The sequence below is a fragment of the Diabrotica undecimpunctata genome, chromosome 9, assembly GCF_040954645.1.
Source record: "Diabrotica undecimpunctata isolate CICGRU chromosome 9, icDiaUnde3, whole genome shotgun sequence".
NCBI lineage: Eukaryota > Metazoa > Arthropoda > Insecta > Coleoptera > Chrysomelidae > Diabrotica > Diabrotica undecimpunctata.
Window position 1 is genome coordinate 22,802,387 of NC_092811.1, and position 72,089 is coordinate 22,874,475.

General features: G+C 31.5%; 1 long non-coding RNA gene across 1 annotated transcript; it reads right to left on the minus strand.

Annotated features, from left to right (window-relative positions):
• Nucleotides 1-340: 340 nt before the first annotated feature.
• LOC140451406 (uncharacterized) lies at nucleotides 341-56,261 on the minus strand. The gene is made up of 3 exons (XR_011952041.1): nucleotides 56,187-56,261; nucleotides 51,657-51,856; nucleotides 341-509 (listed from the first exon to the last, which is right to left on the minus strand). It is a non-coding gene; the product is annotated as an uncharacterized lncRNA (long non-coding RNA).
• Between the last annotated feature and the right edge of the window lie 15,828 nt (nucleotides 56,262-72,089).

The window sequence follows — 72,089 nt, forward strand, 5'->3', positions numbered from 1 at the left end:
AAAAACCATAACAGAAAAACGACTTTTTAAATATACAATTATGCTCAATATTATCTTGCCTTGAAATTGTCTCCCTACAGAGACACCAGATTTCTTAGACTTAAATAATTTCATTATAGAACTTATACTGCAGATAAAAGTATACAGCGAATGTGTAGAAAAGAAAAAAAAATTAATATTAATGATTTTTTTTATCTTTTACTCAATACTATTAAGAATCAGATTGGAAACACCTTAAGAAAAATTTTAGGTGGACCGTAAAAATAGCAATTTTGTAAATAAACATTTATTATATTGTTATATTTAATTGTTGTGTAAGTAAATTTACACTTACCTTTCTGTCGCACCTCCTTCCGCCCTGCCGGATCCGTGATGACTCAGGACATAGACTCTGTTCGCGTCCTTATACCATTTGACACTGTGCAGTTGCCCACATTGTTGGACGTTAACTCTACAGGGTAGAGCAACTGTGTCCCCAATGTAGGCCCTAACTTCCTCTTCTGTTGCCACTGTAAAAGAAATCAATTATTTTAGACAATGTTAGGTAATGAAGTAGTAAAATAAATTAATTTTTTAATTATGTTCCAAAAACATAAAGTCTATAACAGGAATAACTTTAGTTTTTAAAACTTTAAGACGGTAAGTAATGTAAAGAACGTTTGGGCTCGAATGATTTGCTGAGAAAGTAGCGACTGTAGATTGTAGCGAGAAGGCACTTGAAGGAGAATGTAAATAAAATATTACAAAATATCAAACGATATTTGCACATCGCTATGATGCAATCTTCTCTTGTCTACAACTGGACATATATTCATTTCATAACTTATTATTATCTATTTTAATTATATTCCCCTTGTGTCTAGTTTTCTCTGGTACCGTTTTGGATCATCAGTTTATCGTTTGGTGGACGACCTCAACATCGGTACTACATTCCTTTTACGTGATCTATTCAATTCCGTTTCAGTGATTTTATTTCTATTATCTCCATAGCATCAGCTACTTCAAATTTTCGTCTTGACTGGCGGTTTAGGATCTTGTCTCATAGCAAAACATCGCACATAGTTTGCTCTACCGCCTTTTGAGTCACAATCAGTTTTTCTAAGGCATATTGAGAAATCAGATAATATAAAAATTGCCAAAGGCTGCGGAAGTCAGTCTTATATGATCTTCTACGACAGAGAAGCTAAGATTATCCTCTCCTGTATGAATCCTGATTTAGTTATTTACAGGTATATTATATGGTATATTATTATAAACTCCTTAAAACTTCCTAAAATTTTTATTTTATTTTTATTTTCTTTGATTTTGTAATGATGAGCAGTTGTTGACATTTTTACGTCTAAGTATTAGAGACTAATGTTGACTAAGAAACAGAGTAAAGTGTCAGACAGTCAAATATTTGATCACACTAGTGTGACCAAACCAAAAAATTGACAGCATATGACGTCACATCCTGAGTTTGATCAAATCCTCTAAAAATAGAGGATCTTCTATTTTCAAGTTTGATTAAACTTTAATTTTGATTGGTCGAAAAACATCTAAAGTCAAATGACAATCAGCAGTTAGACATAACGTATTTAAATTAATTTTCTTTTTTTCGTTGGTTGACAGTGTGTGGTTTATTATTTGTCTTCCTATTTTGTTATAAAATAAAAATTAAAATTTAAAATATCTTGCAGCCAGGAACAAGTTTCTACATAATTGATTTATACCGAGAAAGAAGCTGTTTATATAATGTCAAATATCCATATTATTACAAAAATCCTTTCACCATATTTATTTTCTTTGTGTATAAGAACAATTAGAATCGTAAATAAAGCCCAAGTAACTAATAAAATAAGCAAAAAAGACAAAGACCGACTCATGGGCACTTCATGGTTTCGGAGGAATCACCTCGCTGTGAAAAGTGCACTGAACCATTAAAAGTTTAACATAATCCATAGAGTGTATTGAGTACAAGCAAGTACGAAAACGATATGGTATACAAAGTTAAATGAATGCGATTCTCAGCCAACCAGAATGTTCTGGAATTCTTAAAAGAATCAAATTTGTATCACAAAATTTAATGTGTTTTCCCTCTGTGAATTTTAAAGTGGGTGTATACTAGTTCGCTCCCGCGGTCCGATTTTAATACCCCACATAAAAGGGGCATAGGTAAATTCGCTCCGGCCATATATTTCTTAGAAAAGATATTTGAATAATGTCTTCTCAAACTTTGTATTTACCTATTAATACAACACTACCATCATTGTTTAAAAAATAATAAGTCTTTTTTAAACAATGCTACTATATAACACTAATTCTTACTTAAAAAAAATATTAAAATTATAACGATAATATCACTAAAGTATTATGATGTTAGAGCTCATTCCCTTGTTCAATATTTGATTGGGTTTTTCCATATCAGAAGTTGCGATTGATATATTTCTTTGAAACGATTGGTAGGTAATTAGTAGTCTAACTGAAATTTTATGATAAGAAATAGGGGTGGTGCGAATCTTAACATTATTACTTTAGTTCCAGTTTAAATGTCGTTACACCTAGTTCATGATAGAGAAATCTGAAGTAACTGAAAAGGGCAAGTCAATGTTAGTTATTGACAATTACAAGTATAACTTCCATAAAATGCTTGCTAATAATATCAAACGTTGGCAGTGTGTAGAAAGAAGTTGCAAAGCATTTGTTAAAACTTTAAATATTTGTAACAGTGTAGTCGAATGTACTCATAACCATACCCATGAAAGTTTATTAAAAACAGTGTTAAACCGACAAAAATTAAGTAATAGTGTTAAGCGGAAGGCAATGGATGCAGGGCCGCCGCTACCAAGTGTGCCAAGTGTGCATCGCACACGGGCGGCCAACAATAGGGGCGGCCAAAAGCAGTCCACTGATGATACTACTTTTTTAAAACAAAAATAAATTCAAATAATTAAATAGTAATGATTCAGATAATTCTGTGAACTCTAATATTCCAAACAATAATAATTATTCAGTACGTGATAATACTTAAATGCATTTCATTTATCATGTATACTTCTTTTTTTCATCCTAATTAAAAAAAAAAATGTCAGAAAATATTATCTGGCGGCTTTCGGACTTCAATTATTTGAGATTTCACACGTAGATACTTTACAAGAATTTAGGCAAGTGGTTGTAAAGTTTCTGTTATAATATTGTTCCTATGGTTATGTTTATAGATGGGTTATTATGTCTTATGTTCAGTCTTAGTTGAGAATTCGATGAATTTAGACACGCTTTTGATAAACACGATTTAGACACGATTTTGTTTGTAAAATATAGTAGTGTACCCGTTTCTTTTGAACAGTAGGTACTGTATTTCGAAGTAACGTTGAGATCAGAGCAACTTTATTCGTATACGCGTTACGGCTACATATTATTTGGATAATCATTATTTGGATAACTTATTTGCAGTGTTTTTTAATTTATTTTGTTAAATTCGCCCGGCTTCGTTCTTAAGTGATAATTTCAAAATGTCCGAAAGAAAAAGAAAACGACTTTCAGGTTTTTAATAGAGAAAAATAAAAGAGGCAAAAACTGAGGAGAAAAAAACTTAGCGGTGCAGTGGAATCATTTTTGATGAAAAACATACATGAAAATATAGAAGACTCGAATATAAATTTAGGACCTTCAACTTCAAGCGAAGTCTAAACCATAGAAAAAAGTACCAAACAATTGAATATTCCTGTGGATAGAGACGGATGATTTGATGACAATAATAGCGATAGTGCGAGCGCTGATGCTGGAACGCCTGAACCTGAAACCACCAACCAAGACAGAACAATTAATGTTCCAGTTAATCTCGATTGCAGTGTAGGAAGCTCCAGCATATACTTGGTTTCAGATGATCCCGGAAAATGGCCTACAAATATGAATCCAAGTGAAGTTCAATTTGTTGTTGAAAATTTTCCTCAGCAAATTACAAAAATTAACTTCCCCAGTGGTACAAATAATGGGAAATTTTCAGAAACTTATTATTATTGCACATTACCTAATCAAGACCAAATTCATCGCCCGTGGTTACTTTACTCATTATCACTAGATAGTGTTTTTTGTGCACCTTGTAAACTGTTTTGTTGCGATGAAAGCAGCCGACAATTACTTAGTGGAATTAATGGGGTAAGTGACTGGCAACATTTAGCTATTATTTTAAAAAGACATGAATCCGGTGCAGCTCATATCAAATATTCTGAAAAACTTTAAACTATCTACAACATTAAAAAAAAAGGATTAACGTTGACTCTGCTCATCAAAAATTATATGAAGTGGAGAAAAAACATTGGGGCGCACGTAGAACAAATAACAATTGTAGTAAAATGTGTTTCTGCTTTCTGCAATGTTATCTATAGAACATGAAGTGTGTTCGACATTGGACATTAAAGATATTGTCAAAAAGTTTTCCGAGATGAAAGCCCGAATAATGCGTTTTTAGTTTTTTTATGTGTTTATGTTTCTTTTCACGGTTTATTTTAATTAAATGGACGGATTAGGATATTAGGATATACATATTCTGGAGGTTGGATCATGGTTATTAAATTAGGATAATGGACGTTTAAATTAGGATATTATAATGGGATATTAGGATATTAGGATATACATTAGGATATTAGGATATACATTAGGATAATATATGGACTTTGGATCATGGAGATTAGTCTAAATGTTCAAGTAAGTATTTATCTATTTACAAATTATTATTGTTATATTATGCATCTTCTGCACATTTCTTTAAATAATAGTATGTATGTCTAAAGTGTTGGAAGGGGGGCGGCAAATATTAAGTTGCACACGGGCGGCCAATACCTTAGCGGCGGCCCTGGTGAAAAGGGCAAGTCAATGTTAGTTATTGACAATTACAAGTATAACTTCCATAAAATGCTTGCTAATAATATCAAGCGTTGGAAGTGTGCAAAGCATTTGTTAAAACTTTAAATATTTGTAACAGTGTAGTCGAATGTAGTCATAACCATACCCATGAAAGTTTATCAAAAACAGTGTTAAACCGGCAAAAATTAAGTAATAGTGTTAAGCGGAAGGCAATGGATGATTTGTTTGAAAAACCATTGAAGTTGATACACAGCGACAACAGGCACTAAAAGTCTTACTCTGGAAGATGTACATTTGATTAGAAAAAATATTTATAATGGCAGAAAACAAGTTATTCACAAAATTCCGAAGTGCGCACAGGAAGTACATAACTCGTTAAACTCCGTGGAAGTGACAACCAACCAAAAAGAACAATTTTTATTGAAAAATGATCCGGTAAAAAAATTTGTTGCTTCTTCTTGTGTATCTAACTTAACATTTATAGGTAAATTAGAAACAATTTATGTTGATGGAACTTTTAAATACTGCACTAAATTTTTTATTCAACTATTTACAGTTCACGGACTCGAAAATAGACAATATGTGCCGTTGGCATCCTTTTTGATTTCAAATAAGTTAACAAACTCATATGTAACTGCTAAAAATTGTTTAAAGACGGAGTGTCAAAAATTGAACTTAAATTTTAGTCCCACTGTTGTGTATGCCGATTTCGAACAAGCGATCCATGCAGCTGTTAGTGAAATGTTTCCATCTGCGAAAATAAAAGGATGTAGGTTTCATCTCGGACAATTATGGTGAAGAAAAATTCAAAAAGTTGGTCTGGCTACTGAGTATTCAAACGACAGTGAAGTCGGACAATACCTTAGATATATGTTTGGTCTACCTTTCCTAGATCCATTAGGAGTAGGTGAGTGTTTTGCTTTAGACTTTAGTGAAATATTACCAGCACAACACCAAGCCGTACAACAATTTGCTGACTAGTTGGTGGACAACTATATTTCTAAAGAGGCAGACTTCCCTCCTGAGATGTGGGCGGAAAACAGTTCATCACTTGAGCGTACAACCAATGCCTGTGAAAGTTTCCATTCTAAATTTAATTCGTTATTTTACAATCCGCACCCTAATATATTTCAATTTTTAGAAGTTTTAAAAGATATTCAAATTGACACTTATATAAAATTACGAAGTTCTGTAAAACCAAAAAAAGTGTACCGAAAAGTACTTCTAGAGCGTCAAAAATTTGTTGATCACAAAATAGCGGAATTAAAGCAAAATAAAAATAGTAGATTTGATTTTGTCAAATGTATTTCAGTTAGATTTCTATAGTTTATTTTTATGAACGAGAGAGTAATTAGCATAATTGTAACTGGTAGCTCCGACCACTCCATGGGCGTGCTCAAGATTAATTGAAAAATTACTTTGAATAATTGTAAAAAATAAATGAATTATTTCAGTGTTATAAAGTGTTATGTGTATGTAAACAAAAGTGACCTCTTTTATCACACACTATATTAGAACTGACTGGCCTACATTAAAAAGGGTTTTAAAAAATTCATATTTTTTTTAATTTTTAAAACTTACAAAAGAAAAAAAGAGTTTTTAAAACCGTCGAAGGTATGTTAAATAGATGAATAAAAATATTAATATAAAACTTACCGCTACTTGTTACAAATCCAAATCAGATTCAGAAGATGAACTTTCAGAACCAAGATTTATAATAACTGGCTCGATCATTTTATCAGTAATATTGTCCAGCTTCCACATTTTTACCTCTTCTTTAATAGTGTGATTTACTACCTTTTCCCAGTTTTCAGGTTTTACATTATTTACGGCCTCCAAAAACAACTGTTTAACATCATGAATTTTAAAAGTGGTATTTTTTCTTGAAACTTCACTCTTTATCTGTGCCCATACCAGTTCAATCGGGTTTAATTCACAATGATATGGTGGGGATCTAAGTACTGTCATTCCACGATTTTTGGCAATTTCATCAATTTCGTATTTTTTAAATTTTTCTTTATGAAGGGCACACAACGAATAAAGTTCCTTTCTTATAGATCCGGGATGGTACGTAATATTTTTTGAACTCAGCCAATTCTGCAAGTCTTTTTTTAACCACTTGGTTGTGGGCAGTCCTTCTATAAGTCTGGAGTGATAACTTGCATTATCCATTACTATTACACAGTTCTTAGGAAGAAGATCTATCATTTATTCGAACCATTCTTGAAAGACATCAGCGTTCATGTCTTCATGGTAGTCACCGGTACGAGTTGATTCAAAAGTTAATAAACCACCTTCAACAAAACCGTCTGAACTGCCAATGTGTACTATTATCAGCCTGCGTCCCTTTCCTGATGGTGGGTTTAAACCAGTAGATAAGTTATTTACAAAAGCGTGCCTTTGACTTGTAACAGTTTCATCCTGCCAAAATTTATTTGGTGTATGATCCTCGTTGATCCATGTTTCATCAAGATAAAATATTTTTCTTTTTTGGTTTCTCATTTCCTTAATGGTTCTTAGAAAATGTCTTCTCCATATGACAATATCGCTTCTTTCTAATAAAATAGACTTTCTGGGATTCTTTTTCCAGCAAAAGCCTATTTCTTTTAAAAGTTTCCATAACGTACTTCGACTCATTTCTGGGTAATCCTTATCATCTCGAACTGAGACAAGAACTTTATCCAATGTTGGAAATTCTTGTCTAAAGAAGAATTCATGCACTTTCCGTCGAAGTCCTTCTTTAAAATGATATTCTATTTGAAATTTTGGTTTCCCTGGAGCATTACGTGGCATTTGAAAACTACCACATTTCTCTTCTTTAATAACTCTGTAAATCGTAGATTTCCCAACACCGAGTGTACTGCTAACTAACTCAACGGTCTCATCAACACTTTCACATAAACGTTTGTCTGTAAATGATTTAAAACAATTAAATATTAATGTTTTTTCATTAACTGTTAGAGGACCAATTTTTCGGCGTTTACACGGCACTTAAAAATTTTCCATAACACTAGTATATACAATAAACTGCACCTTGCAACTGAAGTACCTACTTTTAGTGAACTGTTAAGAATTTTGAATACGCCACTTGGACCTTCCTATATACAAAATGGAAAAACCCACTATCACATTTTCTGTGGAATAAGTTTAGAAGGTAATTATCTAGTCAATTACTGTCGTAGATTCCTGGAATTAAAGAATTAAATGTTTGATTGTTGAAACCCTTACTTCGTGGAATGCACTCATTTCAGATAAAATAAAACGTTTTATTTTATCTAAAGAATTAAACTTAATTTTGCAAATAGGCAAAGAATTAAACTTTATTTTGCAAATAGATAAAATAAAACGTTTTATTTTATCTAAAGAATTAAACTTTATTTTGCAAATAGGTAGGTACTTATTAAACTTTTATTGGTTATATATAACCAATAAAATAAACATCTTACATTTCTTGTAAATTCATTAGTACCTGTTAACCTCCATCACTCCGACACTGGCAACCTTATTTAGGGATTAGTAATCCTCACAACTATTGTATTCTATTCTGCTCCAACCTTTATACCTGGTGGTCATACTCAATTTAAAATTGTTTTCCTATATACTTCTGTAAACTTGTTGACAAATATCTGTTTTTCATTGAGTCACCCGTATCAACAGTTTAGGGATTTGCATACATAATTTATTGTTTTATTACTCTCTCATACATAAAAATACACTATAGCGAAATAAATGCCTCGTTTTAATTTATATTTGTTTAATTTTGTAATGTTAGAGTATACCCCATATTATGTTAGTTTTTACACTTGTATTGCTTTCTTATTATACCTATATTTTAGAATAGCCACAAAAATTATTTCAGAAATTTAATTACTGAAAACATATTAAGTTGTGAGATGAAAGTAGTGGAGATGGGAAATTTAGCGATAGAACCTATAAATTTACATTTCATTTATTGTTTCCCACCTTTAGACGTAAGAGTTTGGAAACTACCGCTGTGACAGTGACAGTTTTAGTTGACATTCTCCTATGATACGTCTAAAGGTGGGAAACAGTGAATAGAATGTAAATTTATAGGTTTCTATCGCTAAATTTCTCATCTCTAGTAATTTCATCTATTTTATCTTACAACTTCATATGTTTTCCATCGTTTGCGTTATTTTTCCGGTTATTATCGCGCTTATCACTGTATTTATATAAATATGTAACTACCAATATTTGATATGATTTCTAATATAAAATACAAAATGCGCAGTACCTATTTTCCTGGTGTAAATTTTCCTAGAACTTAATAAATAAATACTTAATCCGCTTGACCACGGGAGCGACCTAGGTTGTGGTTTTCGGAGCGAACTAGTATGTAATTAAGAGGGTTTTTTGACCTTGGGAGCGAACTAGTGTGCTCCGTTTAAAGTATAATCTAATGTCAAATTAATTGTATCAGAATCGGTGTAGTGTCTATAACCTTGTAGTTGAGACACAATCAACTTACAAAAAAAAATGTTTAGATTTAGTCTGTTTTACTGAACACAATCTTTTCTTCTAGTCAAAAAGTAATTCTTCTAGGACTCTGTGCTCTTATTTCTAACGATATCTTAATATTAACATCCTGCTTTTATAAAAAAATTTATAATGTATTCAAAATTTTTAGTTTGTAAGGCATATTTCGTCTTTGCAAAACAGTAATTAGGTATGTAAACACAAGTCGGCTTTGTTTTTATGATACACTGTGTTTTTAAACTCATTTTCAAAACATCTCCCTTTGCCCTAAATAACAAAATCATATTATTTTACCATTAGCACATCCTAATATATATAATCTCAGCCATATGTATAAAATCAACAATAAAAATGATTAAAGTAACGGTTGGGTAAGGGTCGCCGGCAATATAGTGGTATCCAAACAAGAAGCAGGTAGAGTAGACAAGACAACGACCAGCAATATGGGAGACAGGTGTAGGGCATAGCACGTGCAGATAAGCACATCGAACATCTGTCTTGTAATATCTGTCTAGAAATATATTATACACTTTTCACTTTATGACTGTACCATTTTCTTTTTCTTCAATTGGAATTATTTGTATGTTTAAACGAGAATGAATTGGATCTGAATTACTGTTAAAAACTATAAATTAATTTAGTCAATAACAATTAAACACTGAAAACACTGTTTTCAAAACTTTCACAAAATTTATTATAATATCTTTTCACTACAGCTGTTCCGACAGAGTGTCTTTCTCTATTTTTGGTATCTATTTTTGGTATTTGTTTATAGTCTTTAACTGCATACGTGGAGGAGGGGAGAACTGTTTGTATCAAGTTGATCATTCAGAATCATGTTAAAAAAAAATTTGTTTGAATACGGAATGTTTTGAAATATTTGTCTCTAAATGATCCATAAAACTATCTAATAGCAATGGTCTTATAGGATTACCCATTATAAGTCCTGCAGTGTTATTTAAATATATTTGATTATTAAGTTCAAAGTAGTCCTCGTTTATGCTTCTTCTTCTCTTCTTCTTCTACTTCTTGGAGATCTTTAGATCTGTTTAATTCTGAAGCTGCCTCTGGTTAATTTTATGTTAATTAATTAATTAATGAATAATTAATTAATCATCAAACCTTCAGCCATCACACATAATAACATATCGAGAAGTGTTTTTGCACGGTAAACAGAAACTTTTTATTGAAAAAACAATTCGTAAAAATGGTTTTAACGGTCGAGGAAAAAGTACAGATTGTTGTCTAACATGTGAGTGGATTATCAGACAACATGATTAGACAACAATTTGTAAATATGTTTCCAAATAGGCCGGCTCCAGCACGATCAACAATTTAGTCTATGACGTTATTTTTTTGCTTATGGATCCGTGTTCTCTCCAAGAGGAGTTCATAGACAAAGGGAGGTAAATCCAGATTTGGAACTTAGGTACACTTTGATTTGTGCAAGTATTGAGCAAAATCCTACCCAATCAACATCTCGTCTCGGAGAACAATATGGAATTTTAAGATTTAGAGTAGGTAAAATTTTGAAAAGACATGGATACCGTCCCTTTAAACTTCATAAATCCAACGAACAATTCCCTGGGGATCAATATCGACGTTTAGAATTTTGTAAAACTGCAATGGAAATGTCACATCAAGATGAACATTTTTAAGAGAACGGATTATTCACCGATGAATGTAAGTTTTCATTGCATGGCCGTCACAATTCAATGAATGCTCGGTATTGGTCTCGAGGAAATCCTCGTCAGATTTATGTCGCTCGTACGCAGCGTCCTCGAAAAGTAAATGTTTGGAGAGGCATAATAGGGAATTATGTCATTGGTCCATTTTTTATAGACGGTATGTTGACTGGGCGGAAATACTTGGAACTTTTGCAAAATCAAATTGTCCCAGCCCTTCGTAATTTACTAATACCTTTCGATTCCATATGGTTTCAACACGATGGTTGTCCTGCACATAATTCTCGCATCGTCAGTGAATACCTCAGTGCGACTTATCCTAATCGATTGATTAGTGGCCACGGAGATATTTTTTGGTCTGCAAGATCACCTGATCTTGCACCTTGTGATTTTTTTATGTTGGGATATATCAAGTCCAAACTATATGGAATTGAAGACGATAGGCCTAATTCTCTCCAAGAATTAAGAGAAAAGATCTCTGATTCAATGAGAGGTATTAGTCCAGAAACATTAACTAATGTTGGACGAAACTTTTATAATAGATTGGGTTATTGTTCCGCTGCTAATGGAGGCTTATTCGAACATTTTTTGTAAATACATTTCATTAGAATAAAATACGTTTATTTAGAATATTTTTATAGAATTTCTACCTATTTAATCATTTTTTGTAAGTACATTTATTTAGAACGTTATGTTTGAAGAATTTTTACTGTATTTACGAAAGTACGACATCGTTTGTTCAATAAGATTTTTATGTTTTACCATAACCACTTTTAATAAAGACTGAAATAAATGTTTAGTGATTTAAAGCAAAACGATATAATATCTGCATAATTAATAATAAATTTCAAATTTTAATTTTTAAGAAAGTAAAACCTTCATGTGGGATTCGAACCCTGAGCGCTTGCATGAGAACATGAATGAACAGTGCCTTGAACTCTGATCCATCACACTTTTATAATTCTTTAGTGACAGTTTGGGTTATTGTTCTGCTGCTAATGAAGGCTTATTTGAACATATTGTAAACACGTTTATTTACAATATTTTTTTTTATCTTTGTAGAATTTTTACTTATTTAAACATTATTTAAACGTTCTTTTAATTTTGAAGAATTTTTACTTTATTTTCGAAAGTACAACGATACTGTTTTTTCAATAAGATATTTATGTTTAACTTTAAATACTTCTAATACTAGTAACGACTGACATAAATGTTTAGTGATTCAAAGCAAAACAATCTCTGCATAATTTCAAATTATTAAAAAAAAAAGAAAACCACATGTGGGTTTTGAACTCTAATTGTCTGCGACGTCTGTGTAGCAGTTTCGAATTCTTACCACTAATCCACGAAGGATTGATATCTATTCCGTGACAAGAGTGTATGAAACTCCTCAAATCATAGTAGAAATTATTCTTGGTTAATAATTTAAAACTGGATTAAATAATCACTATTAATTAAATTATTTTATTCACATTTTTGCTTTATTGTTGTCAATCAGTTTTTACTTTATGCGAAATTAAAAAATGTAAATACTTCACACATACGACGTTACACATAATAATTATAACCGAGGTGATTTGGCTCGTAGCTAACGTCTAAAGGTGTGAGACTATCGATGGTGGTAATGTAATGTAATGTAAATTATAGGTTTCTACCGATTATTTCCCACCTCTACGAGTTTCATCTCTTTTTATTTCATTTTTATTTCACAAGGTAACTGTGTTTTCTATCTCTTAGGTTAAAAAGCCGGGTGGTAAGACACTCATCGCTGTATATGACTATATAATAGTTGGCAGCTTGGTCTTTTGAGAACGCAAATAATCCACATATTAAAAATCTTACGATTACTCGACTCCTTCCTCCCACTAGAAGGAATTGAAGTTATGATTTTCTTTTTTTAAGTCGAATAATCCTTGTCATTTAAAAGTAAAGAAAAACTTAATTAAGAAATAAACTCTTTCGAAGTAACAAATTAAGTAACCCGTTTAAAGCAAAATATTTCTACATCGTAATTATAATGAACTTTACCAACTTTGCTAACACCTGATTAATTAGATAAATTCTCCAATTTTTCATCATTACCCGCGAACATTTTATATAAACTTTGTCGAATCATCTAATGACACAGCTGGCAGGGAAATTTCAAGTGACTTTCCCGTTTAGAACCGAAGAAAGTTGATGTTGTGCCATACTCGACGGAGTAACAACAACGAAGGACATTAACGACATCCAATTATCTATCCAGTTTTATCAGGAAAAGTTTGCTGAATAAGGCTTCCCCGAAACTTTCAGATGAGATTCTGAAACTTGTACAAGTCGACGTCCTATACACGCTTGTCAATAATTGAGCGACCTAATGTAAATATAAACGTGTCGTGTTCTTTTATTTCACAACATTGAAAAAGCCTTTTTAAATAGATATTATGTACATGTTATATTAAATATGTATTAAAAAAAAATTTTCTTTGAGTTATATGACTAGGGGCCCTTTAGGGCTCATTTGCTGATACAACGATTGGCCCATTTATTTTACAATATCATAACTTCCTATACTTAATATTCCTTATCCTGCTCAATTTTTATTAAGGATTGATAGCTGGGATAGCAGATTTGACCATTAGTCTAGGCGGGATCTGTTTTGGATTGGACATTTTCCATAGGAAGCTATTTTTTTGTTGGAATCCCTTCAGGATGTGCCCAATATCGATAATCACTATATGGGCCAGTCGCAAACCCTGTGCTAAATTTTTTATTTAACAAAATCTGAAAACAATTGAAAATTTCTCATTTATTTGCTCCTATTTTCGTTTATAATTCGGAAAATATTGATCCTAGAGAAAAAATTATAAGAAGTTAAAAATTTCTTTATTCCATTTTACACAATATTTCGTTAGCTAGAAATTGAAAATTTAATGTTTATTGTTGAAAAAATAGCAATAATTGAAAAAAAAAGTACAAAAAAATGAAGTTAATCCTTTAAATGTTTTCGACTTTCTAAATTTGACTTACAAGCTCCATATTCCGTCTAGAAAAACTTTTTAATTTGTTTAAGACGTGTGCTAAATTTTGTTAAGATCGGTCGGATAGGTTTTGCATAATAATTTTGCAATCCAGCCTACTGGAAAAAAATCGCAAATTTTCAAATTTATGGTAGGCCCTAAATAAGGCTCTCAGATAGTTGCAAATTTTTTTACACTTAAAGGAAGGCTCAAACTTTCAAACGCTTTTTGTAAAATTCAAATCGGTTCACTAGGAGAGCCTAGAAATTGTTTTAAAGTTTTAAACATTTTTTATATATATTAGGCTTATAAACAAATTGAATAACTTTACGAGCTTTAAATATTTTAATTTCAAAATTTATACACTTAAAGAACATTAAAAGATGCTTCTTTACAAAAAAAAAAGATTGAAGGTCAAAGTTGGCATACATTTGCCGTGTAACCGTAAGTGATAGAGGGCTCGTTTATAAACAAATACCGTCGTCTTGTCAAGTACTTTTTATATCAAAAGTTTTACGTAATGCGCTTCATGGCAACATCCATAAAAAGACAAATAAAAAACCATTTTCGCGTAAAATGTCGCTTGGAATGCATGAGAGGTGGTGGTGGGGGACATTCACTCGAAATGTGCGCAAAATCATAGCGCGCGCTAAAAATTGCATTATCTCGGCTTCTTGTTAACCAATTTGGCTCTTTTTTTTTGAATCGCTGTCTCAGACGACAAGGATTATAAATATCATATTTTCAAATACCATTTTTAATTGCAAATTGGGAAATTTGCAATAAACAATTGTATGTTAAACAAGTATTTGCATTTTTTCTTCATGCATTTTTTTTGAGCTTGCAATTTATACATTAAAGTAAATTGTTACTTTTAGTAAACAAATATGTATTTATAAATTGTTAATAAATAATTTAAATTGTTAAAACAAAGGCGAACGAAAAAAAATTTTTTTTTTTCATAAATAAACTTTATTTTGACTCAATCTTCAATAATTTTTTTTAAAGTCTTTTTCTTTTTTTGGAAGGATATGTTTAAAGCTCGTAAAGTTATTCAATTTGTTTATAAGCCTAAAAAATGTTTAAAACTTAAAAAAATTTCTAGGTTCTCCTAGTGAACCGATTTAAATTTTACAAAAAGAGTTTGAAAGTTTGAGCTTTCCTTTATATGTAAAAAAATTTGCAAGTATCTGACAGATTTATTTAGGGCCTACTATAAATTTGAAAATTTGCGATTTTTTTCCAGTAGGCTGGATTGTGCCTGTGCTGGATTATTATGCAAAACCTATCCGACCGATCTTAACAAAATTTAGCACACTTTTAAGAACATATTAAAAAGTTTTTCTAGGAGGAATATGGAGCTTGTAAGTCAAGTTTAGAAAGTCGAAAACATTTAAAGGATTAACTTCATTTTTTTGTACTTTTTTTCCAATTATTGCTATTTTTTCAACAATAAACATTAAATTTTCAATGTCTAGCTAACAAAATGTTGTGTAAAATTGAATAACGAAACTTTTAACTCGTTATAATTTTTTCTCTAGGATCAATTATTTTTCCGAATTATAAACGAAAATAGGAGCAAAAAAATGAGAAATTTTCAATTGTTTTCAGATTTTGTTAAATAAAAAATTTAGCACAGGGTTTGCAACTGGCGCATATCGTGATTATCGATATTGGGCACATCCTGAAGGGATTCTAGCAAAAAAATAGCTTCCTATGGAAAATGTCCATTATGGTCTGAATTTCTACAGATCCCGCCTAGTCTACATGGAAAGAAGACGAGAATACATTAGGAAAAGTACATAGACTTACTTATATTTCAGTATTTCCGTTTTAACCCAAATATATTAAAACACCGAAAAATATTTTTAATCTTTTTGCGTCTCTGAGATTGATAAAATAAGCATTTTCGAGTCTGTTTTTAATAATTATAATTGCTATTTCGTTTGATCTTGATATCTCCTAGAAATCCTAGCCGTGGTAAGTTTTATTTAAATTTTTAAAATTGATGAAGACTTTGAGCCATGATCTATTAAATTTTTAATTACAAAAACATGTATAAAATAATTTCTATGGTAAGTTTCTACGGTTTCACTTTGACACAAAAAAATTTATAAGGGTCTCTCTGTTATCTTTTTAATAGATCGTTCATAATACTGTTTTTCTTAACACTTAACGTACTGTAGTCATGTAGTGAGCTACAGTTAAAAGTTGTTGCTTAACACTTGTTTTCTGCTCGAAATATAAAGAGGGTATAACTTTTCTTATAATTATTGGAAGAGAAAAGTACCATGATTGGGACCATGAAAAAAAAATAAACGGGAAATAATGCAAGAGTTTTTACCTCATAAAAATAGACCTGTTAAATCTTCGTTATTTGGATTCCAAAAAAATGTAACATTGAATTCCCATGTACAGAAAAAAACAAATAGAGCGGTTGTATTGATCTCAACAATGCACGAGGATGGATATATAGATCCAGTGTCGAGTAAACCTGAAATCATCTTACAATATAACGCAACCAAAGGTGGAGTTGATACTGTTGATAAAATGTGTAGCACATACTCAGTATCAAGAAGAACAAGACGATGGCCATTGTCTATATTTTGACTCATGAACATCGCGGGAATCAATGGACAACTTCTCTATAATGCAACTCATGTCAATGCAGCTTATAAGCATAGACGGGAATTTTTGAAAGTGCTTTCCTTAGGTTTGATGAAGCCATACCTCTCTGAACGCGCCAGTATTCAATCACTGCCAAGTGATATAAAAGGTTTTCTGGCGAAATATAAAAAACCAACAGAGGACAATGAGGAACCACCTGCAAAGATCAGAGCGCGGTGTTTCATTTGCGGTAGGAAAAACAATCGAGTCACAACAATTATCTGCGGAAGTTGCAATAAGTCAGTTCGCAAACAACATATGACAACAGTTGTTACATGCGATTGTTTCAAAAATGGAGAAGCAAGCAGTGAATAATACAAACTAACAGTGACACATGTGAAGTTTTCATTTTAAGAATTTACTTGTTTTCTTGAGTTATTTCTTTGTTAAGATTTTGTCTTTAAAAAAAGTATTTTTTATTTATCATTAAAAATGCATAAAAATTAAGGAATCATGTTTTTTATCCCTATACATTAATATAAATAATTCGTATGTATTGAATCTGATATTTATAAATATGGTGTATAGAATACACCGCGCGGGTAGCCGCGTGAGATTTTGGAGCGCGGGTAGTTAAAGTTAAAGATAATTTTTGAAATTAAATGCGAACTGTTGTTCTAACAAAAAATCAAAGCCTGCAGATTTAAGTTCTGGTGTTTGAACGTTTAGTATGCACGAACACACTGTTGAGCAACACCGATATTTAGGTATGCACTGCACATACCCGTTTGCGCATCGATACCCTAATGCTGATAGGTCGTAACCCAATTTTAGAAAATTTTACATGAGGCACAAAAAACTGTATAGCATAATTATAAAAGATTGCTTGTGTAATGTTTTCTTAAATAAATAATTATGTAATGGCTACTAAGTGAGTTTATTGTAAAAATATAAATTTGTTTAATTTTGATCAGGGTACTAAGGGATACGACATATTGTAACCAACGTCATGGCGGCTTACGAGTATATCGACCTCTTAGAAAATGTAGTAAGTTATTATAACTCAAGGTGTTCTCATAAAAGTGTGGTTTACGTCATTTTAAACCATAATCCTTATTTTTTTATTTTTATTAATTTCAAATAAAAACAGATACAAATGTGTGTTTACTTTAAATAAAATGTAGCAAACTAAGCGAATACCATTTAAACAACGTTACAGTTAACATTTTTAGGAATAATTAAAATAAAATAACTAAATAATAAGTTTAAATCTTGGCTTTCTTTTTTGGATTTTTGTTATTGTCTTTGGTGATTAAGTCTTCGTGAGGCAACGTATCATAGAAGTAGTGCACATCTGCAGGTAATACAGACTTTAGATCTTGAAGGTCCTTCCATTTCTTTGTGGTTATTTTTAATCTATTAGAATAAAGTTGATCGTAAACCAAATCGTGATTGACGGTGTTCTATCTCTGAGGAAGGAGTTCATATTTTTGATCATGGGCCACTTTGTATAATATATCCCCATTTGGTAGGTATTTTAAGCCTCTAAGATCTGTTACCTTCAAATCTCCTTTTGATTTACCTGGACGAATTGAGCTATAGCGAACGTTTTTAGAGTCATTGTAGTTTAGAAAAAAAGTGTGGGTGAGATAGGATACTTCCAAAGGTGCATGATTCTTCCTGGCTTCTGATATTACATTACCGAAATATAGTCTGAGGATAGGAATATTTGCCGATTTTTTAGTCTTCGTTCAATTAGACTGTGGGAAAAAGTCACACTCCATCTGAGTGTGGCCTCTTTCTAGAAATTTTTGCTCAATCTCGACTTCATACTTGGAAGCTAAAACCGATAAACCATTCGCAAGGACGAATGATAACCACAGCCATCCGAGAATATTATAACATTTTTCTTTTCAAAGGTCAAATATTGTTCTAGATGTTTTATTAAACACGTAGTGGATACAGATGAATCAAGGTCTGCCTTAGTCTCATTTCAAACGAAATTCATGCTGCGATGGTTTTCCAAGTTATATACTGTAAAGTTATATACTTGTAGCTTTGTTTTATAGTACAAAGAACTAGCCTGTAACACTGGACACAATTTGACTGCCTGCACATCAACGACAAAACAGTAAATTTCTTTATGGATGGCTCTGGTTTTATCGGTTTCTTTTTTGACGCGCGCTAGGTCTTTTGCTCTAATGTGGGATGCCTATTCTTCATCTGTAACCTGTTTCATCTTGTAATATGAACATATATCACATTGGTCCTTGCGTGGTTTAAACAATGCTAAATTCATTTCGTCAAATTCTGTAGAGAATTTACAATTTGATAATGGTACCTCCCTGTCTTTACATTGCTCTTTATAAAGATTATATACTTCAGTTTTCGATTTGAAATTATGTTCCAGGTATAACTTTCCAGTAGACTTGCGGCAATAGTGGCGCTCTATTTTAGGCAGCCTGTTCAGAAACTCTCGTAAATTCTGTACTCGCAAAATGTCCTGTTTTGTTTTTGGTGTAGACTCTCTTTTTTCTTTGATCCTTGTTTGCATCATGTCACAACTTTCTAGAAATCCATCTTTTCGTGCCGCACTTACCCAGTTCTGTACCTACTATCTTTTCTCCTACTCCTAGTGTGTTAAGAAACATCAATTTGCAGACTTGTAATTTATCGCCTTTTACTGTCAGAAAGTATTCGTAGGTACCACTTCGCCTGGAAGGTCCATCTACCTAACATTTTTTTTCTCCTTGTATGTAACCATATGAGCGAAGAACATCCTTTTTTGTTCCTAGGACATTCCCAAAATTTTAAAAATATTTCTTTTAATAAATTATTGGATTATTGGATTAATAAATAAATATATAATTGAAAAAAATAATAAATATGATTTTTTCAGTATTTAATTAAACATAAAAATGATTATTGTTGAATTCTGCACTTGATCTTAATTTATCGTATATACAGCTGTTAAAATATCATTAAAGTTCATTTGAAATATTTCATTTAATATTGTATGTTTGTTAAAAATAAAATAAATATTATATAAAAAATATATATTTTATAATTAATATCTATAAATATAGTTTATTAAATAATAAATAATAAAAATTTTTTGATAATAATAGTATTTTAAGTGAATAATTAACAATATACCTTATTATTTATTGAATGCTACTGGCTGACTTCGCGTTACCGTATACACAGATAAGCGGTCCCCCACTGTTTGCGCTCTATCTTATGAAGGGTTGAAGGTACATAAAAGTACTTGAGACAAAAATTGAAGAGAATTTTCCATTCTACAATTTTTCTTACCACCTTAAATGTCATAAAGTGTAAGGGAAACGAAATATTTGCAGAAAACTCATTTTCGTGACCTTTGACCTTTAATATCTTAAGTCGCGGACACGTGATTATATGAGAATTTTGAGGTAAGTTTTATACCATCAAAATAAAGACGTATGCAAATTTTCAGCTTATTATCTTTCATCCCGAGGTTTGCCCCCTTTTTTGTCTTATTTTACTGGATTATATGTACAAACTAGTTAACCAAATTTGTTTCTACGTATAGGGCACGCTTTAGATACATATTATTTAAAATCCGCAATTTTAAATAAATTCGACGTTTATGCATTTTATAAATTTTTTTGTATAAATCTGCAAAATTCCCAGATATTTGCATCAAATATGCAATATATGAATTTTACATATAACAAATAAAATATTTTACTTCGATTGCAACTTTTTTCATTTTCCCAACAACTTCGATTGAAGTTAAGTTTTTTAATACAGGCAAAAATGTTTTGCGTTCCGAAATATTTTCTACATTTACGCTTCAATAATTGCAGATAATTACTGTATTCTTGATTTTGTGACAAGCAGTATACATTATAAATATGCTTTTCCTTTCTTATAAACTTGAATAGAAGTATTGAACATTTTCTACACTAATCTATTACGACAGTTTCCAATTTACTCTCTAATAAATATATCTATAAGCAGAACTTTCCAAGAAAGCCTGATCTTTTGCATGGCAAAATCTAAAGTAATAGGCAAAAAGTATTTTACAAAGCTTGTTATTTTGTTAGAGAAGTTATCGTGAACTAGTTTATAAAGTTAAGGCATCACCGACTCGAATATGGAAAGTTCCTTCTTTCAATTTTAGTTTTTCTTGCTATTACAAAAGTTTTGTGTGTGTGGAACTGCGGTAAAGAGCTAGGGTAGTCTGTTAGAAGAAAAGTAGGAAATATCGCTGGAATGACAATATTTCTGGAGTGGCTTATAGTTAAGATCATTACTTTTGTACTAGAACACATTTACGAAAGACCATCATCTAAAAGCACAACAATAATAATTTTCAAAAGTTTTTAAAAACTTGTTTAAATTTATTTATAAACTCGAACATGTTACTACCAAGAACAAATGAGCACATTATCTAGTGTGAAAGAATTTCAATGTGAAAATATCGACATAGGAAAAAAAAGGTGAAGAAATGTTTTATAAAAAGTTTATTAAAATCCTTTATAAAAGGTATATAATTAAAAAACCCAATCGGGATGTATCACAACAACAAAATGTTTTCGGAATCCATATTCCATCATCAGTGTCTAGGTGTACATGTTTTGAGCCACTAAATTTATGAGTAAAAAGTTATTGGATTAAATTTATTTTACATTATTCGATCTTATATGTTAAGATGTTAAAGTTACCAGTCGATTTGATAATATGGCAACGTAATATTGGCAACAATTGGCGTTGCCAAAACATCATAATAGTTAGTCAGTGAGGAATTTTTAAAATGTCAACTATTTGTCAAACTATTATACAGGGTGGTCCTTAAGTAAATGTACAAAAAGAAACAGTAGATTCTACACTTTAACATATTACGATTTAAGCCAAATTTCTTTAATAAAATGTTGATATTAAAAAAGATACAGGGTGTTAAAGTGCAAAATTAAAATTTTATTTTTCGCTATAACTTTTATGTTTGTCAACATTTATGTATAAAAATTTACAACTGGATACTTTTAAATATAAGAAATTATAAAATTTAATGCAGACTTTGGTGTAACTGATAGAGGGCGCCACTTATGCCACATATGTGGTATAAATTTGCACTTAACTTTTTTGCTCTTTAAGTTACTTGTATTTGGGATAAAAAATATTTAACAGATATTTAAAGATTTAACATTATTTTAACAAAAAAAAGGTATACCTGTTAATAACTTCAAAACTCAACAGTTTTCGAGATAATCGCATTTTAAAAATCAGCTGCATAATTCTGATCTAAGGCAATTACTCCAGGCAACGAAGAAAAAATAGACAAAACCATTAATACTTCTGAATTTTGGTATAAAATAACTTTAACTAAAGTTGATAGTTAACGAAATATTAAATAAAATAAATATATCAGCAGGATAATTATTAATAGGATTTGACAAAATAACAGAATAATAGGATTTTACATCAAACATTTTACGTTTTATGTTAAATTAAAGTCATAATGAAAACATTTTGTTTACAAACCAAATTAAGAAATAGTTAAACTATATAACATAACTTTTTTTCAAAGTAAGTGTTCGATATGTCCACCATTTTCTTTAATTTATTTGTCAATATATTCCATAAAAGATCGTCTTATATTAAATAGCATCATTGGTTCTAAAGAAACTGCTGCAGTATTTATTTCTTCCCATAGTTGGTTGCGAATGTTTATGACACACTTTGTTTTAATGCGCCCCATACACCAAAATCAAGCGGATTAAATTCGGGGCTACGTGGTGGCTATATTGTAAACCGAATGAATATATCGATGACATTACTTATTTATATGATTACGTTACAGCTTACGAGTAACTATAATTACATCTCGAACAAATGGACTATTATGATTTACTAACGAACTAATATTATGCTGAACTAAATTGCCGGTGTGTTTACTATATTTATAACAATATCGGTTATTAGGACAACGATGATGTCTTTTAGGTTAGATTTGTAGCAAAAGTATTATGAAACAGGACACATATGTGTTATTCAATACCTGTGCTCTAGTTTCTATTTGTCCTAATAAAAATGGGTAAACAATTTACGTAATGAACAATAAGTATTCTTTTCGGATTTTTTATGAATTAAATAATTATATCAATATCTCACCACATTGATAAGGAATATGACTACCACGACGAATCCAACGTTCAGAAAAGTTGTATTTAAGTATGTTCTAACTGCCTTTTCTCTAGAATGTGGTTGTGTACCATCTAGCATAAACCACATATTTTGGGTTTTTAGCATTTTACAATAGGGAAAAAGTAATACAACGCCATTATAGAAACTTAAGAAGCGATAGCAAAGGGAAATTGTAGGCCATGATGACGGCCGACGTCTGAATACGGACACGGCACCTAAAGAAGAAGATGAAATATCATTTCTCCAATAAGACATTTAGCACATATAACCAAGCATTTTGTGATGTTACATTATCATCTTTGAGTTGTTTTAATAAGAATAAACTATGAATTATGCTTATCTATGGGTATTCAGTGCTTTACCGCATAAATATCAAACTAAGAATTATTGTGCAGCTGACTTATAAAATGCATTTATCTCGAAAATGGTTGAATTTTGAAGTTATTAATAAGTATACCTTTTTTTTGTAAAAATAATGTATCTTTAATATTTTTTAACACAAATAGAGCTAACTTAAAGGGCAAAAAAGTAAAGCGCAAATTTATGCCACACATGTGGCATATGTGGCGCCCTCTATTAGTTACATTAAAGTAAGTATAAAATTATAATTTATTCTTCTCAAAAACATCCAACTGTAAATTTTTGTCCAAAAATATTTACAAATGTAAAAGTTATACCGAAAAATAAAATTTTAAATTTTCACTTTAACACCCTGTATCTTTCTTAATATTACCATTTTATTAAAGCAAGTTGACCTAAAACGTAATATTTTAAAGTGCAGAATCTACGGTTTCTGTTTGTACAATTACTTAAGGACCACTCTGTATAACAGTAAACACACTAAACGTCCCGCCATTATTTCTTGTTCAAAATAATCTATCTTATAATAATATGAAAGCTTATCAGCTTTGTACATACTATTTAGTTGTTTTGGCATAGCACAATCACAATACACAACAATAATTAGTTTTTAAAGCTATTAATCTAAATTTATTATATATTTATAAATAGAATTTATTAATATATAATATATTATGATCAAATTGTGTAAGAAATCAAAACACAAACAAAATTCTTACTCTAAAAAAGCGGCAACACTTTAAACAATTTTGCCACACGCTGAACTGTCAAAAAATTTGAAGTATTCCGGTATCAGTTGCGTACAATTGTTCAATATATTTAATTAAAAATATTTTTTTGTGGAATATTAGACTTATAATATTTCATAAAATTTATATTATTAATAATAACAAATGTTTTTTGGTTATTTAATCAATATAATTCTAAAATTCTAAAATATAATGATGATTACATTTTTCTGATTATTATACCATGTTGACGTCTATGCAAGATCGAGCAGTTCCGTATGGGTTTCGTATTATTAGCTGTGTTCGGAAAATTTGAACTCGGTTGACGTTCTAGAAATTTTAAATATAAGTGACGTCACTTTATATAAATTGTGACGTACTCGCATTTTTATACGAAAAATACTATACATGAAGTTGCTGATCCTGAGACAAAGTGTCTACGAGGACTTGATGATAGTAACTCAGTTATTAAATAAGAAAAGTGTTTGTTTCGATGAGATACGTCTAATGAAGTTGATTTCAAAGAGATGCGGTTTTTTTTTAACTATTGTCGGACCACTTAAAGACCACAGAAAATACTAAAAAAGAACGTTTGAACTAAGAAATATATATATAGAATCGCATTAAAAAGGCTTAGTGTATTTGAAATGCAAAAAATAGTTGAATTATACTTTGCTTATGGGTATAAACTACTTGTCTAAAAGACACATAGGCAAATAGGAGTAAGAAATTGTTGAGATTTCTATCAAACAAGAAACTATTAATCTTAATTAACGTGATTAATTCAAAACGTATTATGCCAATATTTGGCTAAACAACTTTAATTAACTTATTGCTAGATCTTGTCGAAGTTCTTAACTGAAATATTACTCCTGTATTTCTTTCAAGTCAATGCAGTATAACGTAAACTGTGGTTGTAACGTTTATAGTCCGAAATATCCAAAATGCATGCTCGTAAAATTTTAAGTAAAAATCCCAGTATATCGCTATCTTCTAATGGAAAATACCGGGAAATTGAAATCTTATTTTATGACTCTATTTGGAAAAATAACTCCTGCTTGAAATTTAGTTTGATTTTATTGCGCAGGACATTTTCCGCATCAATTACGCTTGATCGAAACAGATGTGTACAGGGTATTTCGCTATCAAAAATAATTGGAAAATAGTTTTAACTTGCTCACAGGTATTTTACAAGTAACTCACAAAGTAAGTATTTTATTAAAAAAATATATTCTTAACAAAAATGTACCTTATAAAAAAAACAATAAAATGGTGAACTTATGACAAATAAAAAATCGGTTCTTATTTGTCAAATTCTAAATCGGCTATTGCAACGTAAAATAAAAAAAAATAACCAAAACATTAAGCACTTTTTGGCTATGGCAACTATGGCAGTATATGCTATGGCATCGAAGATATAGCTTTGAATTATACCAGCTATACACAAATCTAGATATTGTGAAATTTATTGAGGTATAAAGATAAGATGAGCTGGACACATTATAGGATATCATGTAATAAATACACGAAGATACTGACATTCTCAAACCCAGAGAGTAGAAGAAGTAGTTGATTCTACAAGGCAAGATTGAGGGTAAGATAGGCCCTGGACGTAGACGTATATCCTGGCTGGCCAATCTTAGAAAGTGGACTGGTCTAACGTCAACTGACTGAGCTGCTGTGAATAGAATAAGATGGGTCAATGTGGTCCCCAACATCTCTAGAAGATAGACACATTTAGAAGAAAAATAAGAAGTAGAGGATGACCCAGTAAAAGATGGGTTAATGATGCAAAAGAAGATCTTAAGACTCTGAATCTTAAGGATCTGAAGATGGAAGTTGCTAAGAATTGAGGGGAGTATCGACTTTTTTGAGAGACCAAGATCCAGAATGGATTGTCTAGCCAATTATGATGATGCTAGTTATTTATTGATCAAACAACTAGCACTAAAATGATCAAACTGTAAATGCCTGACAACGGTCGAGCACATCCTTATAAAATGTACAAGTTTACAAGTATGAAAAGAGCATTACTAATATTTTAGAAGAATTAACTCCGAAGTTACTGATCCAATACAATTATATATCTGCAAGATATAAATTTATTTCATCCACTGTAATAATTTTAGACGATGGTGTATAATTATGCCATACACTTGTATTGTAATCTTTCAACACCCTTTACGGTTTGGTGTAAATAAAAACAAATATTACAAACTTATTCTAAGCACTAATGACATGATCAGACTGACAGATTTATGTAAAGCGCAAAGAGATTTTATTCCCATACTTCTACAAAGTAAATGTATAATATAAAATATTTCTCTCTTTATAGTTTATATTTACCTAAAAGCTTAGATGTACCAAGTGTTGTTCTATAGTATTAGGCTTGTGGTGTTTTGTGTTTGGTACTTGAAAATCTGTTTATTTGGATATAAAGGTTAGTGGAGTTCTACTAAACTTACTAAAAGAATAATTCATTTAGTACATACCAAAGTTACTTCTATACAATACAGCACATCCTGAGGTAATCCCATAAGAAATAAAAATCCAAAGCCACCACATCACTTCACAAATTCATCACACTGTTAAATACCACAAAGTTTCAAAAACAATAGTCTACATTTATGCGTATTGTACGTTCACTTCACATTGTTTGTCACTATAAAATAAAAAATAAAATATTAATAAACGCAATAAATACAAGCAGTACGACAATACCGATCATAATGGAAGGATTAAGGCAGTAATTAAACTCATATATGAACACATGACAAAAGAAATTAAATTTCTTGCGAACAAAATATATATTATAGAAGTTAAGTCAAAGCAACTGTAAAAAATATAAAATAAGAAATGAATAGAAATGTTTAAACCATATTTATTTAAAGCAAAAAGTAAAAATCCGAAAATTCCTAGATATGTCTTTTCTACATACTTATTAATTTTATATACAATAACTCTGTAGAATTTAGTACAAATTAAATGGCAAACAAACATTCGGAAAGCTGGTTAAAAAACAGAACTTTTGAAAAACGAAAAAATGTTCTAGGACCCTTAGGAGCCAAGATTTACTTTTAAAGCCCCCTTTTAAAAAAATCAATGTCACGTTAATTAATAACATTAATGAAAATTAATCAGTATGTTAGACGAAAAGTCGAAGATTTTACCAAAACTTTTAGTAAACAAAATTATTGAAAATTGTTTAAACAGGAGTGTTGGAAACAAAGAGTACTTTTTGTTTCGACTAGAGTAAAATGATTGAGGGTAGGCACTGAAAGGCCAACAGCGCTCTTTAAAAAATCCAACAAAATATTTTACGATGACACAGTAGAACAGAAATAATAAAGAAAAAAGTGATTTATGCCTAAAACACAAAAAGCTAAAAAAGCTTCAGGGTTTTGTAAAACACGATTAAAACTGATAAAACTTATTAGCAAAGAAAATATTAACGTACCTAAGATTTTGGTCAATCTCTATAACACTCTATATTTTATAAGACGGACATATACTCAAAGATTCGCTGTCAACTTTCATTACGATTCAAAAAACATTAAAATGAAAAAGTATGCAATACATATCGAAACAAGCACTTTGATAGAGTTCTGACAACAGAAACTTAATTTTATTAAAGTTATTTCTCAAGAGATATTAAAGTAGACTATAATATGGCAACCCAAATATTATTTAGGTCTATGCTCTAACAAGTAACAAGTCGGAGGAAGAAATCGAAAAATTTTATAACAACATAGATGAAATAATACAACCAACAAAACAGGCGCTATAACGATGAGCATGAATGACTTTAACGCCAAAATTGGTCATAGTGCTAAAGGAGACAATATAAGAGCAACATGGTCCCAGTAGCAGAAACAATTAGGGAGATAGACTTCCTTTAGAAATAGATACAATTCTGCATAGAGAACAACCTATTAGTAGCTAATAAATTCTTTAAACATCATCTTAGAAGGCTATATACTTGAAAACTACTTTCAGATAGACAAGACAAAATTATCAGGAATCAAATTGACTTTATTTTGTTCGATTATAAATTTAAGAAGTACATAAAATTACGAAAACATACCCTGGAGCTGACATTCAGGAGTATAAGGGATATAACGGATATAAGTATCAGGGATAACAATTTAAAATATGAAGATTTTTATATCTAAAAGGAAAAAAATTACAAGAAAAATAGACACCGCGCAACTGAAGAACTCTAAAAAAAAGAAACAAATATCAAGGTTGAGAAAGAAATATAAACGATTAAGAACTTGGTACTGAGAGATGTTGAAGAGTATGGACTGCTCTAAAAACGAAAATAACAAAAATTTAAAAGAAGACATCGGGAAGACGAATTTCAAGGTGGAATGAAGATTAACGGAACCAGCATAGACAACATCAGGTACGCTAATCATACCATCCTAGTGGCAAGCAATGCACAAGAACTACAACATATAATAAACGCGGTAGTTCGTTACAGCAAAATTTTCGATTTAATCTGAATGTGTTCTAGTAGATTCAAAGATACCACTTAACGTACATTTGTATGCCAAGGGACAAATAATAGAACAGGTAACTTCCATAAAATATTTGGGAGTAAATATCAACAGCCAGTGTAACCAAAAAGTAGAAATCCTATCAAGAATCCAACAAGAGAGGAAACTCAGAACATAAAACCATTTGTTAGACCAGACCTTACTCTAGAAGCTCAGAATCCGAAAGAATAGAGGTTACGTTTTTTTCTGTCTTGTTGTATAGCTGTGAAAGTTGGACAAGGCACCCTGACGAAGAAAAACAATAAATGCCTTTAAGATGGATATATACAGGATGCTGAAAATTCGATGGGCCCAAAAAGTAACTAACGATGAGGTATAATAGTTCATATCTTTGTTGAAACCAGAGAACAAGGAACAGTCGAAAAAGAACTGTAAGACAAAGAAACCATAAGAAGGAAAGTTTGACAAGAATTTATACTTTTATCCATTATATTCAACTCTACAGTCAAATCATGTTTACGAAAGTTCTTTCGGAAGCTATAGAATAAAATAGAAATATGCTTTATTGTCATTGAAAATTGTACAATTTTATGGGCAAAGTACAAAGCTTACAAAAACTTAATATAAATAATAATAAGAAATTTCAATATCACAAAATAAAAGATCAAGAAATTATAAAGGATAAAATAAAGAATCCATTGCCAGATTTAAATAAATCTGGTAATGGATTGCAAATTCCATAATAAAATCTCACGAACTATTAAGTTGAAGTTGCTGCATATAATATCCAAATATAGATAAAAATATTTTAGTTACTTATACATAAAGGAAACTGTATTTCTGAGTAGGAACTGAATATTATGATCTGTCAGATAGATAGGCTTTTGTCATTTTACAAAACTTGGGGAAAGAAGTTGCAGGCTTAAGTTGTAAATGGAGATGGTTGTATAGTTTTTTTTTTTGCTGAATATAATATAGATTTCCTTACTAACTTAGTGGACGGGATTGGTAAATAAACATTGAAGGTTAAATTTCTAGTGGAGTAGTCCTGATAACGTTTTGCTGGAAAGACATGTAGGTGTTTACGAATTAAGCAAACAGTTGTTAAAATATACAAAGAGGGAAGCTAAAATCCCGTAATTTTTGAAGTAGCTTCTGCAATGTGTTGTTCTTTTGAGGCCAAATAGATACCGTGTTGCTCTCTTTTTGTTATTTAAAAATAACATCTGATTGGGCAGCTAGATTTCTATCAAAACAGATCTTTTGAATAGCAGGTTGAAGCTAGTTTTTACTTAACAAATCAATATGAAGCGGCCATTTAAGATTGCTGTCTATAAAAATACCAAAAAATTCTACAGAATCAACTATACTGCTCTGGCTGTTATTAAAAACAGTCCACTACTGTCCAATCTAAGTTTAAAGCCAGTCAATTAGAGTAGGACCAGGTTTTTATTTTGAGTAGATCAGAGGTTATAGTTGCATGAATATTAGAGTTTCGCAAGGTGATACTGGTATCATAAGAAAAAAAAAAGATTTTCATCGATTTTTAAATAACTAATGTCATTTATAAAGATCAGGAAAAGTAGAGCACCCAGTACTAAACCTTGTGGTACTCCACATACAATCCTTTTGTGAGTAGAGTCAGTATCATTTGCTCTAACCATTTGTTTCCTATACCTCAAGTAAGACTGAAACCAATTCAAAGAAATATCTCAAATTCCATAGAAAAAGCTGTGAAAGGTATTGCGATTAATCGTAGTAACGTCAGTAATATTAGATACACTAACGATTAGGTTTTTTTAAACAACACTAAATATTATAACATGTGTAAAATACGTAAAAATATTTTGGACTAAAATCAAAAAACAGAAATATGATTCTCATTATCACCAAGAAATGTAGGTAACCAGATCATCAGCAACACAACGAGAAAAAAGTAACAAATTAATGCTCAGGAACATGATTAAAAGATAATAAAGATAAATAATAAATTAGATCTAGAATCAAAATTGTAAGACACATAGTTATATCTTACTTTATAATAGTAGGGATTCCGAAAGAATACTATCATGCTAGGCATTTTCTACAATATTATACTACTTTGTTGTATGGCTTGAAAACATGGCAATACAATAATCTAAATTTAATTAACGTTTTTTGAAGCATGGTGCTAATGGTAAAAATTTTAATATTTGGGTCTTAGTGGTCATATTTACGACTGTCATCAGAGACGAAAATCCCACTGAATGTCTAAAAATCATACAAACAACCTGAATTTTGCTGAGAATGTCAATTTTAGAACCCTAAAAAAGATGTAAAAAATAATTACTATTTAAATGGGAATAAGCCACAATTAAAGGTTAAAGTACGTTTATTGAAGTTTCACTTTCCACTTATTAAATCATTCTCTGAATTTTGACAATGTGCCAGTTTCTTGTATAGAATTTCCAATCTCCGAAAATTTTGAATAACGCTGGGCCCATAACGGTTTCTTAATATTGTTCTGAAGCTATTTTCTTGTGGCATTTTAAAGTAATTACTATTTAAATGGGAATAAGCCACAATTAAAGGTTAAAGTACGTTTATTGACGTTTCAATTTCCACTTCGGAAATCGTTCTCGAATATTAAGATGTAAAAAAGTTTACCACTTTTACCCCTGGCTTTCCCCTAAAACGCACCCTCGAATGGTGTGGAGGGGGGGGGGAACGAAAAAAATTGATTTACCAAAAATCTGTACGCTGTAGAACGGTTTCTTCTACCAAAAAAGTACTAATAAATATTCTTGTTCAAAATTATCTCAGCTACATTTTTTATTTAAAACATTCTTCTATTTTTTTGTACAGCGCAGCGTACAGATTTTTGATAAATAGAGTTTTTAGATTTCCCCCACCCCTTATGACGAGGCGTTTTGGGGGGAAACTAACCGGTAAAAGTGGTAATCTTTTTTGCATCTCTTTAGGGTCCCAAAATTCAGCAAAATTCAGCTTGATCGTATGATTTATAGATGTTTAATCTCTGAAGACTAGACTAACTGTAAGACTGGAGAAATATCAATTACTTGGAGTGATCACACAAGGGAAGATACAAAGAAAAAGAAACCCAGAGGCCGAATGTTCTGGCTGAGAAATTAAAGAAGGTTGCAGCCTATTAGACCTCTTTAGAAATGTATCTAATATTCAAATAGCGACAAAGATTTCTAACCTCTGATATGGGAAAGAACCTAAAAAAAATGTCTAGAAACGACTAAAAAGCATAGGTGATGATTATAATGCTTAAATTTCCAATAATGTGAATAATACAGGTAATCAAGAAGTAGATAAAAACAAACAAAATAAAAAAGTAGAAGAGAGAAATCTAAAATAAAGACAAACATATAATTCAATATAGAATAAGAACTCTTTTTCTTCTGATCATAATTATTTATAGGTTAACCGAATAAAACGAGGTCAAAGAAAAAATATTAAACCCGACAAATTAACGACTTATTAGTATATTAATCATGTATTAAATCTTTTGCAAAACTCTTAAAAATAGTGTAGAAAACTACTTAATAAACTTTATGTTCACTTTTATTTATTAAAAATTCACTAAATTCACCAACTATTGTCCAAAACTCTTTCGCAATACACTTGACACCGCCCGGCGACCCGGCAAAGGTAAGACTGCAACCTGCGGTGTCTAATTCGAATTATACGGGGGGATACCACCTGTCGTCTTCACCGGAAGTTCAAGTGAACATATACCTACATCAGATATTCGAACCAATTCTGTTCCACATGGCTGCCACCTTCCCACCCTATTATTTTGATATTACTTGCCTTTGATACGGACAGAAATAGTCAGGTATTTGAACAAATGAGAATATAATGCAATGATGTCAATCAAACGATCAGTGAATAAGGTGTTTTAGAATGGATCCGCGTGATGCAGAAAGATTTCTTAATATCTATTATCATGTTTATGAGAAATAAAAAAGTAACGTTCTAAAAGGTATAAAACAAATGTAATTAAGAAACAAACAGTGTTTGAAACTAACGAAATTATAAACAATAATAAGAGTTTATGGACCAATGGTTAAAAAATATTAAAAAAAAATTTCAGCATTACGATAAGGAGTTATTACTAATTGCTATAATTAATCTACAAGCTTTAAATAAAATCCTACGACTAAATACTCCATATTATATATTACTAAGTTACTGTTAAATAACAGAATGTCTTTCAAGAAACCACTTATAGTACATTTGAAAATGATTGATAGCACAAATTTTATTGCGCGTGAGATAAAACCCACTATAACATATAAAACAGTGACGGAGATTTTCTAAAATAAAATACGCAGCATTGTTCTAAAAATGTTTTGGGTTTTACCTAAAAATCCATGTTGGATCAGCGTTTCGACACAGAACTACAAAAATGTCAGCACCAAGTAATAGCGATACTTTCACAGGACTTTAATCCCTGTCCCAAGTCAAAGCCAATGATGGAATTTTTCAAAAATAAGAAAATTAATGTTTTAGATTGGCTCGATAATTAGCTAGACCTCAACCCCATTAAAAATTTATGGACTATTTGCACAGCTAGACAGCGCAAAATCCACTGTACTACATAAATAAAAATGACAGAAGCGGTCATTCAGGTTTGCAGGTAATTTTTTCACCGCTTGCCTTACGAATTAATTTGAGAAAATCTGTGAAAAATGTGACAATTTTTTTATTGGCTTATTTTAATATATAAAAGTAATGAAAATGTAAATTAACAAAAAAATAAAAAAAGCGACATATTAAAGAAAAAAAACCAAAATTATTATCCCGAGTTATTTGGTCACAGGAAAATTAAGTGCTAAAAACGTTGTTTGTCAATAAAAGCATAGGTATATTTTATATATTTGATTTAGTGTGATAATGTTTGAAGCATGGCACAACACATAATGGCACTTGAAAATTAGGACACATATATCTCGTTCCTTTTCGAACTTTTTCTGGTGTTATCCCTTTCTCTACTACACATTGCACAGTGACGTGTGGGATTATTTTTCTTCTGCATTGGAGCAACTTATTCTGGGAAATGTCTATTAGATAAACGAAGAGGCGATAGAGTCGATCCAGGGCGACCAGTTTTTGGCACGATTATACTGGAGTGATAGGTTTTAAATATCATTTCATTCACATCCATGCGAAATTGTGATGGTGTGTATTGTCCTTCATTTTTCTTGTATAACAAATAGGATTTCCAGACACATAAACACATATCAGATGGTAGAATATATTTTTGTAGTATACCTTTCCACGTTTTCTGGTTATAGCTGGCCAACTCTATCAACTCCTCCCATTTTTATAATTGTAGTCACTTAATACTATTGGTTTTAACCTTTGTTCATTTCGTTTTTTTTAAACTAAAGTATCTGTGTTATGGACAGTGGAAAGTATAATTAGATCTCATTTATCTCGCCATCGTAATTCTAATAATTTTCCACGTTAATAACCAATGATATTTCCTTTTGTGATTTTTTTTGTGTGCATGAGTGGTGGCATTTTATTTCTATTAGCTTTTGCGGTTCCATAAGTGTCGTTTTTTTTGTAATCAGAAAATCAGACAGTTAAGGAGAAGAATAAAATTTGTCAGTTACTAGGCAATGGCCCAAGTCGAATAGCGGCTCCATAAGAGATAGCACAATTTGCGATGTAAATCCGTACGTTGCATAATTTTGGTTAATAACAAAATCTGCGACAACAAATCGACGAGTTTTTACATAATACACGTTTTAATATATTTTTTCTTCAAACGTCAAATAATGATGACATTACTTATCTAACTTGATCCTGTCAAAGTTTGATGTCTCCGCCGGCAGCAGTTTTTTTTCCCATTTCTTTACAGCGGAGGAAAAAATGTTGTCATGGCAACAATATGAAACATGTCACAAAGCAACAATACAAATGCCATTAACAACAATTAAACATCATTTTTATTTATAGTAATATTAAAAGTACAATTAGTTAATGAGGCTTTTTCAAAATTGAAACCGTGCAAAAATGTTCCCGATTCTTGATACGCATTGGTAATTGTTGATGATACTGATGGTCGAGAACAACTTTCAGCAATCATTCCCGATGTTGGCAAATCATGAGGGTTTAAAATTTTTTGAGCATTATCGTTCTTATTTCTTATTGAATCCTCTATATATCCTTCGGCAACCGTGCTTGATTTCCAGCCCCCATGTCGTTTGAGACATTCTAGATTTCCGCCTCCATCAATTAAAAGTTGAAGCTGAAGTTCGTCGTAAAGAGTGACCCGTGTATACGCTTGCATCATTTAAATTTAAATAACTAGCTACTTTTTGGGCTACTGCGCTGATCGAATGTATTCCCATGACGCTTCGGTAACACTTTCAATTTTGGTACTTGATAAAAAATCGGTTTTCTGTGAAATTTTCAGGCCGCAGTGATGCATACTTTTTATACAGTTTAATATAGTTTTGACCAATTATCGTAAAAGAACTAATTTGTCGTGTTTTACTGTCTGGGATTTTGATAATTATTACATTTTCTTTATCCTCAATGTCCACAGTCTTCATTTTTACCATTTCGTCGCATCGACAGGCGCCGGTAACCCCAATTAACAAAACAATCTGAAATATTTTTATAATTTAGTAGAGTATACTACATGCTTTGCAATAAAATTTTTTTTTAACTTTAATCCTAAATACAACTTATCTGGCGCTTCAAACAAAAATTTATCAAACTCGTCTTTAGTGAAAACTTTAGACTTCTTTGCAGTATATCCTTCGTTTGTTTTTTTCAGAAAGGCACGTAACTTTAAAAATTTGCTTATATCCACATTTTTTCTAATAACTAACTCGGATTTTATCATAGAGTATCGTGACCACATTGTAGAACATTTCCATTTATTTTCATTTTCCATTATATTAAAATATGCCAGTAAAACGTCTTCGGTAACTTGCCGTACTCTTCTTGTATCGCACCACTCTTGGAAGTGCTTGTACGCTAACCGATACTTTATTCCGGACTTGGAGGGCCCCAAACGTGCTACTGCATCATTAGCCGCGGACTCAATTTCGTTTAGGTTTTCCATTTTTGCACTAGATTTGCGCTTGCGGTTGCAACAACAATAAACTGTCTTTAATAATTGCAAACAACCGTCAAACAACTGTAACCAGGGAGACGCAAATCCCACCGACGACTTAATTATTTTAATTTCTAACATCTAGACGACTTTGATAGTTGTCACAGGTAATTTCGAGTAAAAATAGCGTATGAATTGCACTATTTATGGTTGAAAATTGCTACGTTTGAAGAAAAAATAGTATACTTTATTCGGCAAAGAAACGACTTTTCTTGACTTGCCCTCTATTACGCGCCTCACTTCGTTCGGCGCGTAATATCGGGCGCGTCAAGAAAAGTCATGCTTCTCCGCCTCATAAAGTAATATACTATTACGCCACTATTTAAAACGATTTTAAACGGTTTGATATTGTTCACCTGTTCAGTCAACATTCAGCGCGAGATATTTTGGATTAATAATTTTTGTTAAGAATTGTTTGGAAGAGCATACTCGAGATAAAGTGTTAAGCGGTTAAGGAAAGGTAAAGTTTTCAGGAAAGCAGTAATTGCAGCCAAAGGGGGACATATTTCTTAGTAAAGGATGTAAGTTTACCTTTATAGTTTTGTCAATATATAATTTTTTCTAAATAAACTAGTGTTTTTTTTATTAAAACAGTCTATGACTCAGTTTATTAGCACAGAACTGTAGTTGTCGCATTTATGGAAGCTGCCTTTTTATGTCGCCTGGACTAACTGGGAAACTTATAAATACCTATTCTAAGTTAAAATCACATAAAACCATGCAAGTCCAAGATAAATGAGCTGAATGAAGTAATGTACAGATTTACAATAGTTATTTTTAATCGTAAAGGAATAGGCTTAGATGAAAATATAAATGACAAACTAGAAAACCTTAAGATAAACATAACCGCCATACCGTATGTCCCTAAAGTTTTCAGAAAATTTTAAACTTAAAAGTATTATTGGTAGGAAGCATTGGATCACGTTGCCATTAAAAACCAAAGTTAGTAAACAACTTAAAAGATATAAAAAATTTAGTGCTCAAAATATTTCTATGTTTATTTACTGGGAACAGAGAATAATTCAGAGTATGAAGAACCAATTAGGAAACAAAAATTTCACAGCTCTTTGTTGGGCGTGTCCGCGGTGAAGCTCTTACAATTATGCTGACAATTACGTTGACAGGTGTCTTACAAAGCTTGTTCAATTTATAAATACGCATCACACAATGATGAAAGCGTATTTTGGTCCGGCCTAGCATCATGCCATTACGCCAGGAGAACGAGAGACTGGTTAACTGCTCAAAATATAAATTTTGTTCCCAAGCGTCCGTAATTTGTACCCTCCAAATGTGCCTCAGGCGAGGCCTATCAAAGAGTTTTGGGCTGTTTTCAGTCGAATGGTGGATAATAATAGCTGGGAAGCCCAAAATGAAGATCAGCTAAGGCGAAGAATTTTGCAAAAATTTCGTGAGATCGATTTGGAAACAGTTAACGGACCTCTTTCTGTTCCATTAAAATACATTATAAATCTTTAATATATAGACTTAATTTCTTGTATTTAGTTATAAAATAAGCCTAATATACAATAAGAAAATACATATTTATTTTTTCCGAAAATTTTAGGGATATGCGTCAAATGAAACAAAAAAGGGACTTTAAAAGGAACTAAAAATTTTAATGATGACTAGAACTCCAGATAATGGATTTATAAAACTTAAATAAAATTGATACGCTGTTTCTGAACCCTAGAACACTAACCATTCGTAAAATTGACGAAAGCTGATTGGTTTTTTAGGAATTAGCAACCTTGCACGAATTCTAGATGCATGTTTATTGGAGTAGCTTCGGTAATCAGTCTGCTGAGTACATTCACGGTATAGTTACATTTCTTTGTGCAGTCGTTATCCTCAAGATCTCAGTTGCTTCGTATTTTTTACAAAAGGTTAGTGTTAACGTAATTTTTTTAATCTTAGTATAACTATTTTCTTTTCTTATTCACAGACAATTTAATTAAAAAATGGCTAGAAAATTTGACGATAAAAGGCCCTTAATCCGATTGGAATTGGAATTGGAAGCCGAAAAAATATTGATGGGTGAATTTGATGATGAGAGCCTGCAATCAAATGACGATACTTCTACTAATTCAGAGAGTGAAGATAGAGTGCAAAATTATTTCAGTCCGTCTGAATCGGAGTACAAACCAGAATTTTCTGGTGACGAAAACAGCGATTTTCAGCATAGCAGTCCTAAAACGAAAAAAAAGAAAGTCTAATAAACATTATACTTCTGTTTCTATTTCTAGTACTTCATGTAGAGTTTAATATGAGATTTCTTCGGTGGAAACCGACATTCAACAAGAACATTCATTTCAGCAAATTACAACTCAGCCTCATCAAAACGAAAAACGTAATGAAGAAGTGAGTTTTCAACAAGTGAAAGAGCAAGAAACCCAAGACAATGTGAACGAATCTGAAACGTACTACAAAAAGGAGTATTTTGCATATTGTTCAAGGACCATCTAAACAAGAAAGAGATGCTTATACACCATTAGATATATTTCAGTATTTGATGAATGATTCTCTGTACGAAAAAACTCTGGTGTTGCACACCAATAGTTAAATCAGCCTAAAATCTAACAATTTTAAAGTTGCTAAACATATTAATTCTCTTGTAACAAGAGATGAATTAAATGCTCTTGTTGGACTCCTTATATTTTCTAGAGCACAAAAAGATATTCATCTTCTCCTTAATGCCTTAAAAATGTCTCGCTACGTTTATAGAGCAACAATGAGCTGCGAAAGATTTGATTTTCTTTTACATAATCTTAGGTTCTATAATAAAATCACAAGAACTGAACGAAAAAATTTAGATAGGTTTGCCCCTATCCGGGAAATATGGGATGACTTTATTTTTAATTGTAAAGAGTCCTATCGCCCAGGTAGCTATGTAACCATTGACGAGCAGTTATTAGCTTTTAGGGGACGGTGTCCTTTCAGGATGTATATCCCGAATAAGCCGGCCAAGTACGGAATTAAAATTGTGATGACTTGCGACGTGGATACCAAGTACATGATAAACGCGGAGCCCTATCTCGGCAAACATACGCACACAAATGGGGAGCCTCTAGGAGAATACTATGTTAAAAAGTTGTCTGAAACTATTTACGGAAGTTACCGAAACGTCACAATGGATAATTGGTTTATTTCAGTTAACCTTGCAGATACTACTTTGAAGCCTCCTACAAGAGAAGACGTTATTGTCGTATAAATCCAAAACGAACAAAACCTAGTTTTATTAACAATTGATGAAGGCTCAGTTGTTTGTCCAACTACTAAAAAACCCGAAACATTATTGCACTATAACCAAACAAAGGTTGGTGTAGACACTTTGGACCAAATGTGTGGCCATCGAAGTTGCTCCCGAAAAACTCGAAGATGGCCGTTATGTATATTCTATGGTATGATCAACATAGCGTGTATAAACTCTTGGATTATATATAATCATAATTTATCGAGGAGTAATCAGGAACCAATGACAAGAAAGGCTTTTATGTTAAATCTACATCAACAACTCACAAGATTATGGCTTGAAAATCGTTTTGCGATGCCTACTTTGCAACGCTCAATGAAGCTTCTCATTAGCGAGATAATTCAAATTCCTTTGGAAGTTACTAACGTCAATCAACCTTCTAACAAACCTACTGCATGCTATATCTGTCCCTCCAAAAAAATAAGAAAAATGACGTCTCTTTATTGCAGTCTCTTTATTGTAAGTGACACCGTCGAAGAAGCTACAGAAAAACTACAAAATTCAATAAATAAAATCCATGAATGGACCAAAAAATGGAAAATTAAACTGAATGAGAATAAATCAGTCCATATAAATTTTACCAATAAGAGAATTAATAATATTCCTATTAGAATAAATGATGTCCAAGTGCCTATTGCAACATCAGCAAAGTACTTGGGGATCACTCTTGATGCGAAACTTCGCTGGAAAGCTCACGTGAAGAAGAAAAGAGAAGAACTAGGCATCCGCTACAAGGAAATGTATTGGTTAATGGGAAGACATCCCTCTCTATCCATAAATAATAAACTCCTAATCTATAAACAAATACTGAGACCAGTATGGACCTATGGCTGCCAACTCTGGGGCTGTGCCAAGCCTAGTAACATCAAAGTAATCCAGATATTCCAGAATAAAGTACTGAGGAACATCGTAGATGCGCCTTGGTACGTTAGGAACAACGACCTTCACCGGGACCTCAAGATGGAAAACGTCAATCAGATAATCAAGAAATTTGCAGGGAGCCATGAACAACGACTCCATCATCATGTAAACGTCGAGGCTATCCAGCTCCTCGACAATACGAACCTAGAAAGAAGGCTCAAAAGAACAAAGCCTTTTGAACTGGTATAATGAGTGAGTGAAAAGCAGAGTAAAGTGTTGTGCGAGTATGCATGCTAAATTGAATGCTAGTTATTAGAAATAATAGGAAAGATACTAGTGAGTAGACACCTAATTTTAAGATTTCATTAGTAATTTAAGTTAACAAATTGATAATTGGTCTTACTGACCAGATTTTAATGTAAGTACACTTCTGTGCCTTTAGTAAAAAAAAAAAAACTGCAAACGAGCATTTTGCGCAGGACATCGTGCTCGTTGTACCTGTGACGTACATAAACAAATTTTGAATTTGTTTTTTCATATTTTATGCATATTATGTTTCTTTGTTTATTTAAAAAATTTATTAAAATGTCATCTTAATTTTTTGTTTTACTTTTTTGGAATTGAAAAAAATTCGTAAATATTACGAATAGTTAGTGTCTACGGGGTTAATGAACATTATTTTCTAAATTAAAACCTTATAGTATGTCTTTCGACAAAAAATCATTTCAATGACTTTCTGGTATCTTTAAAAAGTTTAAATTCCACTTTTGAACCCGGAACTGCTCATTTCACTGTTTTATACGCGAATAAAATTTCAAATAAATATAAAAGTGATATAATTTAACCGCGCGATGGCCAAGACGGGCCTATAAAGTCTGAAACGGTTGAGTAAATTGGCGGGAACACTTCCTTGCGTGCACCAAGTGCCTACCTATTGTTCTCCTCGAGTTATGTAGAAGCAGAAGCTCTCAAGGTAGAGGATGTTGGTCGGAGTCTGATGGAACGAACGACGACAGTGAGCACGACGTGTAATTAAAAGGAGTTTGTATCGTTGAAAAGTGAAAAATAGAGTGAATAGCGTGTTTTATTCGCGCTATTTAAATGCGATGGGTAATATTTCGTGATATTGTTGCAAATACTCTCGCGTACAATGCAGTACGATGTTGAAAGCGAATTGGGTCTTACAATTTTGTCGTTAATTGTGCTGCGTTATGCATCGGTGCACTTTATTTGACAGAAATCTTTGCAATTTAATTGTAATATGTTCTTTAATGACGAGTTTACTTCAAAATGAAACTGCATGTGGAAGGTAACTACCTGTTTTGCAGCTTTCAAGGGTATCAAGTTGTTGTCAATGATCATTATTATTTTGATTTTAGACGTTTTACGTGAGTTTCGAATTTTGTTACGGTATTCCATTCTTATAAATATTAGAATCGGTGCAGTCATGTTCTGTGTGTGTATGTGTGTGTGAAAGATATGGCACGGAAAAAAGTCCATCAGCCACAGAATGTTTTATTTACGTTTAAAGATATTTTTTTTTTGTTCTTGTTTGTAACTTTTTTCTAGATATATGTATAAATCACTGAAGTTATACTAATTTATGTTTCTACTTTTACGTCTTTAATAAAATGCATCAGCAATTCTAAGGTTTCTCTATTAGCAGTTGCCAAAATGTGTAATAGACTTACCGGAAGCAAAGATTTCATTTCAATAAGAGTTTGAATTAATTTATTAGATTTTTCTAAATATTTGTTGCATCCAAAGAAAATATGGTTAAGATCTCCGTAAGAACTTATATCACAACTGCAGGATGGTGCCGGTAATATTCCAAGCTTAAATAAATGCGATGCGAATCGACCATGATTCGTTTTTAAGCGAAATACACTTGCCTATAAGAATTTGGTAGTAGTCGAGTGATTGAATATGTATTGAGGTCGGATTGGTAAAGTGGGGTGTAAAGTTTTCAACAATCTTCTTCCATTGCTGTTCCCATTTCAGCCGTATTTTATTTTTTATTAAGTTAGATATATCCCTTACTGTATAAATATTGCAAATGACTCCATTCTGCACTGCTTTCTTATCTAGAGTATCAGCTTTTTCATTCCCTGGTATACCTACATGACCTCTAACCCAAATAATGGTTATATTTAAATTTGCAATCATGTTTCTTAAACAAAATAACATAGAAGAGTTCATTTCTTCAAATTTTGTATTTTTTATAGAGTCTAATGCAGATTTAGAATCTGTTAATATTACTCCTTTGTGTATGTTACTTAATGTTAAACAAGTAACACCTTTTATAATTGCAAAAAGCTCGGCAGTATAAAATGCTACAAACAGGTGGTAATTTATATATCAATGATAGGTTTGCATTTTGGATAAATACACCACCACCAACACCTTCCTTCGTCTTAGATCCATCTGTAAATATAAGTTTTGTTATAGAAATCACCTAGTGTAGATTTTATGAGGATGTGATTTATTTGATGAGATTCGGTATACTTGGGAATTATGTATGGCCTCCAGAAACTTTACTACAAGTCTTACCAGAAATTATGCAGGTTCTTACATCGACAATTGATGAATCGATCTTAAGGGTTAAATTACTAGAGCAAATACCTTACATTGCCGCATGTTCGAGTGAAGTGCCTGCATTTAAGAACATCGTCAGTGATCACATTATTCCTTTCGTTGTAAGAAGTTTAGGATGTTCGGAAAATACTCTTGTTACTTACTCGACTCTAATCCAACTGATAGAACAGGGTTTTATTTCAAAACTACAAGCCTAAATCCAAGTGTGTCCCACAATTTTGGCGCTCACCAAGTTAGAAACCACCACAGATGTAAATAATAGTGCTATTAATTTAATGAGCAAATTAGAGCTCCATTACTTGGCCGAGATGTAACGGAACGTGTTTTCCTCTGGAGGTTCATAGACTTATGCTCCAGTCTAATATTTCAGATCCGTACAGTTTGTGCGAGAAGATATTGGTGCCAAAATACCTTACACTATGCACAGACGACGTATGGGGAGTGAGAAAGACTTGCACAGAAGCCATAACTTATGTGCGTGTGCATGCAATCAGAACACAAGAACTCTCAAATTAGCTCCAACTTTTGGCGTCCTACTTAAAGATGACTGTCGATGGGTTAGAGTTTCGGCTTTCCACTTGTTAGGTCCTTTTATATCAACTTTTGCCAATCCGCCCATAACCAAAATGGATTAAAGTAACAACAAATTTGGTTTTAGTTAATGGAGAGGGTGCGAAGTTTATGATTTCTGTTACAACACCATTATTATCATTGCACGAAAGATTTAGCGTTAATAATCCAAAAGAAGAAAACATTATGATGAATCTGTTAAATTTGGATTTGGAAGAGACTGGTTGGATTGAAAAATCAAAGATGACGATATCCCGGGGAGTTCTTCAGACACAAAAAGCGAAAAATAGTTCTGAATCTTCCGACACAGTTGCAAATTCTGACGGTAATGTTGAAAACCTAAACGATAAAGATTCAATAGAAGATCCAAAGACCACCCCAAATGTGATAGTGTGTGATAATATTAGCGAAAAAATAAATAACCAATTACCAGATGCAATGCAAAATATTAAATTAATTGTAAATAATTCTAATTTAAATATTGAACATAGTACAAACGTTAACAATGAACTTAGTCAATTAAATTCGAATGTCACTACAGAAGATAAAATCACTAATACGAATAATGGAGAAAATGATTTCACGATCAAATATGTGAATAGATCTCCAAAAATAATGAAATTTCGTCCATAATTCTTTTGCACCAAAATTTACGGATTGGATTTACGGATTCTTATGTATACAAATCTAAACTCTCTTATGTCCAAATTTAATGAATTTATAAGTACTGTTAAACTTTTTAAACCTTATATTATTCTCCTAACAAAAACGTGGCTTAATTCTTCCATCTCCGATGCTATTGGAAACATTGTTAATTTTACTATATTTTGTAGAGACAGAGGTAATCATCAAGGGGGAGGAGTATGCATCTATTTAGCAAATTAAAATACCAATACTTTTTCCATCAGTAATAAAACAATAGATGTACCCATATAGAAATTATTCACTTACTTATTACTAATAACTCCTTCATATTTAATATAGTTTGCATATACCGACCTCCGGATACAGTACTTACTCAGGACAATATACTTATTGACAAACTTGAGGAATTATCATCCATTGAAAATCTCATTGTTGTTGGAGATTTTAATTTTCCAGAGATTAACTGGCCCATTATTTCCAAAACTGGTACTATCAATTCCCAAGATTTGTTTAAAAACTTTATCATGAACTCAAGTTTATTACAACTGATAACTGAACCTACAAGGTTTAGAGCCAACAATAATTCTTCAATTTTAGATTTATTTTTCACAAATGACAACCAATTAATTTCTACACTTGAAGTGTCCTCTCCTTTGGATCTTTCTGATCACTCGCTTATTACTCACATTCAACTTAGTTTAACACCGCTATATAAAAATAATTTCGTAACGTATACCACTACCGATTTCTTTAATGTAAATTCAGTTTTATCCCAGCTAAACTGGCAATCCATTTTTCTTAATTACTCTGATCTATCGTCAATGTGGGACTCTTTTCTTCATACTGCTATTACAACAATTTCTGATCATACGACCAAACGGCAGCTATACAGAAATCGACTAAAACCTTGAATTAACCTCTCAACTACCTATTTAATTCGACAAAGCGAAAGCTTTGGCGAACATATAAGCTTACTGGTTTCCTTGATGATTTTCTCGTTCACCGTATTTTTTTCTAATTGAGTCAAACAGTCGTTGATAAAGTTAAGAACAAAATTTAAAGAATCTATCATTGTAAGGGGTAATAGTAAAAAAGTTTACCGGTACATTCGCACATCTTTATCTTCTAAAGTGTCCATACCATTACTTCAAAAAGCTGACGGGTCTTTATATGCTTCGAATAACTTAAAAAAGAAAATAAACTTGATTGCATAATTATCGTAGAATCAGCCTGTCAATATTCCTATTGTCGCTAAGGTCATGGGATCGATTACTTCGAAAGCTATGTAAGAGTTTCTTATTTAAGAAAATGTCATCCCTCACCAACAGCATGGCTTTTTTAAAGGTCGTTCAACGATCACAAACTTACTACATTGTGTAAATTATTGGTCATTATCTTTAAACAATCAAACAATCGGCATACTGTCCATGTAGTCTACTTAGACGTCTCCAAAGCTTTCGACCGTGTTCCAAAACTTCGATTACTAGCTAAATTGGATCACTATGGTATCCGCGGAAAGTTAAACATTTATATTAAAGATATTCTATCCGACAGTTACTTCAGGGTTCGTGTTGGAGAAGACCTTTTATTAGATAAGCCAGTCAAGAGTAGAATTTCACAAGGATCAGTACTTGGACCGCTACTTTTTGTGTTTACACTAGTGATCTTCCGCTCATTGTATCCAGTAAGGTTTCCTTTTACGCTGATGACACGAAATGATATGTGAATCCAACTATTAACCAACATGTTCTTCAACAAGATCTTTACGCAATATTTAAATGGTCCTCAGAATGGCTACTTCCGCTTAACATTGAAAAATGCGTTGTTCTACATATCGACAAAAATAACCCATCACTACCGTACTTGATTAATGGATATCACTTAAACTCGGTAACCTTCGACAACGATCTGGGAGTGATAATTAATAGTGACTTAAATTGATATGATCACATAGTGTCGGTGTGTAAACGTGCAAACTCGAAACTGTTTTTGATCCATAAATGTTTTACACGTATATATCTAATCTCTGTTAGTAAACTTTACTCAATATGCTTTAGATCTATTCTTGAGTTGGTCGGGCCAGTGTGGAATTCAGATCTCAGTCGCGATAAAATCAAAAATGTTTAGCGTAAAGCCACAACACTGACATACGGCCGTGTAAGACCTTATTATGAAGATAGACTATCCATGGCTCACCTCACAACATTCGAGCAGCAACGTCTTCGACTTCCGTAATTATGACTTCCTTATTTTAAAACATAATTTTGAGATAAAAACCATATTCATTTTCAATTAAGACGAAAGATTTGGAGGCCATCGTTACAAATTAAAGAGGAACTACTGATACTGATATTTAATATCTGAGGATCAATTTGGATCAAGATACCATCTCGGCAACTAGGGTTAATATCTTAAAAAATAAACTTGATAGTGCTTTATTTTATTCATAAGATTGTGTTATTTTAGAACCGTCTTATTAATTTATTTTTTCACAATTTTTGTATGAGGTACTTAATTATAACTTTATAATTGGTATTAGTTTTATAAGAATATTTTTCTTTGTTTTCTGAGCATAATGTGAGCTCGCTTCTCTGCTCTCATTTGTTATATAATAGTAATATTATTATTCAGTAGGTAATTGTGCTACAAGATAATTTATTATCTTGAAAAATATACCATTATGTCAATTATTAATTGAATTTTAGGGTTTGAAACGTTTAAAAACGTAGGTTTTTGCAAATCATTTTTTTTTAAATATTAACATTTTAGAAATTCGAACATTATCTCTGTACCAGAAAAAAAAATCATCACTTATCTATATCCTAGGATGTAGAATCATATACAAATATAGTATACAATCTAAAATGTGTCAGAAAAAATAGCATCATAACCTTAAAATATTTATAAATTGATATTTATCTACTGTTCAAATATCAGCTTCACCTTTAAATTCCACGATATTGTTTGTTCTCCTTAAATATTACCGATTTTGGTTAAAGGTTAAATATTAACTAGAGTCTTCGAAGATTTTAGCAGATTTAGATTAATTTCCGTAGCGATTGAGCTCTTGGTTTGATATAATCTATGCTGATGAATGTATATAAGGAGTTAGTAGTTAAGTATATTTTCCTTTGGAACTTCTACGAATTTATAATATCGGAAGATTAAAACAGAATTCGATCTAATAATAAATAATATAAAATTTGCGAAATCTTTTATTTATTTTTGAGAATTATTTACTAGGAAACTTTTTCCAATTTCTTCTCCTGGGAAGAGGGAGAGAATCTATCTTCCTACGACTGTTAAGTCTCGATTCGCCCTTTGTTTGAGGTAGTCGCATAAATTAATTTTTAATACTTAATTATTAAGTAACCAGTTTTTGTTCGAAACTTTATCGTTAATTACTAATTAGTACTGTTAATTATCAGTGTTCTATTAAAACGAAAATAAAATAACATAATTAATCTTTCCTTAAAACACCAGCAAATAAATCCATAGGTGTCCTATAAACAATTTTCGTGATGTATAAAACATTTAATTGTGATACAGGATAAACGACAATGAGCAAATCGTGATAGACACAGACAATCCTTTCCTAAAATCATATAAAGTGAGCAGATCTCCGATGAGAAAATCACATTTAGAAGAAAATTTCACTACCTTGTAAATATGTACTATGCAATAACCATCGAGTAGTACAACCTCGTGTAGTGAATCACAAAGCAATGAAACCTGCACAACAAATATTATATTGCCTCAAGAGATAGAGTCGACTGACAACTAACACGAACAACTGTCACAACTATATAACATTGTTCTGAAGCTATTTTCTTGTGGCATTTTAAATTAATTACTATTTAACTGGGAATAAGCCACAATTAAAGGTTAAAATACGTTTATTTAATAAAATAAAAATAAATAAAATAAACGTATTTTAACCTTAAATTGTGGCTTATTCCCAGTTAAATAGTAATTAACTATATAACAATCCATAATATCGCCATAAAAATTAAGAGCAAGAATGGAAACTGTTTAACCCCGCAAAAGAGCAAGAAATGACAGCTCCAAAGACGATAAACAACTAATATTTTCGAAACATAACCAAAGGACTCAACAAAAAAACCACCCAATAATATACCTACCAGACAAAGGTAGAAAGAACATTTCGAATGATGCTTCGTAATATGGATCAAACAGCAGACAAAAAGGCTTTAAAACATAAGTTAGGAAAAATGGGACACGAAGCAACTAATATAAATAAGAATGGATCCAAAACAGCGCTTCCTTTTTTATGTAGAACTAAAAACTACATCAAATAATAAAGACATATCGTCCCATGTATGGTAAAGTAGCGAATCTGCGAAATTCACGAAATTGCATTAACCGGTTAGGATTACATATTACAACTACATTTACAGTCTGTTAAAGTATTGAATATGTATCTTCAATATTAAACTCACAATTAACTGGTTCAAAGTAACGTATGTGCTTGTCTTTCAACTTTTGCAACAGTGAACTTACGAATAATTAGATTCGTAAGTTTACCGTTGGGATTTATTAGGTTCTACACGTCCAAAATTACGAATATTGCACATTCGCGAGTTTAGTATAAAGAGAACTAATATTTTTATATTACTGGACGGACTATAAAAAATGTAAACAAAACCACATCCATGAGTAAAATTTACTAAGTAAAAAACTAATTTACCATAGATTTTTTGAACCGGGACACAGTCAAATGGAATGTGATTCAATACACGCTAAAATTGAGCAAAAGGTTAAAAACGTTCCAGTGTGCACAACAGAAGGTTGGACTCAAGTTATAAGAACAGCTCGCAATAAACCTCACCCATTTGAAGTTAACCCTTTAGTGCACCAAGAATTTATGGATTTTTGCCCAGATAAACGTAATTTTCGTGGTGAAGACAACAGTAACACAAGTGTACCATTTAGAAAAGCAGTTTGGTTTATGTACAAAAAAAAAACAGATCTAAATGCTGTATTCGTTAAAACGAACTATGAAGAAACGACACCCTTTGTCAAATATGTACTTAAATTACAACGAGGTCGTCCATCAAACTTCAAACTAGCTACGCCTTATACTAATCACCTCCCCATTTCCATTGCCAAATACAGAGACCTGAAAAAGTTATGCGAAGATCTACAGATTCCACGTGCATACCATGGATTTTATGAAAGCCTTCCTACCCAAACTCTTATAAGGGATACTCTGCCTGAACCAGATATTTCAGAAGAATCTGAATATGACGACACAATATAATTATATTGCTTTTTGTTGTAATTTTTAAGTTTTGTGTTTGGTCATGGTTTTATTTTCATATTTTTTATTTTGTATTATGTTTCCTAGTAGCTGTCAATAAAAATTATTAGTAGTTAGTACCTATGTTATGATTATGTGAATTATATCAATTTTTTCGCATATAAGCTTTACATTAATTGTAGGAAATGGTGCTTAATATAAATACTAAAGTATATTCAATACTTTACATTAGCCTAAGTATATTGGACTAAGGGATAATTTTGCAAAAGATAACTAACGAATCTGCGTTTTTTTGCTTTGATAAAGGATATTGACTGTTAGATTAAGTTAATTATATAAAGACACATTTATAGAATCTAATACAAAAATGTCGTTTATTTAGGTTAATATCCCTATTTTTCACATTAACTTGAAATGTTTTTTAGCTCTCCTGTAAAATTTCAATTTTGCAGATTCGTTACTTTACCATACGAGGGACGATATATGAAGTAAAAGTACTTCAAAACATGATTGTATTCTTTAAATCACCACATCGAAAGCATCAGGTATCCCAACGATTTACAGCTAGCGCCTCAGAAAACTGAGGTGTTAGTTCTCAAAGGGAGCCGGGAAAAATCCTCTCATTGCTTTATAGTGGAAGGTGTGGAGGTTGCACCGGTTAAATCGATTAACTATCTGGGAGTCTGGTTGTCGGAAGGACTAAGGTTCGGAGTAGACATCCAAAGGAAGGTGGAGAATGCGAACCGAAATCTGGAGATGTTGATGCGGCTAATGCCAAACATTGGAGGCCCAGGTAGTACCAAAAGAAGGGTGCTAAAAAGAGTTTTCCAGTCGGTGGAACCTACGCTGCCCCCGTGTGGTGTAGCGTACCGAACACTGCGAATTACGCTAAGATGACGGAAACTGATAGGACGGTTTCAAATAAGGCTCTATATGTCATTTGAGCGGTGATACCGATCTTTTGTTGTGCAAAGAGCGAGCAAGGGTATATGCTAGGAGGATGAATAAAAATATAGATGAGAATGAAAGAGAAAGTATGATAGTAGAGTGGCAGAGAGAATTGGCGAATGATAGCGGAAAGGCGAGGTGGACGAAGGAGCTTATTTCCAATCTGAGGCCGTGGTGGGAATGTAAGTTTAGGAAACTAGACTACTTCCTGACGCATTTTCTGACTAGACATGGTAGTTTTGGCACCTTCACAAATAGAATAGGCAAATCTGCCTAGGCAGACTGTAGATACTGTTTGTGGGGTACCGGACGTTCCTGCCTACATTTTTAACTGTCAGAGATGGGCAAATGAGAGGGGCGTTTTAAAGAGGCAAATGGAAGGTCATAAATTCATAGCAGGCGAAGACTTTAACTGCAAACATCACCACTAAGGCTCTAGGATAAAACACAAGGTGCGTGTTTAATTATATATTTGAGATCTATCAAATTTTCTATTTTTAATATAGGATTGATGTTCACTTATTCTAACATTTAATGGCCTTGATGTAATTAAACACGGATGAGATAATGAACATAGGGTTCAATGAAATGATTCAAATATAGTTCTAAAAGAAACGAGAAGAAAAGAGAAAAATCAAAGAAGCGGCTCTAATTATGCTAAATGAGACCAATTGTGTCGCGAATTCCTCAGCAGAATGTAGTAGGATCTGGTTACCCATATTGAAAGAGGAAGTTATTAAAAGGAAAATACCAGTATTGGTACGTCAATAACATATAGAGAATACATCATTTATGTTTTTTAAATAACAAACACATAAAATCGGAATTTGGTGTTTATTGAAGGTAGACTAAATGCATGATCAAATACTTGCCATTTCGGGATAGTATTATGAGGTTTTTTCCTGGTTTTTTTCCCTCATAATTTACTATGGAATCACTAACAGGAGAATTTTACTGTCATCATGGCATGTATTTGTCTTTTTAAAGACGAATTACATGTTATGATCTTTTCTGACGGATATCCTCAAGTTAAAGTTGATTTCATGTAATCGAATGAACTATCTTATAAGTAAAGCCGTCCCAGGAACGCAACTCAACAATGTTGGCTATATCATTTTAAAGTCGTCTACTTTAAAATGTATAATGTATGTCTGAATTGTCAATATAGATGAGTCAGATAAAATTAATTTATTAGAAGAATTTTTCACTAAGTAACAAAAAACAAAATTAATTACTATTTAAATGGGAATAAACCACAATTAAAGGTTAAAATACGTTTATTGACGTTTCAATTTCCGTATTGAATAAACGTATTTTAACCTTTAATTGTGGCTTATTCCCATTTAAATAGTAATTAATTTAAAATGCCACAAGAAAATAGCTTCAGAACAATATTAATAATATTTGTTATCTTTACTGGGAAAGCACAACAATTTCAGTACCATACCCTATAAAAACAAAATTAGTAATTGAAGAACTTCCATTAGAACAAGTTATGTAATTTTAATTACCTAGTATGTTACACAAGTTTCCTATAACAGACCGACGAATTTCTGGAAAGTAAGAATAAATGGACTGGGAGCAGAAAAACTAAAAGTTATTATCTGGATTGGGAGCTAAAATAGATGAATCTGATACATACAATAGATAAGGATATGCGAAAAGAAGAAGAAAAAGAAGCCGAAAGTGATTTTTGAAAATATTTTAGGTTTCTTTTTTCTAAATTGTTTTCAAATAACGTATATTTTAATATTTGGGTATCTATTTAAAATTTAAACACTAAAATGATGTAAACACAAACTACAAGGACAATTTTTTACTATCAGAGAAACAAATTTATCTGTCTATTGGTAATAAAATTTGTATTTCTAAATAATTACTAAAATGTTCGAAAGATATTCGAATAAAGCCAATTTTTAGATTATTCGAGGTTTTAAAAACAATATAACATACCTATTTCTTGAGTTCTTACAGAAGATGGAAACAACACTGTCACTAAAAGCACAAAAATCACTTTAGTCATTTTATTTAAAAGATTTTAACTTTTAAAGTCCGTAAAAAAATTAAGTGTTACTTCGTTCGCAGTTATTGTATAAACTGTCAATATGACAACTTTAGAAATGGAAACTATGGAATCCAGCTCCTGATTGAATCTAAAATAAAATAAAAGTAAATTTTAGATTTATCTGCAAAAATCGACTAAAAAATTGTCAAAAATATACTATATTATATCCCTATAATCAAAGTTCGGAGTAAGTAACCAATAGAATATTTGTTAGATTTTTAATCAGTAAAAATAACATCAAATGAGTTTTTTAAGCCTTTATAACGAAAAATAAATCCAAATTGTTGAAAAAACGTTTGCTGGTTTCAATGTGTCACATTCTTGATTAGATCACAGAAATATTCTTTGTTAACATCTTTTGCAGTATTGATTATACACACAATAAATTTTAGATGTAAGCTCTAGGATAAGAGGCCATATAAAAATCCAATGGAAGACGAATGAAAGTATAATAAATAACCTAAAATATTTGGGAAACATTAATTCGGAACACAGACATTTAGATAAAGATTGACTATAAAGGGTGGTAAAACAGAAGACACTACAACTATCTGCAAACTTTTATCGAGTAAAATACATATATAAAGAAGATAAGAATAAGAACAAAGAACGCCTAAAATAGGTCTATAAACATGATTCAATCTTATGTAGTTGAAATTGTACTGACGACCAAGAAATTATGAAATCAGAGGTAGAAGATGCTTTAAAAATTGCTAAAATTAGGAAAGTTGATACACCAACTGATATGCTAAAAGAAATAGATGAAGATAACATAAACATACCAGCAAATCTTTTTAATACAATATATAATACTGGAGTGACTTCCGCAAACTGGTACCATCTTTGTTACAATACCTAAAAAACCTTACTTTTCCGCATATCTTTTCATATAATAAGACCTAGATATCACTTCCTTATACCTATAATAGGAGGTAAGATAAAAAAAAAGACTTAGATACCACTTCCTTCGACCTATAATAGGAGGTAAGATCAAAAGATGGACAGAACATTTTACGGAAAAGCTTGAAGGAGATCGGAGAGAGACGAACCTGACATACCATTAGACCAAGCAGACAATAGAGAAAAGACTCCACTAACAATAGCCGAGATTAGAGCAGCAGTAGACAAATTAAAAAACAATAAAGCACCGGGATCGGACCAAATAGCATCGGAGTTACTGAAGGAAGGAGGAGACGCACTACAAAAAACAATACATGACTTAAAAACACAGATATGGTCGAATAAACAGCTACCAGCGGAGTGGAATAGCAGTATTATTGTACCATTACATAAAAAAGGAAATCAGTTAGAATGTGGAAACTACCGTGGAATCACGCTGCTGAATGCAGCATACAAAATAATGTCCAACGTTACTTATGAAAGACTTGATTTATGACTCTGATAAAAGAATCTCTAAAAGTAGAAAGTAGAATTCGGATACAAAATAAATTAACGGAAACAATAGATGTGACAAGAAACTACGCCAGGGAGACGCTCTATCATGCATCTTGTTCAACATCGTACTCGAGAAAATACTGAGGGATATAACAGTCAATACACGATGAACAATCATTAATAAAAGCGTGCAAATACTAGCATTTGCAGATGGTGTTGACATAATCGCAAGATCAAGAAGAGAAATGATAGAGGCATACAACCAAATAGAACGAGCTGCACAAAATAGTGGTCTTAAAATCAATCAGACCAAAGCAAAATATATACAGGTAAGTAAGAACGCAGAAATAAGACAGCCACAAAATATAACAATAGGAGAATTGTTGACAGAACATTGAGCTGGTAAAAAACTTTATATACTTGGGATCCCTAGTCACGTCTGATAATAACGTTGCGGAGGAAGTGAAGAGGCAAATATTTATTGCAAGTAAATGTTAGCATGGCTTAATTAGGCAACTAAGATCAGATAAAGTCGCAAAAAAAACAAAATGCCAAATATATAAAACACTAATAAGACCAGTACTCACATACGGCTCAGAAACTAAGGGCACAAGAGAAAACGGAATATGGCGAAGAAGATACAACTCGGAACTATACAAAATATAGCAGGATCCGGATATTATAACATTCATTAAAATAGGACGGCTGCGTTGGATAGGATATGTAGAAAGAATAAAAGAAGGCGAAATACCAAACAAAATATTCAAACAGATGCCAGTAGGAAAAAGAGCAAGAGGAAGACCGAAACTGAGATACTTAGAACAAATAGAAAATTCTATAACAACCTTAAAAATAACTCAAATTTTAAAGTAATTAAACCCTCTATCGGTGTCCGGCTCCAACTTCCAGAAAAAAGAAGAGAACAGGTAGTTATAAATCGCCTAAGAATTGGTCATACAACATTAACCCATTCAACACTTATTAACGAAGCAGCTACCACCAGAATGCTCATACTGTAGATGCCAAAAAACAGTTAAACACATACTTACAGACTGTCCACTTTACTCGTATGAACGAAGCACCAACAACATTTCTGAAGAACCAGGTCAACTTAAAAATATATTAAACTGTAATTTAACCAATATGATCAAATATCTTAAGAACATTAACCTATTTCATAAAATGTAATTTTTCTTTTAGTTGATAAATTTTTATGTTACCTAGCCTTATAATATGTACACTACGATAATATATTGTAATAAACTTCCGCTAATAACCTTTTACGGTTGATGCTGATTTTTGAAAATAAAAAAAAAAACCTTAAAAATAAAAAACTGGAGAAAAAAAGCACGAAACAGATCAGAATGGAGAAAAATCCTGGAACAGTCCAAGACCCAAAAAGGGTTGTCTAGCCAGTGATGATGATGATGATGAAGATCAAAAGTAGCTTAACTAATTTACTAGAGAATACTTAAAGCAAAGGATTTGACCAAATTGTTGCCGATCTTTGATAGCTGCCAAAGTAACTAAAAAATTTGTTACAAAAATAATATAACTAACCAGGAAGTACGCAAAGCAAAAAATATATATAAAGAGATTGTGTATTCAAAGACATATTCAAAGGAAGAGCATTTTTATTCAAAATTAAGTAACTTGAGAATATACTGAGTGACAAAAAAATAAACACGTATGTTTATTTTATATAATGCTTTAATTTTTTCATATCAACTTATCTTGCCATAAACAACAAGTGATAAATTGTTCAGGTTTATCTGTTCAGTTTTCGTGGTACCAGTGAAATTTTTAATTTCGTGTATGATTGAAAAGTATTTTTTGCTGATTTTTTAGTGACTAGAGTAAGTAGAATTAGCCAGGTGTCTCAACTAAGTGACTTTAAGAGGGGTCGAATTATTGGGATATATGAAGCAAGTTAATAGAAGTTCATAAGAGGACCAACAGATCCTTGCGCAGTATACTACAGTGTGGACAAACATGAACTCAAGAAGGTTATGAAAACCGAGCGAGGGATTGTGTAAAACGTCATAATGGTGCCACAGAACGACAAGATCGCCGATTAAGACTTTTGGCTCTAAGAGATAGATACACTAGTACTCGATTCATCGCACATCAGCGGTTTGAATGGAATGCAAGTATACGAGAGTGTGGCCTTTTTTATTACCACCTACACTGGATGCTATCTCTCACAGCTAAACACTTGCGTAACTGTTTGCTCTGGTGTAGAGAACGAAATCTATGGAATCGGCTATAGAATGAGATAGCATTTAGTGACGAATTTCACTTCTGTCTTTGGATGCACTATAGTTGGCTAAAAGTAAGAAAGTGACGCGGTGAAGAACGTGACCCATAATTTACCAGAGAGCGGCACGTTCACCACTCATCAGAGAATATATGACATCTTATTCTTTAACTAAACACTAGCCAAAATCCGATTTGCAGCAGGACAATGCAAAATAATCGTCAGAATTAATGGATCAACATGACATCAAACATTTACCTTGGCCACCACGATTGTCTTATATATCTCCAATTCCTGATATCTGGGAGATGATAGGTCGCATGCTCTTTAATTTACAATGCTTTCCACAGACTTTCATAGCTCTTATTTACGAAGGTGCAGTAGTCTTCTACAAGAAATCCCAACAGGATATCGACCATCTCATCAGGCGTGTAAATGAGTAAATAAGAAATTGTAAATCTCCAACGCAACCAGCTTCTATAGCATTTACGAATTTGACAACCTAAACCAACCTAAGTTGACAAGCTAAACATTTAGTCATTATACTAGTAGAAGATACACGAAAGATGTACATATACCAAAAATATATATACGAGTATATATAGGTATTTAACTTTTTTTGTCACGCAGTTTACTAATATTGCAGTTTTGTTTGTGTTATTGTCACTAAAATTACAAATATTAAGAATTTAAAATTTTTGTACAGCAATTTAATTAAAAAATATGCTTAAATAAAGCTGTAATATTAAAGGAAATAAAAACTTACCAATAATTAAAACTAATAAAACGATCGGAATACGATACACAGAATATAAAAATTAATTTTCTATTAATACAAAAGATCTTCACAGTTATCTTTTATTAATTAAAAATATAGTAATTAAAAATTCCAATATCTGTATATTATGTGCTATTTTTGTAATTATGATAAAAAAAATCGTAAACAAGTCTCTGGCACCAATTATTGACTAATAGTCCAGCGATTAATGGTAAAAAAGAATATAACCTAACAATTTATAGAATTCTGGTTCCTTGAATTTTCATAAAATTTTGGGATTAATCCTGTGTTACATCTTCTTTAAAAGCTATGTGTCGAGTGTTGCTCTTATTGCTCCTTACGTATAAAGGCCATCTACTGACATATATACATAGACATATTTATGATTATATACATAGATTATAAAAACAAAAAGTAAGAATTTTGAAGGCTGAAATTTGAACGAACCACCATGGATGACAGAAAACGTAAAAGAAATGATACAATAAAAAAACAAAATATATAAGAAATGTTTAACAAATAAAACATTCAGCAATAGAGTAACATATCAAAGGAAAAACGGAGAAGTACGCAATCAATATTAACAATAATAGATGTGCGAATAATAGATTGTGAATAATAGATGTGTAAATTACTTTTGTAAATCATTATTATCAAATAGGTGATAAATATTCATAAATATAATGAGTATAAGAGATATATTATAAAAGTAATTTTAGTTCGGCTAATGGATTAAGTCCACAGTCAAAAGAAACAAACAGCACACACAAACACACACACACACACACACACACACACACACACACACACACACACACACACACACACACACACACGCACACACACACACACATCTAATTAGCCAAGACCAAAGTGGATTTACACTTGGTAGATCTTGAACTTGAACAATTAATAGAAAAAAGAATAGCGGTTGGTACCGAAGTACATCTAGCCTTTATTGACCTAGAAAAGGCATATGATACAGTTCCAAGACTTAAATTGTGGCAAGCTTTACAACAACTCGACATTAGTCCATACCTATTAAAACTAATCACAGAAGTATACAGGGATAATACTACTCACCTAAAAATCGGAAATAGTAAATTTGGACGTGTCCGTTCCGTGTTTTGACACTGTCCGGTAAAAACAACAATAATGTACTCTTATGAGTATATTTATACATTGGCGTTTTCCGAAAGGGGTCCGTCTTGCTTGGCTTGAAATTAATTTCAAACGATATTTTTGTTTTCGGCATTGGCGGTGCACGGAAATGACACGGAACGCACAGACTTGCATAAGCACGATTGTATTGTTTTGTGATTTGTGAACGCGAGTGCTGGTATGTTATAGTTTTTTATGTGTATTAAAGTAAAAAGAAAAAAAAAAGAGTAGTGAACATTCTCAAATATTCATGAAGTTTTGTTTCGTCCAAAATTTCTCTTTTTCTTTTTGTAGTTCCTTCTCTTATCGGAGGTTGGCTATCATCACAGCTATCCGTACCTTATTGGCGGCTGCTCTGAAAAGATATACTGAGCTGCAACTATACCACTCTCTTAGGTTTCTTAGCCAGGAAATTGTTCGTCTTCCTGTGGATCTTTTACCCTTGATTTTACCTTTCAGTATGAGCCTTTGTATCTCATATTTCGCACTTCTGATAATGTGGCCTAAATATTCAAGCTTCCTTGTTTTGATGTGCTTTATGTCATCGCAATCCTTTTGAACCATTCTTAACACTTCTGCATTTGTAACTCGATGGGTGCATGGTATTTTTAAAATCCTTTTATAGTACCACATCTCAAATGATTCTAACTTCTTTGTATTATCCACTTTTAGTGTCCAGCCTTCCATTACATACAACAAAGTCGAAAACACGTAACATTTTAAGGCTCTTATCCTTAACTCCAGAGAAAGGTCTCGATATACAAACATTGTTTTCATTTTTATAAATGCTTGTTTTGCAATTTCAATGCGTGTCCTTATTTCTCTACCTTGGTAATTGTTTTCATTTACCCAGGTTTCCAGATATTTGTAGTTACTCTTTCTACTTGTTTTCCCTTGATATCTACCCTTTCTACTGTATGTTGTTTAGAAATAATCATGCACTTGGTTTTCTTAACGTTCATTTGTAGTCCATATTTTATACTGACATGTTGTAATCTATTTACTAAGCGTTGCAGTGCTTCTAGACTGTCTGCAAAAACAGCGGTGTCGTCTGCGAATCTTATGTTGTTCAAGATTTTTCCGTTTATTGATATACCCTGTTGTTCCTCTGATATTGTGTCCTTAACAATAGCTTCGCTGTACAGATTGAACAACAATAGGGACAGCACGCAACCCTGTCTTACACCTCTTTTCATTTCTCTAGTTTCTGTATCGACAATTTCGATTCTAAACTTTGCTTTTTGATTCCAGTACAGATTGACAATAATCTGTATATATCGACTATCCACATTCTTTTCTTTTAACAGTTTTACGAGTTTTTGATGTTGTACTCTCTCAAAAGCCTTTTGATAACCTATAAAGCAGACATAGAGATCCTGGTTCATATCTAGTCGTCTTTGTGCGAGAACGTTAAAAGCGAACAGAGCCTCTCTCGTACGTAGTCCTTCTAGGATATATATCTTCTTCAATTTTTTTGTATAGTCTTCCATGTATTATTTTGAGAAATATCTTAAGTGTGTGACTAATTAAGGAAATTGTTCTGTTACGGGAGCATTCTGTCGCATGTACTAACTTTGGTAGTATTACAAACGTAGACAGCAATCAATATTCGGGTATTACTCCTATTGTATTTACTTTGTTAAACAGATGTAAAAATATATGCAGTGTTTCTTCGTCAATGCATTTAACTAGCTCAGTGGGTATTTGATCTTAGCCTACTGATTTAGCGGTCTTTGCATTTCTAACTGTCTGGTCGAATTCGCACATTATTATTTTCGGTAATTTTGTCTTTGACTGATCGGACACGAGATAAAAGTTTTTGGTTGGGGAGTAAATATTCTTCAATATTGTAATCTTTGATTTTGAGAAATTTCACGACAATCTTTGTTAGCCTAAAGAATTACAAGCCAAAGCCATTATGGACTGGACTATAAAATAGTGGTGTAAATTTGCACATATGCAATAATAATTATAATTATAAAATTAATCACAAATATGGTGAAATGGATAATAACCTATAGTATTTCTACCCTAATATCAGTGTAATAATACATATTATAATTTGTTTATTAGTTTATTCTCACCCATACGAATGTATAATTACGATTATAAATTAATTGCAAACTTTTTTTGTTACTGGTATTACATAACAGGTCATATTTTGATACTGCTATAAAATTTGTACGAGTAGTCATAGATTTTTTATAGGAGTTCGTATAATAGCCATCTGAGGAGACACACTTTAAAGTCCGACAGTAAAAATTGTGTTGCATTTGATACATTCAGCCATTTAACCCCATAAGTTCCAGAATACCAAAATTTAACTTAAGTGTAAATTTTTTAATTAACTATCCACTGAAGATAAAGAAAGTAGACGATAACAAGGATCTATTGCATAAGAAATTGAAGGACTCTTTGAGACAATGTCAAAAACATGATATATATATATATATATATATATATATATATATATATACCAAGGCTTACAATATCTTAAATTTCCACACATTTAATGAATTTAATCGTAGACAAAGAATTAAATACAACACAGAATTTCATAAAATCAAAAAAATACAAATTAGAAAGTTCAATAAATTAAAAATAGAAGCTTTTGATAAGATAAAATTTCAAGAAAAATGGTTTAAAAATTTAACATCTTTCATTTTCCTTTTGAAATTAAAAAATTTTTAGCATTAGGACCTAAATTTTCTTTATGTCCTTCCAAATCTGATATTAGAGTTCCTAATTTACTTTCTGATATTGAATCAATAATCAGACCACTTAATGATAGTCAAACGGATGTTGTTAGATCTAAATGTACAAACGTTATTACAAACTCTTTGCATAAAGAAGTCATTTTTAAAATAAAGATCATTTTTTAAATAAATACTATGTGCAAACTAAACTTTTTCTTAAAAACCATCCTGAAATTTTTTACATTATAAAAAATGGAAAATGGTAAAATGCGATAAAGGTAACGTAACTGTTGTAATGTACAAAGAGGATTATCTACAAAAAACTGGAGAACTCTTAAATGATACTAAGTATTACACTACACTTAGAAGGAGTCCTGTTTGTACTTTGCAACAAAAAGCAAATTGTCTAGTATCTAAATTAAACATAAAGAAATTTATTGATAATAAAAAAGCAAAAGAGCTCAAATTTTATAATTCTATTGCTCCACAATTTTATGCTCTACCAAAAATACATAAACCAACTTTATCTATGAGACCAATTGTTTCATCTTTGTGCCCTCCTAATTAGCACAGCTCCTCACTGACATCTTAACTAATGCTTATAATTTAAACAACAATTTTTACATTAAAGATTCATTTTAGTTCTTTCATTAATAATTTCCAATTACCACAAAATTATGTTTTAGTTAGTTTTGATGTAACATCTCTTTTTACTAATTTGCATTTAGATTTAATCATAAGTAGTGTTGAAAAACATTGGAATGAGATTTCACAACACACTAATATTGACTTATTACATTTCAAAACACTTATCAACTTTGTTTTTGATTCTAATATTTTTATATATAATGGTGTATTTTATAAACAAATTTTTGGTAGTCCTATGGGATCTAGTCTTTCACCCATTCTAAGTGGCTATGTCATGGATGATGTTATCAGTGGTTGTATCAGTAATTGCATTTTTTTCATTCCTTTTATTAAGAGATATGTAGATGATTTAGTTTTGGCACTTCCTAAACACAAAATTCATGAAACAGTCAACATTTTCAACAGTCATAATCAACATATACAATTTACAGTTGAGGAAGAGGTAGATAATTCTCTACCATTCCTTGACATGAGAATTGTAAGAAATACAGACAATATGTTGAAAACCAGATGGTTCAGAAAACCCACATGTAGTAATAGATTTATAAGCTATTACTCTCACCATCCAAATAAGATGAAAATGAACCTTATAACAGGATTAAAAGAACGTGGTTTAAAACTTTCTCATCCAGATTATCTACAAGAAGATCTTCAATTATTAAAAAATATTCTAATTGAAAACTCTTATCCTCCAGATATGCTACATAGTATGCTTTTTTCTAATATTGGTAATATAAATAATTTAACACCATTTTTTGCTCAATCTCAAAACATTGTATCTAACAATCAGAACATCTATTATCATTCACTACCTTTTATACCATCATTAACACCTAAATTAATACAAACACTAAAGGTTATTGACAATATAAAAATAGCAACAAAGAACATCAAAACTATTTCATCTTTATATTAAATATCCTAAACTAAATATCCTATAGACAAATTTGAAAAAACGAATTTAGTATACAGCATTAGTTGTACTCAGTGTGAGGCTGAATATGTCGGTGAGACCGGAAGAAATCTTTCAAATCGCATTATTTCTCACAAAATTGATTGCAGAATTAAAAAACCATCTTGTGCTTTGGCAGAGCATGTAATCGATAAAGACCATATTATGGATTTTGATAACATTAAAATTTTATGTAGTGAAAGTAATAAATTTAAAAGGACTTTTTTGGAAATGGTTTGTATTAGCAAAAGTGATAATAATTTAAACAAAAGATCAGAAATTCAAAATTTTAGCAAAATTTATAATTATATTCTTTCTTTATGATTTATATATAAAACTTGTAAAATGTCATATTTAATTCTCCATATATCTATTACATTCTTTCAGACATCTGTCAACGGTGAATAAATCTTCTTCTTTTTGTTACTAAACAAAAAAGAATGTTTAAACTAAATTTTACTTTTGGCAATATAATTGTCAAAAATAAAAATTTTATGTTGGCATTTATGACATTGAGGCTATTTGTAATTGGTTGCTATTTGAACTTATTTATAAATTCAATTATTTTTGTATTAAAAAAAATGTTTTCAAAATTATAAAAATTTTCGGAGAAACATTTATTGGATTAAACCATTTTTATATTAAATATTTTGAAGATGTATTAGCAGTAATTTTTACTTACTAAACTAATTTTTATTTGGTAAGTTAACAAAAATTTGTTTTTTCTTTTTAGTTCAACCTTGTAAGTATTTTGTCTTTTTTAGCTCTTGATTATAATTGTAAACACAATTGAAAGCTCGAGAATAAAAAAATAGTTAACCAATAGCCCTTTTATTGACTCCAACCCATCCAAAACAGTTATATATTTGTTCCAAACGAGTCACAAGTACTTCTTTTTTCTTATATATATATATATATATATATATATATATATATATATATATATAAATAATATATATATATTTAGGGATTCTACAGTATTCACTGCCTTCCCTCGCTCAACCGTTTCCATATCTCTCTGTTGTTCCATTCTCCATCGTTTAGTCCTCTATTACTCATGGCGTCGTCTACTTCGTTCCTCCAGGATTTTCGGGGTCTTCCTCTTTTCCTCCTTCCTATGGAGCTCCATTCGGTTATTCTCTTTATCCATTTGCTGTCGCTAGTTTTTCTTACATGTCCATACCACTTTAGTCTTTTTTGTTGTATATATGTTAGTATGTCTGTTTCTATTGATGTTCTTTGCTTTATTTCGTCATTACTTCTCCTATCCATTCTTGTTACACTGCAGCATCTTCGCAGGCATTCCATCTCTATGGACCGTGGAAGTAATGACGTAGATTTTATTGACATCTGTCAGTTTCACTTTCCAAACAAACCTTGTTTAGTGTCGATAATTTGTATTTTTCGTTATTTTTTCATTTTCTTTACAGAATCTTTCCGCTTTTTGCAATATCTAAGTATTCTAATAGTTACTACAATAATTTTACAAGGTTGTGTAAATAATAAAGCATGTTGTTCTATAAAAATAACAATAAAATGCATGTATCAATAAACTAAGGTTAGAATGTCTTTAATTTAAACTTTTAAACTATATTTCATATAAATAGAACATTAAATTATGATGGTATTATTGTAAAAAACACTATACTTAAAAAAAAGCAGCAGAGGAAGCAAAATGTTAACTTTATAGAAATTAAAAAGTCTTGAGATTGGGCATTTCAACTTTTGGAAAGTAATTGACAGTTGTGACGTCACACTTCCACGGTCCATTGCTACTATCTTACTGCTGTTTTTCTTGTTTATGATCCAATTTTCAGCCCCATATGTCATAATACTTCGCACTAATGTTTTATAAATCTGCGTTTTGGTCTTCATATTTAGGTGTCTATCCCACCATACTGAGTTAAGTTGTCGGATTGCTGTTCTTGTTTGTCCTAATCTTTGTGTAATTTCTTCCTCTGTTGTTGCCTTTTTCGTGATTATAAACCCCAGGTATTTAAATTTATCCTTTCCTTTGATTGTAACGTTGTCATCAATCTGTAGATCTTCTGTGTCTTCTTCACTTGTAGATAGGTACTCTGTTTTCGCGAGGTTAATATCTAGGCCAGCCTTGGTATATTCTTTTTGTAGTTTCTTCATCATGTAGCTGAGGTCGTCTTGGTCTTGTGCAATCACTACTTGATCGTCTGCAAAACTTAACGTATATAGGTATTCGTTCTGTACTGGTACTCCCATGCCTTCGCATTTTCTTTTCCATGTAGTCAAGGCTTTCTCTAAGTATATTTTAAATAGGGTTGGAGATGTGGTACAACCCTGCAGGAGCCCTTTTGTTGTGGTAAAGTCTCCTATGATTCTTGTTCCCATTTTAATGGACACTTTATTTTATTTATACAGAGCTTTTGTAGCTTCTATGAGTTCCGTCTGTATTTCTAATTTGTACATTGCCTCCCATAGTTCTGACCTAGGTACAGAGTCATACGCCTTTCTCAGGTCCACAAATGCCAAGTGTATATCTCTATTTTTTGCTTTTTTCTTTTTCAACAGTTGTTCCAGTGTGTATATGTGGTCTATGCATGATCTTCCTGCCGTGAAGCCTGCCTTATCCTCCCCGATTTTGCCTTTTATCGCTTGCTCTATTTTTTCTCGCAGTATCTTCCCATATAATCTTCAGAAACATGATACAAAAATAATTTAATATAAGGTTGAATGCTCGAATAAATAAACTTTAAAAAGTTAAAGGCAAATATCGAGCACAATTTTAATAATCAAATCTTGCCCAAGTACTTTCGCTTTCTACAGCATTATCAGGAGCATTTCGTCAAATTTGGGCTATCCAGCAAGCGCAGAATGTAACAAACATGAAACTAAACATAAATTGTACATAACACTACACTAGAACAAGTACAAACAGTTTAAAATTATTTAAAAATTCTACACTACATTCTTGTCGACAACAGAAGAGAGAATGTCATCTCTCCCGTATAACTGAAATAAATGAAGATTAAAAATAAAAATTAACTAGGATATTTAGTTGGTTATCGAATTTTATGAATAATTGGACGCCAACTACTTTTAAAATAAAACTAATAAAATAAAAGATACAGTTAATATACGAATAATATCAAAAGAAAATTGAAGTAAAATAATTATTAAAAGAAAAATAACAAACATGTGACATTTATAACATTGCAATTATACTACTAGCCATAATTGCAAAATATAACTCTCGTGTTCTTTCTGGATTACACATATTTTTATTTTAATAAACAACTGCGACTTGAGAGAAGCAGTTTCAGAATATCATAATATTTTTATGAAAAATGCAATAAAAGTAAGCTTGACGTGTTTATAAAAAGAGACATTAAATAAAATCTACGGGAACACATTTTTATTCACCTGTTGCCAATTACGAAAGTGCATTTTCGTGTGTCTGTATATATTGCAATTCGCGAATTCCGGGGGATGTTGATTGCAGGGTAGAAGTTAGGATTTTCTTGTCAAGTAAAAGATCCAAGTTAAATCTGCAAATCCAGAAATCTATGTTAAAATAGCAGTATTCTAATATAGACTATTTCCATACTAGCGATAGAGAAATTATAGTACACTCTGAGAAAATACCAGTTTTTTCTAAATAGGCTATTATTACAGTATCGTCCGCTTATAAGCCTCATATGCGCCAGACTGGTACACAGCATGTTTTTACTACAGATCATGCGTACCATGGACGTATAAACACAGATGGACTCAGTTATTTACATAAAAATGTGAAGCAAAAATTATTTGACTAGGTTACATTCTCAGCACCTTCAAATGTTGTCACGTTTTTTTATTAAAATATCTTATTCACGTATAGCTGAAAATATTACTATATTTATTTTATACTCTACAGGCACTATCAAACCAAAATAATAATTTATTACTTATATCAATATATTTAATTGTAATTAAAACATCAAATGTGCACATAGTGTGCATATCATTTAATAATAGCGTATAAAACAGATATCAACCAATTATTTTATATTATTATGTAGAAGCACTGAAAACTATTTATTAATGGCAACGGTGTTTACATTTCTCTGTCTTATGGCTCTACGTCAAACTTCAAATGCTGTTCCATGTCATGTCCATGTTTGTTTACTTTTTACCCAAGATGAGGAAAAGTTGTTTTTCGATATTTTGGCTGTATTTTAAGTGATATTTGTAAATAGTAAAATAAACATATTATAATAATGGTGCTACAGTATTGCATTTGCAAAAAAACGAAATATTTACATCCCAATGTCTCATTTAATTTGTAAGTACTGTTTGTTTACATTATTAATATGAGGAACTGAGGAAGCTTGTTTGTTTACATTTTAAAAGATGTCTTTCATATTCGTACCATTGGGTTTATTCATATTCATTAATGTATTGAACAAGATATTAGTTCATGAAATTAGTATAGACATTTTTAAATTGTAAGTAGACATCATCTGATTAAAAAGATCTGTTTAGTAGCTTTTTAATTTAATATTTCTCATGAATTCAAATAAATTAGTGAAATGAATAAAACTCATTTATTTTTCTATGTAGGTTTCCAAATAATATTGATTAATGATGAAACTTACTCCAAACTTCAACAGAGAAAACAGTATAAAAACCTTTCAAAAGCATCATTTTTGGTTATTAAAATTTGTAAGGAAGCTGAAAAATATTTCAGATTTTTTAATAAAACTATAAATATCTACAACAGACGAGTTAAAAACCTTATGTATGATGAAGATGCAATCGATAGTCACTCTATGCAACTTTTAAAATTGGTTCTTGAGAAATATTTTAAAATTGGAATTCATCATGAAACGAGGACTACTTTAGATGCTAACACCGTGCGCATAAGAAGCGTTCTTACTAAGACTGTTTTATTTCGCAATCAATAAAAATTTATTTCTATACCAACGTCTTCTATTATGTCTATTTACCATTTTTACTTTAATATTTCGTTTCGGTAAATATCTTTCCAATAATTTATACATTTTCAGGGCGTATATCTATATTTCTATACATCGTAGAGGATGGAGGGCGATGGTGGATGCAAGACTCACCATAAGTTGTAAAGCGAGTGAAGAAGAAGAAGAATTTACTAAAATGCTTCTTTTCCCATTCATCTTAAACCAATCTCATTATACATGCAATAATTCAGGTTAACTACCCTTAGGATTATATACAATTGTGCATTGTATATTTTCCAATTTTTGCACAATGGAGAATATAATTTTTTTATTATTATAGTTATTAATTTTTTGTCGAATTACATGCCATTGTATGTTGCTGAATGTTTTCTCGTAGGCTACCACACAAAAATACAAGAGAATTTTATATTCTCTTGATTCTCGATAATAATAATATAATAATATAAAATTCTCTTGTATTTGATTCTCGATAAGAAGACTGATTGACTTGACAAATTTAATAGAGTACGTAAAGACGGTGATTAAATTCACGATAAGGAATATATGTAATAATCTTCAAAATTTAAAGATTTTTTTCCTTACAGCTGGAGAATGACATAATAGAATTAATAAACAGCTGGTTCTATATTCTAAGTTGTTCTTTGTTAATATATTAAAATACTAAAAGAATATTGGGCCAGATTACCTTACTCCAATCCTGTCCTTTAAAACCCTTAGAGGCAGCCGAGTTTAACAACGAATATCGTAAGCATATTTCCTAGGTACTTTCCAGTCAAATAAGGTGCTAGATATTTCGAACAGGTTGCGAATCCGTCTTATTTTTTATTCATTTCTGCAGGAAAGTCGACGCAAAAGAGCGCTACTGTATTCTTCCACTTATGTCACGCACGTCTCTTGTATGGAACGTGACGAGCATGTCCAAGGGGTGGAATTCCGAGCGATATTTTTATGGGATTAGTAAAAAATTAGATAGTGTTTTAAAAAGTCCATTCTAGCCAAATAAATAAATGCAAATAAGTATGATTTAATAGCGAATAGAGACAATAAAGTAGTAACATTTTCAGCAGAGCGTCGCTCTCTCTAGTTGACAATAGGAATATACATGCAATGCATACACAATGTAATTTGATTTATATTGTCAAACTAGAGTAAAAAGATATTATCGGCATGTCTTCTTCTTCTGTTTATCTCTGCCGTTTTCGTTAGTTATGTGGGATATACCTTCCTCTTTAGATATCTAGAGTTTACACATCTACGAGGCATGTTTAACTATTCACACAACACAATTTAAAACACTGTGACTTGAATGAAGCTTAATATTTGAGAGACCACAGAGCACTGACTGAGCTTGAGTAAAAAAAAGCGAGTGTGTCGGCAATTTAGAGGGTAACGGGTACAGTTGTTGACCTGTCATTAGTGATTGGCCACTTTCACAAAAATCCGAAATATTAAGATTTTTAGAAACTATAAGAAAATAAATTTATGTGCATTGAAATTTGGCAACATTGCTATATATTTGGTCTTGCTCACGGTTACTAGACTTACAACGGTTTCCTACTTCGACTAACCAATGAACATTAAGCCCGAAATTACGTCACGAGAGTACAGTAATTTGAATCGTAACATTGTTAATCGGCGTTATTATGTCTTTGATGTTAAATAGTAAAGATAGTTATGCAATAAAGATGTTTAGTGGATTATAATACCTAATTATGGAAAACTGTTGATATGTAGGTAGTTTGATACTTAAAACTAATCAGAATAAAGTTCTAGATTTACGTAAATCTAGGACTTCAATCTCCATTTAACACTGGAAATCTGTCGCATATACTGAATTATCAATACTGGATTAACTATTGAATGAATTACCGGCCGTTATAGGTCAGCTAGGATTATCTGAGTTAGAATTACTTGTATAATTTAATGTAAGAATTTAAATAATTGGTAAGAAATTTTAATTGGTAAAAAACGTAACTAGTTTATTGTATTATATCATTAAGAACCAACAGAAGTATACGCGAACAATGCAAAATTCAAAATATTAACAGGTGGATAAAAACAAGAAAAAACACTGGAACGAACATGTAAACCGAATGGGACCAGATAGATTAGCGAACATCTGTAAAAATAACAAACAGTATAGTAGAAGACCCGTTGGAAGGCCGCCAAAAAGGTGGAAAGATAACGTACAGTCAATAACGACTGAAACAGAATAAGAGGCAAACAAACAGGAGTAATCCTAGTCGCGCGAAGAAGAAGAAGAAGAAGTTTATTGTATTTCCAATAGATATAAACATAATTATTTTTTTCATTTTTTTAATATTTTTCTTTGATTGATCATTCATATCTTCATCTTTCATCTTGTTTGCTTCTGGCACTAGTAACCTGGCTATTGAAACATTTATTAAAATATTTGATCCGCATGAAAATCCTTTGTTTGCAGTATGTTATTACGAGACAAAAGAGTGTATTTAAACAATGACTGGAAACATACTCTGCAGTTCGATGTATAATGTTCTAACCCCGATTTAGGTTTTTACCATGAAAATTTTGGAAATATTTTTCCATCATCATTACTTGGTTTACCCATTCCGAAGATACACTTATGAGTCCACCAAATGATAAATGTTGTACCCAGGATGGTACAGAATAATTGTGAACATTAATATTTTGTTTCTCATATGGTATATAAAGTGGTTATTAAATTAGATGACCATTTATTTGGAACACAACTGTACACTCTTTTATAACATTACTTATCCCAATTGTATTTAGTACTTAGTTGAAGTTGCTATGAGACTACTTCATAATTACCAGTAAGTGATATATCAACTTGCCATCTTGACGTTAATTTAGTTCTGATCTCTAAGATAATAGTCGTTATCTCTTTTATAATAGTCCTTGCTATATCAGCAGTCATTCATTAGTGGGTCAAGTTTGTTTTATCCACCTACGACAGCAATACGGTCGCAAATCACAATTCTGCTGACATACACATTCTAATCGAGGCTTTTTTTATGAATGTCCTTGATTCGAATTATTAATCATATTTTATATAAACAATTGCGAAGTGCCAAAATGCGAAGAAACGTTCCTTTTAAATGATTCGTTTTATGAATTGTAATATTTTAGGGATAATACCACACTGGGAATTGATTTTTATATTTAAATGCTATAAAACCAGCAATATATACCCACCCATCTGTTTTGCTTTCTATTATTATATTAGCTATTTGTGACACCTCTGAACTACTGCTACGTTTGCACGCCATTTTAATGAAAGTATGAATTACATAAATTACTTACTTAATGTAAAGGAATTCATTAAATCAAACCAACAATCAATAAGCTCTATAAACTCCCTAAGTTTTTGTGCTGCGACTTTTTATCTCTGGCTGCATCTTGAAAATAATGTTTTAAGGCTGTTGCAGTTGTGTGAGATAGTAATTCTGCAACAAGTGCAACGTTTTGTCTCCGCATTTTTCTTTTTCTCTAAATGACCTGAATTCAGTTTATATATGGAACTTATTTCTGTTGTTGCAGCTTCAATTAGTTCTTTTAACAAATCTTTTTTCAATACGCTTCCATCTTCAAGTTGGAGTGAAATCCTGTGTCGACTAACCACTTTCTTGTTAATTTTAGGAGATGGGGGGCATCAGTAAACATGTAGATATTTACTTTTGTTACTGGATATGTAAAATGTGTTATGTCAACTGAAATATTCAATTTTTTCCAAAGTCATTGATTGCCTCCCCCGCAATCAGACACGCATGCCAAAATATTGTCAGTCATACTTATATCAAAGCCAATTCAGACCATGTAGGCTGGTTGCTTCCATTTGTCACTACTTGCATGTACCTATGAGGGGCAACCACTTCATCCTCTTTTTGGTCATTCATACTGGGTACAGACATTTATTTTATCATATTTTATGACATGACGGTTACTCTTTGTAGTTCAGTTTTTAATTTTCCAGCAATATACATCACCTGAAGTACATTTTGTAGGAGACCAAATCTAAGATTAATGTGTACAGCCCATTTTTGTTAAAATGGGCTGTACACTGTACTTTGAAGAGGTTAAATTTATATTCCAGTAATGGGTATTTAAGGATATTTCTTAGATATAGGTAACATATTTAACCAAAATATCTTATTGTAATTGCTTTTGAAATTTCTTCTGCCGTCTAATATGCTCTTTTTTTCACAATAATTTCAATTTCGTTTTTACTAAACATGTGTCCAAAGTGTTTCAGAATCTTTTGCTCACTATCAATGTTTTTTTCTTTATTTCATTATTTTATTTAATTCTACAATCCTCGTTCTGGTAGTACACAAATCTTGTTTATTATTTTTTAATTTCTCTTTTAGTTTAAACCACAGGTTGGCCAATAGCTGTAATGTGTAATAAGAATATATATTTTGTTCGATTTTGTCCGAATTCGTATTTATAAAATTACAATTATTTTAGTTGTTATAAAATTAGAGCTAATGTGGAAATATTAAATCAAATTTGAAACGTTCTTATTGTAGCTTACATTTTTACTATTAAATGATTTTTATTTTTAGAATCAAAAATGCCAAATATCCGGAAAGATAAAACGTATCACAAACAATATACAGAACAAGATCTTCAGTCTGCTTTTCAGACCATACAAAATAGCATGAGCTAAGGAAAAGCCGCTGAACAATTTAATGTGGCAAGAGCAACACTGCAGTTAAGAGCAAGCGAAAAATTTAATGAAAAAACTACCCTCGTTCCCAATCCTATTCTTTGTTTAAAGAAAGACAATCGTTTAAAGCATTGGATCATAACATGCCAAGACAAAGGTTTCCCAGTAAGAGTGAAATATATACACGACTCGGTTAAAGGTTTTCTTGACGCAAACCCACGTGCCAATCCTTTTACTGATAATTGGTCTTGAAGGGGTTTTCATAGATCCTTTTTAAAGCGACACCCAGATTTAAGTGGAGAACTGAAGTTCAGTTATGTCTGAAAAAGATATAATAAATGGCTCATCGGCGTTTAAGAATACTTGCATCGTAAAAGTTACATTGATATTCTCCAAGACCCTTCACGTGTTTTAAATGGCGATGAAACCTGCTTTCTCTTGTATCCCAAAAATAAACGAGTATTTGCTGTAAAGGGAAGCAAAAGTGTATATTAAATAGAACATCACTCCAAAGTTAATTTGACGTTTATGTTTATTATAAACGAATTCCTAGCAATCTTCTAAATTCCGTTCTACGAGAATAGGGCATAGGATGTAGAGATACGGGATGGATGCAGAATAAAAACTTCTATGAATACATAGGAAACGTCTTATATAAGTACCTAGTTGCGAAAAACACTATTTTTCCAGTCACTTTGATCGTCGATGGACATAAAACTAACTTGACTATTCAAACCAGTGAATTATGTTTAAAGTTACAAATTATTTTAGTGGCATTATATTTCAATGCGACCAGAATTAGACCCGATT